Source organism: Myotis lucifugus, unplaced genomic scaffold, assembly GCF_000147115.1.
Source record: "Myotis lucifugus unplaced genomic scaffold, Myoluc2.0 scaffold_0, whole genome shotgun sequence".
NCBI lineage: Eukaryota > Metazoa > Chordata > Mammalia > Chiroptera > Vespertilionidae > Myotis > Myotis lucifugus.
The window spans coordinates 50,740,551-50,812,639 of record NW_005871048.1 but is presented as its reverse complement, the minus strand read 5'-3'; positions in this window follow the sequence as shown (position 1 = coordinate 50,812,639).

Genomic DNA, 72,089 nt, shown 5'->3' with positions numbered 1-72,089 from the left:
AGGCATTTCTCTTATTGAATGTATTCAAATTCTGATTAAACTGATTGTCTTTGCTGCCTAATGATCAATTTCTAGCCAAGAATGGACTTGGCTGCCTAGGAGCAACATGGGCATATGAGGACCAGTTTAAACAAAGCTATGGGGTCAGGATGGAACCGTCTTGTGAGAAGTGGGAAGAGGATGGTTGACTGAAGAGCTATTGTAGTGGGAGATGAGGTTCAATCGTGAGACTGTGACCTGGTGAGTGAGGAATGCGGCCCTTGCGAATGATCGGGGCTAACCAGGTCCTCAGTCAGGCAGTGCTGTGATGAAATGATTGTTCATTTGGCAGAAGCGTGTTGTACAATAAAGGAAAGGGTTTCAGAAGAGTGAGACGAAATACAGAAGGCTGGGTCAGAAACTTTGTATAAGTTGAAGGATATCTGGAGTAGAGCTGTGGCCAACAGTGCAGGGACACAGGGAAATGTGTAACTGATTAAACTAACAATTATCTGATAGATTCAGGGAATCTGGATTTAGGAAGGAAAAGAAGTACAGATGGTACCAAGTGTTCACAATTTGCACAATAACGCATCCAGGGAAATGAAGGATGCTGAGAGGAGAACGAGCTCCCAGGGGACCTGGTGACAATTTGGTTTTATCATCTGGACTGGATGAGGTATGGGGACATTTGACAGGAGTCCTGTGTTCACATGAAAGACATGGAGGACATGTGGGAATGCATGGGACCACCTCACAGGGAGGGTTGAAATTCTCAGAGTAAGTGAGAATAGTAGCAGCATAGGAATAAGTTATTTCCCACTAGAGAGCATGAGTAAGATGTGTTCTCCCTTTTCTAGGGCACTGAGGCATCACCCACGGGGATTTGTTAAATATTTCAGAGCTCACTTTGAGGAATAGCTTCTGCTTTAGGAAAAGTAGTAACAAGAGAGGAAGCAGCAGCTCAGTACACATGGTCACTCTGGTTAGGGTTTGCACCATCCACTTAAGGACACAATCATTTTTATTTTAAAAACAAACGTGTGGTTGGTATAATTACTCCCATTTTACAGATGAGAAATCTGATGCTCACAGAGGCAGAAATTGTTTCTAATACCTTGTAGGTGGTTACAAGAGAAGGAACCGATCTATCCCAAAGTAATGCATTCCCCCAATGATTCCTGTGAGAACAGGGTCCTCATGCAATAGGGTGACCTAAACGTCCAGTGTCTGTGCCATTTCATAAAGCTCCACTTGCGTGAAGTATTGCACATTTTAAAAGAGGAATGGTGCGCAGTGGGGAAGGAGAACGGGCCTCTGAGGAGCCACAGGATCCACCATCACCATTTTGAGCATTAAGGCAGATGGGAATGACCAAAGCAGGACATGGCAGAGTGATCAATAGTGATCTGGTTTTACTTTGAATCACAGTAGACTGTTTGCACACACACACAAACACACACACACATGCACATTCACGCACACATAAACACACACACATACTACACATAATTACCAACTGTGGTTCCCAGGACCATGACCCCAAACAACCAATGGTTTTCACAGACACAACCTTCATATTACTGTCCAGAAATACTGAAGAGTTGATACTCTGGTTTGTAGAAAATTCTACGCATAAGCATACTCAAATAAGGAAAGACCTGTGGGGGTACAAAAGCCCATGTGAAAATTGTTGGTACATTTCAATCTGTTACATGGAAGGTGGAGCCGGGGGTGTGCCTTTACAATCACAAAAATGTATACGTATCAAATCTCAGGATATAATACCTGAAGGCTACCTGTGCTACTTGGATCTTAAGATCATGAAAACGTAGTGTACATGTAGCATTGTTAACCTGAAAATAAAGGCCAACATGAGAGGCAACAAGCATTTATTTGAGATCAACACACAAAAAAATAGCTACTTGGGAAGCACTAATTCAGGCCAAAACCCAAATAGTGTCCTGATTAGGAGACAAAGGCAAAGGATATTTTTATAAAGGGAAAGGGAACAATTATATCATTAGAAGAAAGACATTTCTTCTGCAGAAAAGCTAAGATAGTGATGCTAATTCTAAACAGCGCTTTTATTTTTTCAGTCTGGGAGTCATACTAACTGCTTTCTTTTTATCTTTGCAAATAGTTCTTTGAAATATAACATTGCCCTGGGCCCAGTCCAAAAGTACTTTGCCCACTTTTAACATTCCAAATGTTTGAGGAGTAAAATGTGCAAGGCAGTTCCTCTGGGATGGCAGCTCCCTCTCCACCTTAGTATCTCTGTAGGTGTCTGTTTGTTTTTAGCACTGCTATCTTGCTAAGTGATTTCAAGATTTCCAAGGAAAGAAGAGTTTAAGTAGGAACAAACACTTCTTTGGGAAACAAACTAGAGTGATAGACAGAAATAGACTGTTCTAAACAAAGTGCCCATTAGCCATTCTCATAGCTACCGCATATTAAAAATATTTTCTAGAAAGTCAAGGAAGTCATTTTTAGTCCTGAGATCTGAAGCCATGAAAAGACCTTGAGTGCAGGTAATGTTCATTATGAATCAAATGTTTGTGGGTTTTAAAAATTAAATTAGTAGCCACATAAGACAAGGTAAAATGAGAGTCTGTGAAAATTGACATTGACTCCTTGTTTTTATTTTTAAAAGAAAGCATAATACTTTAGAACATGAAACCATTCTTAGGAGTAATAAATCACTGGGAATTGCTAATTAATTTAAGTCTTCATTATATGAACATTTTAGAGGAATTGCATAAAATATTTAACCTTGGGGCTATTTTGCACAGTCAAAATGACAATGAAATAAGGTTAAAGGGAAAAAAATAAGTCAACTTTATTAGTCTTATATTGAAAGCTGCACAGACCCTTTCCAAAGTGTTCAAAATAAACTGCCACTTCAGGCACACGGTACTCAAGAAAAAAACACAATTTGTATTCTGTTTCCAGTTAAGCAAATCTGGATTTTTTTTGTGTGTGTATTTGTTCACTGTCCCTATGAAGTAAAGGGACTGATGTGTCTAGTAGCTGACAAAATTAAGGATTACTAAAAAATAAAACACTTTTGTAGAAAGCTTTTCTAATTAAAAAATCTACTCCCAAAACATACTGAAAATTTAAATGAACTGATCAGATCTAAATATCCATGTAATACCAATGTAATGCCCTATGTTTGCACTTCCACAAGGCCAAGTCCTGAGTGTGTGTGCTGTGGTGGGTTGAAGGAGAGCTGTGCTTTCTTTTTTATGGTGTTAACATAGAGCAATAGGCAGAAAAAAAAATGATGGAAACATGGATGGACTTTTCAGAGAACCTGGAGCCAACACTTAGCAGGTTGAGATTCACAGTAAATTATTTCTTGTAGGCATATACCACTCATATGTGTGACACCGATAAATCAAGCTTGGAAGACAACACTGTTGAAGGTCTCATCAGGCTTGTGTGATGTGCTCAGTGACGACCCCTCAGGCATCTCTGTGTCCCGTGGGTCCCATGGCATTAGTAACAGACCCACTGCTAAAAGCAGAATGCCTCTAAAGAAAAAAGGTTGTGAAGAGATGAATCGGAAGAATAGGTGAGTCAAAAGATTGTGGTTTGTTGTTGTGTTCTACTGGAATTTAAAAAGAGAAGGATTGCCGAAACCGGTTTGGCTCAGTGGATAGAGCGTCGGCCTGCGGACTGAAAGGTCCCAGGTTCGATTCCAGTCAAGGGCATGTACCTTGGTTGCGGGCACATCCCCAGTGGGGAGTGTGCAGGAGGTGGCTGATCGATGTTTCTAACTCTCTATCTCTCTCCCCTCCTCTCTGTAAAAAATTAATAAAAAATATATTTAAAAAAATAAAAAGAGAAGAAAATAAGGTAGTTAGCTTTGGCATCAACTATTTGGTTTTCATTGTTGAAAACGCAAGTTTCCCGAAGTCACTTTCATCCACCCTTTCTCAACTTTTGTTTGCTAAACTCTAAAATTCAGCCAATTGGATAGATGTAGGGTGAGCACAGAGGGAGTGCTGAGATTTTTTATTATAATTGCATTGCCTATATTAAATTTCATTAGTTTAGGAAGAATCGACATCTAAAACAATTGAAACTTCCAATTCAAGATCATGGTATATCTCTCCACGTATTTAAATGTTCTTTCACTTCTCATCAATGTTTTATAGTACATACATATGGAGGTATTCCATATACTTTGTTAGGTTTATTCCTAAACATTTTATAATGTTGTTCATATTATATTCTTATTTTAATTTCCAATTGTTTGTTGCTAGTTAAGTTTCATAGATGTTATTACATGGATTTATGGTTCAGATGGGCCTTAGAAGACTGGCCAGCTTTATCTTGGCCCTAGTGGACCATCTAAGTTACATTACCTAGATTATGGCAGGTGTGAGCCAACCCATACTGTCTTCTCATTCTGTGATAGCTCTCAACCTCTTTGTCCTCAATGGGTACTCTTGTTGGAGATGGTTGTGACCTTGCTGACCCTGATCTGATATATTCTTCATCCCCCAAGAGCTCTGGTGTGTTCTTAAAATGAATGTATTAGCACAAGCCAAGGCCATTTGGTAGAGTTAGGTGACAAGTATTTATTCATTCATCAGACATTAACTTCCCAAACATCAGCCTTGTACTGAGAGTAGATCTGGGAAGCCAACCAACCTGTGAAATCAGCAGAAGATGTTTGAGTTTGGCTTCCTCTGGGAGACAAGCAATAATTCTGATTTTATTTAATTGAAAATGTAAAGAGAATAATGGGATAATGTTTTATTTGCACAAGCACTACTTTTCAAACCCATTATGTATGTATAATTCACTTAAGATCCTTGCCATGTTTTACCTATTATTTCTTTTTTTCTTCCTTCCTGGAAAGTTACACAATTCATTTTTATAACATTTTAATGTAAAACTAACACCATATTGTAAGCAAGACTTCATGGTTTACATAATTTCCTTAGATTTATTGCTTGTGGTTCTATGTATAAATCATAGCAATACCACAAATTAGAAATTGCTTCTCTACCTTGTCCATTATATTTACAGATAGGGTCATAATTACTAAAGTATTCATTTTCAAAAGTCTCTTGGTTTGACTTCAATCTCATTCATTATGATTGCATTATTTCTGTAATGCTGTTTATTAGTTGATGCCAGTCAATATTATAATACATTCACTGTGCTGCAGCCAAGTCATACAATAGATTATAGTTCTGTGAGTCACATTCGGTATAGGATAGACAGTTGTCTGTGAATGAAACTAATTGATGAGCTTTTCATATGTATTTTTATAATGCATATATTTACTTTGGCATGAAAGGAGAATTAGCTCAGAGATTAGATGTATAAGAGAATATTATTGACATCTACTGGGCCTCATTTTCCTAATTTCTAAAAAAAATGTACCTTGGAGGTGACTTGAGGGGAAGTCTCAGTGAATCTGGGACCTCCCTACATGACAATAAGAGTGGCTGTACTTTTGTAAGCTCTTTGCCTGTGGTTCCTAATATGTGCTGGTACCTGAGGGATAAGAATGAAGGGAAGGGGCCTTGTTAAGTGAAAAAAATTCCCCATAATGCATTCACTGAGCCTTGCTTTCTGGGGAAACAAAAGATACCGAGGCAATGTTCCCCATCTCAACAATCTCATATTTTACAGAGGACAGATATGAGGAAACCAAGGCTATGAGGCCAGGCAGGTAGAAGTAAGCAGCAGGTGGTGTGGGAACACAGAGGAAGGCTCCTGACTCAATGGGTCCATGGAGCTGGGGTCAGAGGAAGATGCAGCATCATTTCTTTTATCCAGAAGTTTCAATTAATGCTTTGTGAAAAATTCTGAGGGAATGATACCCAAGAGATACACATGAAAGAAGGGGAGGTGATGGGAATGGGCTGATGGGAACTAGCATACTTGAAAAGATTTTTCTGAAAAGCTTGAGTTCCCATAGGAAACACTGGCCAAAGTCTATGCACACCTACCTGGACAGACTTTAGAAAGGTAAATTTTCTTTGCTGTGAGGTCTGGGTGTGTCCAGACAGGTCAAGATTTCCACCTAAGTCTTGAAGCTAATTTTGTGCTTCTGTGTGTTCAGTTAATCTGAATTGAATGATTAAGACAGTGATCCAGACAATTCTGGTGAAGGTATGAGGTCTGCTCATTGAAACTGCTGATAGTGACCTTTCCCCAGGGCCACCACAGACTCTCAGGAGCATGTGCACATAGCACATGACAGAAGTAGGGACTCCTGGAGCTGGCAGGATGGCAGCCCTGTGCTTTCCTAACATCAAGGTGCCATCTCCCAGTTGTTTGTTACTCATCTCTATCTAAATTGCCCAATAGCAATCAACAGACAACATTTTCCACATCAGGCATGCCATCCTCTCCCCTGCTCCCACCCCTTGACCTCCTGCCTCCTCCTATCATCTTAATTGAGTGGTACTGCTGTTCCCTTCGTCACCATCTTTATATTTGCCTTTGTCAGTGCCCAACCATAGACAGTTATAGCACCAATTGCTACATTCTTTTTCTGTATGTATGGTGGTGTGTGTGTGTGTGGTGTGCGTTGCTTTTGGTTCCAGTGTTGGCATCCTCCATTCTCAAGATCTCTCAAGTCCTCTCACACTGAGGAAGTTCTATGACTGGTCCCTTAAAGCCCATGGCCTCTCCTCCTTCAGACAGAGAGTTTGGTAGAAGAATATCAGCAAAGTTCACTTTTTAGAGCTCACGCTGGACTGTGGACTCCATCCTTTTAGCTCCCAGTACATATAAGATATAATAATGACTTCTCAGTTTAGGGTGCGCTGTTTCATTTTAAGATCTCAAATGACCACAAGCTGAACTCCTTATTACTTCTGTCTAGGAACTCCATGCTTCAGTTCCTCAAGACCATGCATGTTTCCCAGAATTTCTCAATTCTTTTTCCTCCGTGATTTGTTTCAGCTTTTGTACTTCAGCCTGGAATGCCTGTTCTTCCACCTCTGCATATCTACCTTCTCACCATCAATCCCACTATACTGGGCACTGTTCCCAAAGGGCTTCTCCGCAGACAGTCCCAAGACATCTGCCACCCACACACTCAGCCCCCATATATGGAGAGTTCTATTCCCCTTTTCATTCTGAAAACACAGCCAATGGACTTGCCTTTCCTCTCGAGGCTGAGAACATACACAGTCAGACTAATCACCATGTGTCAGAGGCCAAATCCACCCAAAGCTTTTCTAGCTTCTGCAGAATCCTGCCTTATCTCTTAGGCAAATAGCAAAATGAAGATAAAGATATTGGCATTTTAGCATTGCAGCAGCAGAATGAGCACATGCTCTGTCAAGGAGTTGTGTTTATGTTGTATCTATTTGAGGTCTGTCTTTTGTTGCAGAGGAAACAGGACCTTCCAAAGGTCCTCAACTGCCAACCTTGCCCCTCAAGCATGTGCTGACCACATAATGTGTAGTTATTTCACACAATGCCTGCATTTGCAGGAAGTGGGATTTGTTTACCTATGTTGTATATGAACTCACCAACCTTGTGTTAACTGACCCAACCTATATAATGAAAGCCTAATATGCTAAGTGTCCAACTGTTCCTTTGACCATTTGATCAGTCGCTATGACGCACACTGACCATCAAGGGGCAGACACTCCAACTGGTAGGTTAGCTTGCTACTGGGGTCCAGCCCATAGGGACTGGGCTAGATGGGCAGGACACGCCCTGGAGCCCTCCTGTGGTCCCTCCACGGCCCCAGTCGTGCACCGGTGGGGTCCCTCAGCTTGGACTGTGCCCTCTTGCAATCCGGGATCCCTCGGGGGATGTCAGAGAGCTGGTTTTGGCCCAATCCCCACAGGCCAGGTTGAGGGACCTTACCAGTGTTCGAATCTGTGCACCTGGCCTCTAGTTTCTATATAATAGATAGATATATTTATATATAACATGTTTTCTGGATTCCTCTGTGAGTCTGAAATCATGAAACTTGGTTTACCTCTCCCAGTGGAGGCATGCTTTACATGAAGGTATAATTCTAGCAGTTTCAAAACTGAAATCTGTGTTTCCTCCCAACATTTACTCTAGACTGAAAAGCAGAATAGAATGAAGTTAAACTTTTTTTTTCCCTAGCTCATTAGCCCTAACAATAGTCCAAATTCCTCTTGGGCATGTTTTCCATTTCTTTAGTAAATTTCATTATTTTTTTTCTAACCAGTCTCTTTACATTTGGATCATTCACAGTGAAGTCCTTTTCTGGTTTTACTTTCAGTAGCAGCATTCCTGACCCCACTTCCCATCGCCTTTGCTCTGGTGGTGGTGTGGGTGATGGTCTTCTGTCAGTTCTGTTTCCCACTTGTTTTTTAATTTAAACTTTCTAGGGCTATTCTTTGGACTGTTCCCTATGTTCCCCTCCATGGGGATCATCTGTAGTAATGTCTGTTTGTTCAGTGATTGTTGAGTGTCCTTGTCTCATCCACCCTGGACACCTCTCAAGAATGCTTCTCATAAACAGTGGCCACCTAGTAGCCATCATTAAGGTGAATAAACTAGAAAATATGGCATGTGGTCTGCAGACACATGGCATTTATCCTATATTTCAAAATTACATGTGTTAACTTAGAAACTGTATTTTATGTTAGATGGGGTGGTCTGGTGAGCTGTCTGGCATATCCTTGTTATCTAAGGGAACACTTCTCACCCTTGGCACTATTGACATCTGGGGCTGATAATTCATTGTTTTGGGTGATTGTCCTGTTCACTGTAGGACGTTTCACAGCATCCCCAGCATCTACCCACCTGATGCCAGAAGCATCTATCGCTCCTGAGTCTGACAAACCAAAAGGTCTCTAGACATTGCCGCATGTCCCCATGGGAGGTTAGCAAATCCTCTCCAGTAGAGAACCGCTGATCTGAGATGAGGTACTAATTAAAGACAATTGTCCATTGCCAACATATAGAAAAAAGAACACACAGAAATGAAAGAAATTTTGAGTCCAGCATGTTGATAACTGTTACAATACATTAAATACATCACATTATTTCGATGCAAAACATTTCTTTTGAGTGATTTTGGTATGTGTCTGCATAACAGCAGTTTCAAAGGAAAAGATTTTTGCTTGAAGTGAGAATTTATCCAAAGGTGAAATAAGAGGATCACATCCCACATTTGCCCTGGAAAGATTCAGAATTCTTTTTCTCTTGACAGTAGAGGATGTTTTTTTTCCCTTCCTTTAAATTTTTTTCCCCACTTTTGGTCCACCAGGAATATCTCAGACTCAGAATAAGGTATTGATATTCCACAAAAGACAAGTAAAAAGGACTAATGCTCAAGCTCTCAGTTGCAAATGTTGTGCAGAGATGTCCCAGAGTGCCAAGAGGAGAAAATTCTTTCTTTTCAGCAAAAAAAGTGCAAAACCCTCCGTTAACTTGCAGAAATAAAAGGAATAGAGGGACCTGCCTGTCACTCAAAAACAGTTGCAAGAAATCAGGGATCTATCACCAGAATGGGTTTTAAATAACTCATTCTGCTCCACTTTTATGGGACACGTTTCCCTGAACATAGAAACCTCGCCAGGTCTTTAGTGACAGTTAGGGAAGGATGGTGCCCGGCTCTCCACAAAGGCGTTGGCAGGGCCTCCCACAGAGCCTATGGTGAGCATCGCGGGGCACTGCTCAAACCCACACTGTCTCCGTGCCTTCAATCTTTCTGCTCATTGATGGTGCCTTCCTTTTAATCCAATACAGGAGACTGAGAACTTATTCTAAGATCCAGGTGAGGAAAAGACCCCTGCACACACAGCTCAGTGACATGGAATGGAATTATCTGGATCTTGAAAGCTGGCAGAGCTCTGTCTGCGGTGATGGCCCTATGCAGCCCATTTCTACCATCTGTAAATAACATTCCCACCATCTCTGTCCCCAAACCACTGCCTTTAGCCTCCAGCCGAATTGATAACATGAAGCTTTTTCTGCTTAAAGAAATCTGTATTCATCACTTAAAGAGGAGCACAACCCAGAGCTAAGCAAACATCTCTCAGTTCAATCACATGCCCAGCATTTTATTGGTACTTTTGAATGTTAATTACATGGTCCTAGGCACTGAGAGATTTCTAACCACAGCATGAAGCCTCACCCACCTGAGACAGAGCCTGTGCCATTCTGGAACCCGCCTCTATGTGGACATGCTGGTTTCACTCCCAATGTTCTAGACTCTGACCCCAGGGGGGCTGCCTGGAGCCTGCAGTCTCAAGTAACATCTCTGGTTCTTTTAAGCCCCTCATACCAGGCACACAGTGCAGGGAGCCAAGCTTTCCCTCTAATTTGCCCACCCTTCTCTGGGAGCCTTGAGCAAGACTGTCCTCTGGCCTTTTGCCCCTGCAGTGTGGGAAATTGGGGGTCTTCCTCACACAGATGTGCATAGTAATGACCAAACTGGCATAGGAAAGGCAGCTCTGAGCCACAGCAACTTCCACAAAAATAACTATCCGTATCGATACATCAATACTAGTATTCAATTCCGGAAAAGCAAATCTGGAAACTTGGACCCAAGTTGGGCACCCAGTGGTCATAGGAGAGTGTGTTCAGGGCTGAGCTTGGCTTGCCTTTGTTCACACATTATTCAGCAAATATTTACTGACTGCTATGATGTGTGCTGTGAAAACTCTGGGGAACCAAAAGATTAAAAAGACACTGTTATCAAGATGCTCGGGGAGATTGCTATGTGACCCTAACCAAACATTTGCAGGGATCATAGCCTACATTTCACTAAGGCCCATGGAAAACCCAAGCCAGCTTGCCGGGAGACATAAAGGAGAGAACTAACCCAATTGGGAAGGAGAAGTCCAAGATGGAAGAGTCAAGGAAGGTTGGTGGAGAAAGTGAGGTCGAATTGACTGTCATTTGCTGACTGGTCATTTTCCAAGGATTTTAAATCCTGACAATTCTATTTGAATGCCCTGTGGTAGGCTTGCCCAGGAGGGGCTGGAACGTGGCAGCCCCACTGCTGTCAGTGTCACAGGCAATCAGAGGGGTGAATTCTGCCTGTGGGCAATGGGGGTCTTTTGGCAGGAGCCCCTGGCTGATGTGTCCTGGACGTGAGGCAGGTGTTCACAGCAGGGACCAGCACCTGCATCTGTGCTGCCTCAGAGCAGTTGAAGATCTGTGAGAAGCACCCAGCAGAAGCCTATGCACCCTTCTCCTTCATCAACTCTTGGCTCCCCTCCAGTACCCACCTGACCAGGCTTAGACCTTCCTGATGGATACCTTCCTTCCACAATCTCACCTGTGAAGTAGATCTGATTCCCTTTTCGAGAATATTCTTCTTTATACATGAAATGTGATATTTTTTGCCAATATGGAGTCCATTTACTGAAAGTCATGCTATTCCCTTCAGCTCCCACAGGTACCTAGCAGACACAGTTCATCATATCCCTATGCCATTCCTGCTGCCCTCTCACCATGTGTTGTTGGAACACCACATTCTGACTTCCCATCACACCATGTATTCTTCAAAGCTTCTAAGAATTCTCTTCCCGATCACTTCCTGGGGTTCCTAAGGAGGCCTCCAGACACCCGCCTGCAGGCCTTTCCCATCACACCTAAGCCTGACAGGTAACCCCCATTTCTGGGGTCAGATGGCATGCCAGGCTGTGGCTCCTCTCCCACCTGAGAATAAAGATTTGTGTTTTCAGCCATAGCTCTTCTTGCAATGCAGCCTTTTGAAAGCACATTTTTTTTATTCTCCAAATACCCTGAGACATGGGTCACTGTCATTGACCAAGGTCACGGAGAGGTTTGCCAGGCGATGGGAGCTGAAAGGACTTACCCCAAATCACCAGTGTATGTGTAGATGCCACAGTAGCAGCCTGTCCCCTGCACTGCATCGTGCTCCCAGAATAAGCATTTCGGTTGAGTTTTCTTGCCTTCCTATACCTCACCTGGGGCTGGCTCTTCTCCAGCCTATAAGGCTCTTTGTCCTCTGCCCTGCTGTTCATCCTTCTGTAATAAACAAAAAAAGAATAAAACAGGAACCGGCTGCGCGCATGCCTTGGTGTAGCTTTGCTTGTAGTCTTATTTTATAACATCTTTGCTGTGGGCGCTGTAATTGCAGAGGCACTTACTACCTCCCATTTATAACTATTATTAATTTAAGATCTACATGCTAAGTGTGAGCAAGGAATGGCCCAGATCATTATCAATATTCTAACACCCACAGAAAAATTAGTCAGGCACCTCCAGCTATCAATCTTCGGCTCGGGGAGATATTTGTTGCTGGCAAAGATGATCCTGATGTAATGGAAGCATTTAATGTAGAAAATGTTGTTCTATTTCTCTTCCTGATAGTGCCAGACAACCAGGGCGTCCAGGTGGGAGAGAGGCGCTCCAGGAGAAGGCTGCCCACGGAAAGCAATCTGTTTGTGAGGCTGATCAATATGAAGACTAACTTAACCAGGTAGAAGACTTATCAATCTTCTTATTGATCAGTTCAGCAAACATATTAGTGTGCTGGTGTGGCCTTCCAGGGCTGCCGGGCGGCGCTTCATCAGGTCCACGGCGGATGAGCTATCTCTGACGTCGGCCCTGGGACCTCTTGCTTACAGTCCACGTACCCCTGGAAAAGGTCACCTCTCTCCTCTTCCTGTGCACGGCTGTCCCCAGAGAAGGGGCTCTATGGAGACATTGAAGTGGGATTACATAGGTGGCCACGGCGAGCTGAATGCAGACTTAATCAACAAGCTCTTGTTTGTTAAGCATTCCTGTGACTCTTAATTTGAAAAGTAAAAGCCAAAAGCAAAGCACAAGCTTTTGTTTGTTGGACATTTAGTGAAAGCTCAAAGAACATGATTCTAAGGCTCCCCATTAGTGGGAGACCCGGCTGCGGTCATTCAATGGCCCTCACACCTGAGTGCCGAGAGCAGGTTAATGCTCAGCTCAGAATCTGCGCAAACACGTTCAGGTTTCATCTTTTAGCAAAAGCTGGGCTTTGAAATTTTTTGGACAAGTGTCAAATACTTTATTTGGAATCACTGGCATGAAGTAATAGAGAGGTTTTGAAGTGATATTTATGTAACTTTAAAGCATTTTATTTATTCACTCAGTAAATATTTATTGCATGTACAATTCAGTGCTGACCTCGGACCCGTCTGTTCAGTGCTGACCCCTTGGGGGGAGGAGGATGGGAAGAATCAGGTGACATCATCGCCAGGAGCTCTGTTCTAACTGGGGCACTAAGGAAATGGCAAATCCTGAGCTTAATTATTCACAATTAATATTATCTGCAACTTGAGCAATTTTATTATAAAACTAAATTCCCTTCCTAGCTAATTCCATAATTGTTCACCTCATTGAATAAAGGATGACTACTTGGCCCGAGATCAGTTGCCTCTCACTTCCCTTCAGAACCTTTGGAGCTGAAGTTCCGTTCCAGGGGGACTCAGACACACTCACCTCTTAATGTATTAGGACAGGATAAAGGCACAGCGGCTCTTTCAGAGCAAAACGTGCTGAGCCATGAGGGAAAAAGAAACGTGGTCTATTTCTCAGAGGAGCTCTTGTGTGGTCCCTCAGGAATTCCTGTGAGGATCCTGGAGAGAAGAGTCAAGTGCCAGAGGATGTGATGCTGAGGAGGGGACCCCAGTGGGGACAGGACAGCAATGTGTGATAATTACTTTTAGATCTCCTGTAATTTTATAGGCTTATGCAAATGAGCAGATCATCTATTGGTTAATTCCTTCAAAGTATTTCTGAAAAGCTTCACATTTTGCCAAGAATTGGGTTTAAAAGATGAAACTACATGTTCTCTGCCTTCAAGGAATGCAGCGTCTAGACAGAGAGTAGGCAGGTGCTGCCATGCCCATGGAGGAACTGCGTTTCCAGTGTGTGGCCGCTCCTCTGCCTGGGTAGGTGTAGGGACTGTAAAACCCTTACCCTGTAGCACGTTTCCTTCTGGGGAATATGACTTCAGTGGCTTCCTTTCTTTCTTCCCTCCTTCCCTCACTCACTATTTGCTGAGCAAAATGGAAATGCTAGAGAGGAAGCAAACACAGGGAGATGAATCCGGAGGGACCAGGTTTCTGGGAGAGCCTAATCTGCTGAGCTAGGGAGTCAATATTTAGGAGCCAAACAGTGGTGATTGAAAAGCAGAGCAGCAACACCCTTCTTCTAGAGAAAGGGAAATGCAGGCTGATAACTCATGTCGGACTTAGGAAGATCTACCTCGTGAAGTGCACAGCTCTGTAGGGAGATGGAATTGGGGCAGGCAAATTAAGCTTGGGTTGGCACACTGAAAGGAGTGACCTTTATGGTTCTTTCTGAACCTGAGAGATTATGAGACTGTTAAATGATGGATGGGAAAAGTCAAATGTTACCCAAAAGCCAGTTTATATTGTGGGTACCAGCAATGTCGTGAAGGTCAAAGGTTTAGAAATACCATCTCCAAGCTGCTTCTCACTGAGATACGGAACTTAACAAAATGTTTGTCTAGAGCTCAGGAGATGTATTTCTGTCTTTTCTAGGGAGGGAGACACCTCCCACTGCAGACACCACCCACGTGCTGTCAGTACTTTTCTGAGCTGTGATGGTGTCGTGCACTGAACCCTCCCTCCTCCTCCCCTCTCATCCCCTTTGGGGTCAACCTCACACATTGATTGAATACCTAACTGCGCTGAAGGGGTAGCTCCTGACCATGGAACAGGGTTTCTCTCTTTGCTCAGAGTTAATTGGCCATAAGGGGCCCAGGTCTCTATCCTGGTCTCATTAGCAGCAAGTTTTAACTAAATGGCCTAACTGACCCACATCCAGAGCCACCATCCTCATCAAATGGGCAGATGAAAGGCACCTACCCATTCATCGTTCATTAACATTTACGTCATGATGGCCAGAACTCTGGGGGCCGCTGATCTGAGGGGAAGGGGCTGGGAAGCTTCTAGTTCCAGCCGATCTGGCACCTGCATCTGTGTGATGAGCCCATGGTGCTCCAGGAGGGAATTTACAGGGCAAGTAAAAACCAAACAATGGAAAGCCACTTGGCTGACACAGTGCCATGGGTGAAAGACAGGGCGCAACCCCACAAACATTAACTGAGAGGAAATAATGAAGGCTGACTCACAGGGCCTGTCAGGACACAGGACGCTCTCTTCCGGAGCATGTGTGGGTGACAGGGAGGGGCCGAACAGCACGTGCCCCATTGAGGAGGAGCCAGATTTGCATCAATGGGACAAGAGTTCCTCCCTCCCTCCCTTCCTTCCTCCCTTCCTTCCTTCCTTCCTTCCTTCCTTCCTTCCTTCCTTCCTTCCTTCCTTCCCTCCCTCCTTCCCTCACTCACTATTTGCTGAGCACAATGGAAGTGCTAGAGAGGAAGCAAATACAGGGAGATGAAGCCAGAGGGACCAGGTTTCTGGGAAAGCCTGATCTGCTGGGCTAGGGAGTCAATATTTAGGAACCGAGTTTGGGTGCTTTGGGTTCCTGCACAATGTGTCTGTATGTTCTCAACAGTTCTGTCTGCATTGAGTCACGAGTTTCTCACCTGTGGGCTTAATTCAGGTGAGTCTCATGCCTCCCCAGCTGTGTACCGAGAATGCGGACCTAAGAATGCATCCTGAAAAAAAGCAGATAATTATCATATACCTGAAAGAGCCAAGGAATGTGAAATAAGTTGTTCTTATTTATATGTCCCTCACCTAGGGGAAAAAAAGGTAAAATTACAAACACCCACAAGTGGTAAGGAACCTGAGGGACTGTCTCAGACTGGGCTCCTTAAAAACCCACCCCAAAGGGGAAGTTGTGTGTGGTGCTGGCTGGGGAGAGCTGGGAAGAGGCATTGGTGGGGAGGTGAGGAGGTGAGGAGGTGAGGAGGTGAGGAGGTGAGGAGGCAGGTCTGTGCAGGGAGAAGACAGTCTGCATGTGGTTGAGCTGAGGTATCAGCTGGTTCTGGAGCAGGTGGATACACAGAGCTGTCCAAGGGGCTGGTGGTGGTCTTCTGTCAGGGCCAAGTTACTGCCGCCCCTGGGAAGGGGTGTGAACCAGGGTAAGGTGACTCTCTGGGCTTTTAGCAGGTGACATTCCCATCACCCCGAGGGGAGGGGTGCTTGAGCCTTAAAGAGGGCATCCAGGTGGAGGATCACAGGACCCATGGCAGGGATCACTTAGTCCAATATCCAAACCCATGAAGGAGACCCCTGCACCACACCTCCGACAGATGCTATCCCGACTTCTGTTAGAGACTTTCCAGTCCCCATGGCAAGTCAGTTTTTGCTGGTTAGCCTAGTTGTGGAATTTTTAGACATGTCTTCCCTTTATTCAGCAAAATATGTCCTTCTAGAACTCTCACCTATTACTGATATAGGCTCAAGGGAAGGGGGCGGTAACAATCACCTGATAGTCCTATCTCTGTCATAGAATAAGACTATTTCTTCTTTCCAGTCACAGCTCTTGGAATAACCAGTGAGAGTTATCATGTCACTTTATGAACCGACTTTTCCTCAATTGAGTACATAGCTACAGCATCGACAGAGCATAACCACAGGAATGATTAAAGACGAAAAGAGAAAAGATCTTTAGAGAAATCCTGAAAATCATCTAATCCAGGAAATGGAAAGGTTAGGGGCTTTGAGGAGAAAGAGAAAGCGGTGGTCAGAAGAGGGCTTCGGTCCAGCAGGCGATCCTTTTATTGGGGTGCTAAGTTTCTGACCCAAATGATGCCTGCTTGGTGTGAAGGTGGACCACATCCTGCCCCGGATCTACACTAGGTTCACCTTGCAGATGCTTTCCAGATGCTACTTTGATGGAATTTTAGTCCCACCTGCATCAACCTTTCGTCATGTTTATATCATTGCCTTTTGTGGTACCCAAAGGCAACTGGACTCAACAATACTACTTCTGGGAGATTGTGTGCTGTCACACTACAAAGCAGATATTCTGGGTGGACAAAAGCCTGTGACCTTCCATAAACCTAAAAACTCAAACAAACAAACAAACAAACAAAATCTTGGTCCTCCCTCTCCCTCACCACTGACTTTCATGCTTTCTTTCTATCATGTTGTTGCCTCTGTAAGTCAAGGCACCATCTTTTCTTTTAAATCATGAGAACAACCCCTTAACTATACTTTTTGTTTTCATACCAATCCCAGATCTCCTCTGCACACTTAAAAACATGTGTCTGACCATGGTGCCCTCCTGCTTATGTCTCTGCTGCCTTCTTATTCCAAAACTGGATAAAGTCAATTTTCCTGCTGTGGCAGGCAGAGCATGTGAGGCTTGATCACTGCTCCCACTGCAGTCTCCGCTGTGACACTCTGGTCCCCCCCGTTATGTCCTGGAAAAGCTGTGCCCCACCTCACCAGCAGTGCCCATTCTTCCCACCTGTGCCACGGAGAACTCCTTCCCAACTCCAGCATTGACCTCTGGCGAAGCTCCCTGGAGCTGCTCTCTAGACCGTCTCCCTCACCCACTGCCACACCCCATCCGTGTCACCCTTGGCACTCAGCACAGGGCCCTTGTGTCTTGGTTGGTTACTTCTTGTGTGTGTTCTCTAGCTCTCTCACTAGGATCTAAATTTCCCAGGGGCAGAGTTTGCCTGTTTTAAACATTAAATATTCAATGATCTGCACGGTGAATGGAACCTACCGGATAATTAGAAACTCTTTACTAAAAAAATATTCAAACGTGCAAAGTAAGCGCACAATTATAATGACAAGTGCAATGAAGGCGCCTGAGCTTATCAGAAAGTGTGTCAAGCCCTAACTGGTTTGGCTCAGTGGACAGAGCATCGGCCCGCGGACTCAGGGGTCCCAGGTTCGATTCTGGTCAAGGGCATGTACCTTGGTTGTGGGCACATCCCCAGTGGGGAGTTTGCAGGGGGCAGCTGATCGGTGTTTCTCTCTCATAGATGTTTCCAGCTCTCTATCCCTCTCCCTTCCTCTCTGTAAAAAATCAGTAAAATATATATTAAAAAAAAAGAAAGTGTGTCAAACACTCATGCTTAAATTCTTGAAGTTAGCTGCTTACTTAGATATGCTAAAAAAAAAGTCCATTTTTCAACATGTTAACCCAAGCCCTTGGCAACATATTTTCCATATTTCCCAGAAACCCTTGCAAACTTTGTTCATGTTTTTCCTCCTTAAGAAGGTGAACTTGCCTTTGTTCTCATCTATCTGCTCCCCTTATACTGTCAATAAGCTGCTTGATATAGACTCATGAGAACAATCACACAATCCTCTCTCGAGCCATTGCTAACACAACCAATCTAAAGAACTCTTGCATGTTTTCTGTGGAGCTAATAGAGTGTTACAGGTGTATGACTCTCCAACACCCTCAGGGACTCTGGCTCCCTCAACAGAGTCTCCAGAGATAAAATGTTCCTGGTGGAGCAATCACATCAGGTGGGGGAGGCCCCTGGAGAGAGTGATCCGCCCACAGGACCTGCACAACTGAGGAGGTTGTCAAAAATTTGCCTTTCACTTTGGCTAAGACAACAAATGAGTTGCAACTCTTCAGCCCAAGTAATTAGGGATAATATCACAGCCTTGAGATTTCTTTTAGCCAATTAAGGGGTAATTTAAGCCCTTGCTACTGCTTCATGCTGCCCCTGGATTAACTTCACAATCCCCTCCTCATTTTAGTATTTTAATATCTGATGAATTCTTCCGTACAGTTTCTGCTCTGCCAGATAATTCAGCAAATGTTTCAAAGACCAAAACAGGGTAAAACCATGCTGATGAGTATGTAAACTGAAACCCAGGCAATCCCGAATGAAACATCATCTGCAAGAAAAGTCAACAACAGTGGAGGAAATCTGGACGGTTCTGGGTGGCATCTTCTGCAGTGTTGACTGGGAACAATCAAATGGAGAGGCTGACAACACAAGAGGAAATCCTTCCAGCCCTCCAGGAGAAAGGGGTCCCTTTGTAGAGCGGGACACAGAAGTGCTGTCACCCCAGGTACACCATTCCTCAAACGTCCCCGGATCCTGCTTGTACCCTGGAATCAAGCAGTGATACCTTGGCACTGAGCACATGCTTCTAAAAGCCAAAAGACCAGTAGCAACTCCTTATTTCTAAATTCAGGGTGTCCCAAAATAATGTGTACACACACTTTGAATAATTATAAAGGTGGTGTTTATTAAAATACATTTCATTTTCAAAATGGAGCTATCAGCTGTTAAAGTGTGAATGCATGTTTTGGGGCACCCAGGGAAGAACCTAACACTAATAAACTGGTCTCTGAAGACCAGCCCAGTCATTGGACGACCCCTCCCTGTGGCCTCCGTCAGTATGCACCCTGAGCCCCACACTATGAAGAGGACAATCAGCTTTGCTTAGGGGACCTGTGTTTGAGAGGCACGTCTCCCTTGCTTAAGTAAGTAATGCTGAGGCTTTCTGTTCTAGCTACTGAGGGGGTCTGTCCCTTCACAGCCAGAACCCAGGGCAAGTCTGCTGACTCTTACCTCCTCAGAGAACAAAAACTGTTGTAAATCTGTGAACAAAGGAGGTAAGAAAAGAGAACAGAAATCAGGAAAACAATAAGATAATGATTACAATACAACTCAGTTACTTAAGTATGCTCTATGTTGACCTAGCATGAAATTTAACAATCATTTCTAGTGATCACATTAGGGAAATAAGAGTAATTACTGTATATTTGTACAGAGTATTATTAGAAAGTCTTGAAAAAATGTATAACATTTGTTATTTCCCATCCTAAACCTAAGAACCTAATGGTCAGTTAACTATGCCAAAGTTGAATTTGGCTTTGGACAAATTTTGATTATTTACATAATCTTAAAGAAATAGGACTTAAGTTTGCACTTCCTTTTTGAGTGACTGAGCAGACTTGTTTCATTCCTTGAGATCTCAGAGCACCAGGCTGGAAGGGGTGTGAACAGGGCCTAGATTTGCTGACCATAGTCAGTGGGAAGACATTTTAAAACAATTTTCAGGATATTCTTTGTGCTGTGCACCTAATGGATGCATCAGAAAATATCTGATTGGGGCTGCTTCATCTTCCTCTGTGTTCTAGCGAAATACTTTGTTATAAGTATGGGTAATGTTTTAGAGTTTGCAACTGTGGATGCATTTAAAATGTAAGACATAATTCTATGCAGAATGGATTTTTTAGTTCCTTATACTAGTAATAGTACAACTGATTGAGTGATTTATTTGAGTTAATTGTGTTAACAATTTTTTTTAGTGAAGAGAAAAAAAATTACAGAAATATAATGATTTTCCAATCGATGTGATTCTCCCAGTGATTAGATCTTCCCGCATTGTTCCCTTTGATTGACCTTTAGTATCAGCCTTGAATTCCTCTGTGCTACAAAAATGATTTTGTGAGTTCAAAATTATAGAGTATGGCTATCAATGTGGAAAATAAAATACAATGAGAAAAGCAGTAAACATCTCACAGCTTAAGGAAGGCAGAAACTTTTCTTTACATTTTCAAATCAAATATGATATAAAGTACACCCTTGCCATCATTTATGTCTTATGAAAAGTTTCATCATCTTCCAATTAAGTTTATCCCAGGAATGACAGAATTCCTGACTGGAAGAATAGATGGAGCTGGAATGGGAAGGAGCAGGGGGGTTTGAAGAACACCAAGTCACTTAAGTGGTCTTTGCTGAGTGCCAGCTGTGTACAAATTTATCCACGTGGAACCTTTGCTTTGTCAGTGGGACATGCACACTGGGAGCTGGGGAGCCTGCGGTGTTGGCTAAGGCAGGAAGGTGCAAGCATGTCTGAATCTCAGAACAATGGACCAAAGGGGCACCATGACACACACAGGGGACAGCAGGAGGGAGACAAAAAGGACAAGTGTCATGCTGAGGTGTGGGCCTATCCATTGCACAGCCCTGGGGGTGACCTGGGGATCATGCAATCTCTCCCTCACTAAACAGGAGAGCGCAGGGGACTGGGTCTAGGAATAGAGTGTTCATGGCTCCCGAGTAGGGTCACTGGAGTCTAGTCCCTGGGCCCCTCAGGGATTTGTGTCTCTCAGAACAGCTGCCCCAACTCTCCTGCCTCTTCGGTGCTTGCAGCCTCACCTGAGGCCAGTCTCACATGAAGAGAAAGCAGAGCCTTTGTTTCAGAAGGTGCTGCAGAGCCCTCTACTCGCCTCACTTGCACTGCTATGTGCCCAGGTCCACTGGGGACACCCCTCTACAGCTGCACCACCTGCCAGACAGCAGATTACTTGGCAAACCATTATGCTAAAATGCATTCATATTGATCAGATATATCTAAGACTCCTAGAAGAAAACACAGGGAAAAAGAGCCTTGACCTGGGTCTCGGCATGACTTCTTAAAGAGCACATCAAAAGCACAGGCAACCAAAACAAAAGTAAACACGTGGGACTCCATGAAACTAAAGAGCTTCTGCACAGCAAAGAAAACATTCAATAAATTGAAAGGGCAACCAGAAGAATCAGAGAACATACTTGCTAACCATGTATCTGCTATATGGTTAATATCCAAAATATATAAAGAAGTCATACAACTTGATAGCAGAAAAAGAAAAATAATATAATTAAAAATGGGCAAAAGACCTGCATGTACATTTTTACAAAGAAGACATGCAAATGGCCAAAAGGTACATGAAAAGAAGCTCAACATCACTAATCAGGTAAATGCAAATCAAAATCATCATGAGATAATCGCCTCACACCTGTCAGAAAGGCTGTTATCAAACAGAGATAACAAATGTTGGCAAGAATGTGGAGATAAGGGAACACCTACATTCTTGGTGAGACTGCAAAATGGTGCAGCCTTTATAGAAAATAGCATAGAGGTTCCTCAAAAATGAAAAATTGAACTGCATATGAGCTAGCAATTCTACTTCTGTGTGTATAGCCAAAGGACTTAAAAACAGTATCTTGAAGAGATACCTGCACATTCATGTTCATTGTAAAAATATTTACAATAGCCAAGATATAGCAACAACCTTGAACATCAACAGATGACTAGATAAAGAAGATGTGGTATATATATGAAATATTATTCAGCCATACATATAAAGGAAATCCTGCCATTTGCAACAACATGGGTGAGACTTGAGGTCATTATGCTAAGTCAGACATAAAAAGACAAGTACTATATGATCTCTCTTATATATAAAATCTAAAAATAGTAAAACTAGTAAAAACAGAGACTTGGAATGGAGGTTACCAGGGCAGGGAGGTGGGGGGAATGATAGATGTTTAAGGGTAGAAACTTGAAACTAGTAGATAAATAAATCCTGGAGTTCTAATGTATAGCTTAGTGACTATAGTCATTGATACTGTATTATAAACCTCCAAGTTGCTAAGAGATCTTAATTATTTTCACCAAACTATGAAATAATAATTATATGACAGGATAGAAGAATAAGTTAAAGCTACAGTGGTCATCATATTGCAATGTATAAAAGTATCAAATCAATACCCTGTACACCTTAAACTTACAGTGTTATGTTTCAATAAAAATACATAAATAAATAAAATGCATTAAGATATAACTTATAAATGCAATAATATGTGTGGAGAATATATATGTTCAATTTTAAAGCCCTAGGAAAATGCTAACTCTTAAGGATACATTCATCCACAGTCCAGGCTGGAAGGCTGTTTCCAGTTCTGGGCTCATCTTTTCTCTGTTCAATAAATATCCCTGACTTCATCCATTTACCACAGCTCTGGGGAAATAGGAACTTTGCTTATTAACTGGAAGAAAAGAGTTTTCTTCAAAGTATTTAAAATACTATTGGTAGTAGGAGGGTGTAAACGGTGCTAATTAGGTTGTCACAAGTGGGACCTCTTTATTCAAAGACTTATATTTGCCTGCTCTCAACACTGATGGTAACAATGTCTGGAATCTGGGTTCTGATGATGGTAGATACATATGTAAAAGCAAACATATGTTTGTACAGCTCTAAAGGTGGGTGGGCATCCATATTTATTCATACTCAGCAAGAAAGAAATGGTAACAAGGAAATATAGAGAAAATGGATATAGAGAAAACTGAATGTCAGATGGAGGAATTTGGTGCAAGAGTGACCCATGTTTGCCCAGTGGGGAAGCTACCAAACCACGTCTGGGAGGGCCAGACACAGAGGTTTGCCCTTGAACCAGGCAATTAATAAAAGAAGACTGCACACATATTGATTACATAAAGGTTATATAATTCTAAGGTGCCCTGCATTTATAATACGTTTGTTGGTGTCTTTCAAATCGCTTAACAGGGAAGGAATGCAATGTGGGAATATGCAAAGAACAGAGATAAAGTGGTAAAGATGCAACTGGCACGTGCCCACTAAGACAGAGCACCCCACCTGGGCCCTGTGTTGGCCTCCTTGCCTCAGGACGCCCTGCCTTTTCTGTCCTTCTTGGAAACCTAGTCTGGAGAAGCCTGGACAGGTAATGTCACATTGTGCAAACGTGGTTCACACATTCATAAGAGATACCCTGACCCTGCTTAATGTGCAATAAAATACTCCAAAATTAGAGCAGTATTTCTATCTTTGCATTGATTTTCTCCAGGCATGTTTAAAATTATGTTGCCTGTTAGCTTGTTTGTACAAATAGACAAAGAAAATCCCCCAATCAGGCCACGTGGTCGAGGATTTATGGAACAGGGGGCCTTGGATAAATATTTCCTGTTTTAAAAAAAATCAGGCAACTTATAAATTGCCATTACAATGCACTAAGGCAGTTTAACTCAATTTAGCAACTAAGTCAATGTTTAGCCAAGCCGTCAGGCGACTGCCTTATTAAAATCCCGTGGCTCTGTAGTGTCTGAGGTGGGAAAAAGGTTAAACTGCGTCTCCACTACTGAAGGCGCTGAAGGATGTGGAGCCCAATTAAACCTTCAACGCTGCTCTGGCTCATAAACACTCGCTACTGACTCCCCCTGGACCACCCGCCGGGCAGCCGAGAGGGGACCCGGCAAGAACCTTTCATGCCATGTCCCAGCCCGGGGTCCGGCTGAGCCCTTCTGGGTGAGAGGCGACTCGCTCCTTGTCTATTAATCATCATCTCGCTCCCAACACCTGGGACTGACTTCAACTCCCCCGGCTGCTATATTGACAATATTCCCTGTTGATTTCCTCATTTCCTCAGCCCCGGCTAGACTGACCTCTTTAAAATTCTTTATAAACGTCAGTAATTGCTGCATCCAACTTCAATTCATTACTTTCCCGGGCCTCATGTATTTTGATGATATGAAAGTTGACCACATTTACATGCAAATTGAAGTTTTATATTAATAAGGGCCAGTGAAAGGAGATCGCACGGTAATGCTCCATGATGACTTTTAAATACATTTGCCCGTGTCTCGGCCGGCATTAGCATGGTCAGACCAGGAGGAAGTCATGTTGGTCTGATTGCAATTTTGTTTTCCAATTGAAAGTACAATTTCATCAGGTTTCCCTGTCATTTCTAATAATGACTTAAGTTTGCTTGCTAAATTGCAGAATTTCTCCAGCCTTCACATCGGCTGGGAACAGGTGAGACACCAGCTGCGGCTGCGCAATGTGGTACATTGTGGGCCCGGGCACCCGTCAGCCCCCACCGGCTGCTTTCATGATGGAAGCGGGCCATCAGAGGCTCCATACAGAGGAGACTGATGATCTTAAGCACAGAAACCTTTATCCGAAAACTGTGAGAGCCCAACAGCACCACATTTGCTAATACACCTCAGTATCATGGTCAGTGGGCAGCACCGCTCCACAGACAAGTGGGAGGTTTCTGTCAGGTACACGGACTGCGTTTGTGTTCTGGAGCACCGAGGGACCAGGTTTCTTTTCTTCCCTCAAAGTGGATTATGTGTATAAATCCAGGATAAAGTTATGCATCCATGTCATGAATAAGACTATATGATCTAGGACCCCACTGGAAATAGACCTTAAATGGGAACAAATTTATGACCCCCCCCCCCCCCTCTTTAAAATGCATGTGGATTGTGTGCCGGCAACAAACCCAGATCAGTCAAGATGCTGAAGGGAAGTTACTGATAAAATCCTCACACAGCAGCACAAGGAAGCTACATGACAAGATGTCTAGAAAGAGCTGATCTGCAGTGATCCTTTGTGACTGTGGAACATCATTCAGCTTCCCCGTGACTCAGTTTACACCATTGTGAGTTGTGAGAGTGTAACTTCCCTTCACCTCTGAACTTCCCTTGGTTCCCCCCTTTACCAGGAAGCCAGCTTCTGCTTCTTGTGAATGATGATGTTGGCATCTGATGATATTTTGGGTAAAAATGCACCTTTGTCATCATAGATATGTCCTCTGTTAAGTAGGCTCCGTTCATGTCACCTGATTTAGATAAGACAATAACCTGTTAGTCAACAAGTTTTCAGTGCATTCAACTTTTATCTGGTTTGTTTTATCTCTGACTGGGTAACACACTGATGGCAGATAGAGGCTGAGAAAGACCACAGGGTGTATAATAGGATTCTATTGTCTCTGACCAGTGCAGCATTTACCTAGAGAATTGTACAAATCAACACGGTCAGTTCTCAATTACTAGCTTTGGCAGCTTAAAGACAAGCCTTGTGCATTGTATACATAAGTTCGGGGTTCACAAAGAACCAATGACAAGAACAAACAATGACTATTTATGTAAAAACAGAGACAAAGTTGCTTGTCAGTTGGCTGGTTTCTGGTTTCAAAGTCAGGTTAATCAATATGTATAGTGTTTTTTTTTTTAATCTTAGTAATTACAAGAAAGTTCCAAGGAAACTGTGAGATAGGTTGTACTATGGCTACTACACTTGATCTGGGAAAAGATGAGCCCTTTCCTGTGTCCAGGACAGAGGGTAAGCTTGGACACTGATTTGCTCTGACAAATGATGTTTGATTGATGACAAATGCTTGATAATTAAAACAATAAGTGTGTGGAAGAAGTCCACCCTGCCGCTGTGTGGACAGGTGTCTTTTGTGCCATTGCTCAAATAGTGGTTCTAACCTTTGCTTTGGCCCACTAACTTTGTTCATCTGCTGAAAGCTATGGATTCCCTCTCCAGGAAAAAAAAAAACACATAAACCATAACAAAAACATCCAAACCTACAAATATGGTGATTTTTGTGTACAGTTCCAAGATTGTGTGAGGCAGAATAATGGCCCACCATAAAATTTCTACCTCCTCATCCACATGCCTGTGACTATATTTGCTACATAGTAAAGGTTGCAGATTGAATTAAGGTGATTAATCAGATGTAGCGATTATTTCAGATCTTGAGAGAAGATAGTCCTAGATAGTCCTAGATTATTCCAATGACTCCAATGTCTCCAATGTCTTCACAAGAGTCCTTAAAAGTGGAAGAGAAGGCAAAAAAGAGAGCAGATGTGAGAAAGAAGCAAGTTAGAGTAATGCAATTTGAGGAAGAATGTGGCTGAACTTGACTACAGAGGAAGGGGCCACCAGCCAACGAATGTTAGTGGGTAGCATCTAGGATCTGAAAAAGGCTTGACTTTATTCTAGATCATTTGGAAAAGAGTACAATCCCACTGACACCTCAATTTTAATCCATTGAGACCTGTGTTGGATTTCTAACTTACGAACCTGGAAGATAATAAGTTAGTGTTAATTTAAGGCACTAAATTTGTGGTAATTTGTTGCATAGAAAACTAATACAACTCATTGAAGCCCATCCAATAAACATTTTCTGGAAGCCTTGATAAAGCATATATGTGGTGACTCTTTATAAACATACAACAGAGTGTAATAAGTAAAATCAGTCATTTCTAAGAGCACCAAGAATTTTCAGTGGAAGCCAGCACAGTGTGCTTACTGCAGACAGATTATTTTAATGCCCAACCTGAGCCTGAATCCACATAGAAGAAGTGGGCCTCCTCTGTAGTAGACTGAGTTAGAAAAATCTCACCCAACTTCACGTAATTAGTGACCAGAGGAGCTGGGGATGGACAGAAAGCAGTTTACTCCCTTGTTTGCTTCCCAGCACAACAACCCTGAATTTCATATGATGGCAACCACTGCTCCTTCTCGGTTCTGTTTTCTAGCCACCTTCTCTCTTAGTGGTATCTAAATACTGGAAGAACCAAAGCCTGGGGTCAGGCCTTTTTCTCTATGCAATTATTTCTGCCCTTGGGATCTGACCCACGCCATGGTTCCATTACCATCTATGAGTGGCACTCAAGGCCAACTGGTCTCTTGTCTCAATTTGGCACCAGAAGGATGACTTGAGTGGAGCCCCTGACTCACATCTCAACCCAAAATCTGTCCCTTCCCTGGAATCCCCCACTGCAGTGAAGTCCACTGCCTCTCACCAATTGTTTATCTCAAAAGCCTGGAGATAGCCTAGATTTTCCCCATTATTTTTACCCTCACTCTAGCTCATCACAAATCCTTCAAACTCTATCTTCAGAGATTATTTCAGTACCTATCCCTGTCCACCATCTCCTTTGTCAACTCTTGTCTAGATCAGAGCACTTTCTCACCGAACACGTAGAATTCCATTCGTACAGCCATCGTGTCCATTCTCTACTCATCATCTAAAGTGGTTATCTGAAAAAAGAAGCAAAATCATATCATTCCTCTGCTAAAACCCTCCAAAGACAAAACTAGAAGTCACACCTCTGCTCTTTGTCCACCCCCCCATGATCTCTTAACCTTCTCTTAGGTTGTGTTTGTTTTCATTGGCACCCACCTACCTTCACCTCCAGCAGACCTACGTACTCCCACTCAGGTCTACTGCCTGACAATCCCTTCTTCTTGGTTCTGTTCTTCCTGTCTCCTTTCCTGTGGAGAAGGTGTCCCTGGTTCCAAATAGCCCTGAATCACTTTCCCTGCTATTACTTGACTTGTTCTTCCCCCGGTTGCACAGATGTAACCAGGTCACCTCATTTCTTTATTTACCTCCTTGTTTATTTCCAGTTGGCTCCACCATTTTGCTAATTCCTTGAGGAAGAAACTTGGTCTAACTTCTCACTGCTTTGTCTCCAAAGCCTAGTTCACTACAAGGACTCAATATTGTACATTGTTGTTGAGCTATGATAACACATGTACACATCAGGCTTTTGGCAGCATCATGATCCCCTGGAAGAGTGTGTGGGGTTGGTGGGGGTACAACAAAAGAGGGTTCCATAGGAGTGTGTGAAAGTGTTGAAATGTGGTGCTTAGGAATAAAAAAAAAGATCAGTCATTGTCTCTGTGTCTTTATGTTCTTTCTTTATTTGAACACCCCTCCCATCTGTCTGCAAATGTTCTATTCTTGGCCAATCTGAGTCCACTGTCCAAATGGCTTCCCCTGCTTCTTTCTGGTAGCAATTGATTCTGCTGTTGAATTCCAAGACTTGCAGATCCAGAGGGCCTTAGGGGCTCTTAAGTCCGCTTTACCTGGCTTGGTAGTTATTCTAGACATCAAATCCTGCATGATAAATTATAACAGGGACACCCTGAGGATGAATTAGCACCCAAGAGTTGGTCACTAAATATTTAAGAGACGAGTTGATGAGTCATTGAAGATCACATACAGCCACCAGACTCAGAGGGTGACCATGACCCTCAGAAATGTCCAGTTTTAGCAATGATTGTGGCCCAGCCCAGGAAATCCTCTCGGTCTTGGGTAAACCAGAACTGTTGGTCACTTTAAATACACATCACTGTAATAAAACCAGCTGTTTAGAAAAGGTTGCAATAATTGTTCCATCATTTAGGAAGATTCAGAAATAGGATGTTCTGCATATTTCAAGTGATATGCTAACTGATGATCAATTTTTCCCAGAAATGGAAATGGTATTCCTTCTTAGAAAAATAATATTTTACCCCTTCCAGGTCTGAATAAGCCACCAACAGTGAATTGTACTTTGTAGTAAGTGAGATAACAGAAAAGTCACTCTAAGAATGGTTCAGCTTATTTTAGTTATTTAAGTTTGTGCTGGAGATGAGAGGGGAGACTTGGCCTCACATAAAGAGAATTTCAGCTCCTGTTTGGTTTATTTCAGGAACTTTAATTCTCCTCTTTTAGTCATGGTCAGGTGCTCAGAAGATGACTTTTTTAGTGAGCACAGAAGCAAACAACTGGCACTAGTGGAACAATTACCATCTGAATCTCCCTTTCTGCCTTTTTCCCTTAAAGCAATATAACCCTTTATTATTTTTTTAATGTCTTAATCAGAAGCCCAATATATAAAACAAAAACCAGCAGCTGTGATTAAAGCTGAGGAGGTGAGATGAGCCAGAACTCCAACACTTTCCCCCTCACCAATGGTCCCGGGTGGATGTGGAGAGGAAGGAGCTCAGGTTCAAGTCTGAAGACACTAGTCCAATCTCACCCCTAATAAGTTCAATAACCTGGGGGGAAACAGTGGGGTGGGGAAAATAAGGATCTTCTCTGGCATCAAAATTGCATGTGCTTTCTTCATCAGATGGCAGCATCAAGGGCACTAAGAGCAGAAACATCTGCATGGGGTAGCAACGTTTCCACCGTGTCTTTATGTCTATTCCATTACCATTAACCCCACAACACCCACACAGAGAAAGCTAAAACTTATCTCATGGGCTAAAAGAACCCTGGGGAAGAGCAATTGTCTGATAGAACACCGTTAGCTTAGTCCTCCCAATACACTTACATTTTTCTGTATTGTTGGGATAATTTAGGAGATAGAAAAACACTCCAGACAGTCATTTTCTTAGACCAGATATATTATTTAGTAATAAAATTAATAACCAACTGTGCTTCATTTTTAGGTGTTTTTTATGTCCATTATCTCATTTTACTTTTACAACACCCAGGGTAGCAGTGCTGTAATTAGCCTCATTTCTTTCTTTCTTTCTTTTTTTTTACACGAGGCAGTTAAGGGTAGCAACAGGCAGTGACAGGATTGAAAGCGTGGATTTTTGGTTTATTGCTATTTCTATTCCAGCACAAAGTGAGCAACTGCAGGTCTGGCGTTGCTTCATCTTTGGCTCTACCGTCCATGTAAGTCTGTGTCTCCCCACTTGACGTCCTACTCTGTAGACCACAGGAGAAAGACAAACTTTGTCTTCTGGGTTTTAACTTTGACTTCTGCCCTCTGACATTGACCATGGCACCTGGAGAGTCTGGTTAGCTCTCTGCACCCTTGCCAGTGTGGGAGTAGCAGCTGGTACAAATCTATTATTTGAATCAGATAAGTCAACATATTCAAAATCCTTCAATTCTATGAGAAAGTAAAACAAAATATTCTAACCAGTTGTTAGAAAAACAACTGAAAAAAATACCTCCTGTAAGATTCCACACAACTATGATGTATCCCTCCTGCAGACCACACCCTCTACATACTTGTCCACTTTCTTCCTTTTGGGTACAAGCCCAGAAGTGGCATTGCTGCACCACAGGGTAGTTCTAGGGTTAGGTTTTGGAGGAACAGCCATATTGCTTTTCATATTGCTGGACCAATCTATATTCTCACCAACAGTACATAAGAATTCCAATTTCTTCACATCCTCACCAATACTTTGACTTTTGTTTTTAATAATAGCCATTTTAAAGAGTGTGAACCCATTGTAGTTTTATATGCATCTCCCCACTGACTAGTGCTGTTGAACATCATTTCATGTGATATTGGTGATTTATACCTTTGGAGAAGTGTCTATTCAAGTCCTTTGCCTGTTGGTTTTTAAAAAAATTTGTTTGTTTTTGTTATTACTTGTAGAAGTTCTTCATGTATTTTGGAATTAATTCCTTATTAGATATATGATTTACAAATATTTCCTTCCACTCTGTGAGTTGTCTTTCACTCTGTTGATTGTATTCTTAGATGCACAAGTTTTTTGTTTGTTTGTGGGGTTTTTTTGATGACTGAGTTTCTGAAGTCCAATTTATCTGTTTTTTCTTTTGTTACTTGTACTTCTATTGTTATGTCCAAGAATAATTACCTTGTTGAGAATCATTTAACCATTTGTACAGGGTTTTATTTCTAGGCTATCTATTCTAGTCCATTGGTTTATATGCCTATCTTTATATCAGTACCACAATGTTTTCATTACTGTAGCTTTGTACATTTTAAGGTGTGAGACTTCCAACTTTGTCCTTTTTAAAGATTATTTCAGCTGTTAATGGTCCCTTGATATTGCATATGAGTTTTAGGATACATTTTTTAAATTTTGCAAAAAATGTTGTATGGATTTTGTTAGGAATTCCAGTGGATCTTTAGGTCATTCTGGGTGGTATTAGCTCCTTAATATTAAGTCTTCCAATCCATTAAAAACAGGAGGTCTTTCCATTTATATCTTTAATTTTTTTAGCAACGTTTTATAGTTTTCAATGTACAAGTTTTTTTTATCTCCTTGGTTAGGTTATTTTTTTAAGCATTTTATTTTTTTAGATACTATCTTAAATTAAATGTCTTCTTAATTTTCTTTCAACTTGTCATTGATTTTTGTATGTGGATTTTATATTCTGCAACTTTGCTGAATTCACTTATTGGTTAGACAGTTTTTAAAAAATATTTTGAGTTTTCTCCATATAGAATCATGTCATCTGTGAGCAAGTCTATTCTTAGAGTTCTGAACAATTACACGTGTTTATTGAAAGTAATTTTCAGCCTGTTTTGAACTAAGTGAAGGGGCACGAACACACCATTGTGTGGCCCAGCTCCTGGGTGGGGAGAAGTCACCATCTTTGAGACCTCCCCCACATTAATAGTAACTGAGGTCCTTTTTGAACATTTTTCTATGATTTAATTGATAGGTTCATTTCATTCATGATTTATATTTGTGTTTATTTTTCTTTTAAAAAAATCACAGCTGTGTGTCCACCACACATAAATGTATTTAAGCCATTTGAAATCAGCTGAATGATCCTCTGGCCAGATGACCAGCTTTGGGAGCCCACGGCCCCTGCTCTGCTCACACAATTGGAATTACTTTTATTGACTCTGTCTGCTCTCTCCTTTCCCTCTTGGAAATGACAACTAACTCTGTGCCGTCGACAATGGCTTCTGTATTCACAGCTCCCCTCTGAGACAGGGGCTGTAACATCAAAGGTCTGCAGTGTGCTGCCCTTCCTATAATATTTCAATTTAAACACTGCCTCACTGCAGTGGTGTCACGTCTCATTTACACTGTGGTCTTTGTAGGAGACAGGGATCATTACGGAGTGAACACTGAGAGAAAACACATTAGAGCCTGGCCAGGTAACGGAACGGAAGGAGACACAGCAGAGGAGCAGCCAGGGGCAGGTAGGGTCTCCCTGGGAAATGGAGGGGCCGTGGGTGGAGAGGCGCCCCCAGCCACTGCTCCCTGTGGCCAGGCTGCAGCCCAGTGACATCGCTGCCGACACCTCAGGCTGCACTACGTTGCTCTCAGATGCTGCTTCTCCGCTTCTCTCCGGATGTTGCAGTAAAAGCTATTCCCCTGTGCATCCAGGGCCAAGATTATCCTCTTTTATATAGATTTCCCCTTTTCCTTGATTATTTTTAGTCTGTTGTACCCGGTGGGCTGGGCCTCGCTGCTTGTTGTGTGGACTGCTGCTTCCCGGGCCCTGCCCTGAAATTGCATTCATTGGTTTGGACAGACCATCCAGCAAGGAAATAAAAATCATCTTTTGTTTATTTGTTTTACTTGCTCTCCAGCCTCTGCAATTCACAGTCTAATCATTTCATTCTAAAAGGAACAACTGTCACGAAGGTTTGCTCTATTTACTATTAAACAGAAATAACAAAACATTTAATCTCCAGCTAGATACAGCTTCCTTCCTTTTTTCCTATGTTCTTTCCTTCTCTCGTTTATCCCTCTTTTTCTTCCCTTCCTTCTCTCCCTTTTTGTTCCTCCAGATGCTGAAAGGTCACGAGAAGATGGCTCAATCCCTTTAGGTCCAGAAATTTGTTCCACAGGATTTTGTGCTAGTTTTTCTTCAGAGAACTAGAGTGATGTCCAGACATAAGTACATTTCTACGGTTACCGGGGTGGATGAATTGATAGATATGTGAACATACAGTTTATTTCTGCAGCATTGTTAATAGTGAAGGGGGAAGAAAGTCACCTGTGACCCACACTGTTCCACCAGAGGTACACATGTAAAATGTTGCATCACACTGCACAATCCACTTGCCGACCATGTTTTTATTTTTTTCTACCCATACATTGCAGGCCAATTCTCAGGTCCCCACATGCCATGGGGCCATGGGGCTATGGAGCTGTGTCCTCTGCGAGACAGGGAAGCTGGCCTCTATGCTGGTGACTGGGGCTATGAAGCTGGCCTCTGTGCCCCGGAGCTGGGGTTTCTCACCAGACCCTGGGGCTGGAATCCATCTCTTTCATTCACTGGTTCGTTAAGCTTTCAGGATTTGCATGGCTATCTGTACATCAGGTTTCTCATGGGCAACCCGGAAACTCCTTCTCTCAACCCTTGATCAGTCCATGATAAGTACAGGGGTTACTTTGAATCACTTGTATCGAATCTTTTCCTTTAAAGAGTCCTTAGGGAGCTCCTGGGGATTCTTGTAGCTCTGACTGATGGAGCTGCTGGAGAAAATCTGCACATTGAACTGTACTCTGCAGCACGTGCTTGTTGGACCCTCAATGTACAGTCATCATGTGACCCTATCACCTATCCACAGCCGTCCTCCCTTGCCCACCCCTCTTGTCCCTCTGTGCTTCCTCTGGTGGATAGCCAACCCTTCCACGTTCCTCAGGAGTTCCTGACACCACGGTGAGAGTGGCTGTTGTAGCCTCCTTCTCATGCCAGCTCCCTCTAACTCCATTGCCTGCAGCTCTATTCCTTCCTTCTCTGAGAGTGTCTGGAGAAAACCTGCAGACATTCAATGGAGATCACTAGGGTCATGAACTTAGTTCTTTCTGTGTTTGGAGACATGTGTTTCCTCAGTTTCTCTTCTCTGAGCATCCTTCCCTCCTCCACTTGGTTTATCCTTCCCATCGCCTTTCCTTCCAGAAGCCTGTGATCTTGGTTTCTCTCCTGGAACTTTTAAGAGATGGGTGTGCTTGATGTTCAAAACACACACCAACGATATTCTCTCTCTCTCTCTCTCTCTCTCTCTCTCTCTCTCTCCTTCTCCCTCTCCCTCTCCCTCTCCCTCTTCCTTCTGCCTTTGAGCCACATTGGTGTGGAGGAAGTAGTCATGGAGGCTGCTATCCTCTTTCAAGAGAACATGAACATGGAGAACTAAAAGTAATAACCAAGTACAGGTCAAAAACACGAAAACTTCCACATAAGGCATGGGAATGCCTGAAATGGCACGAATTATCTGCAGAGCTGCCCCAACCCCACCTCTTTGCTAAGGTAGATGTGGCCAGAAATCATGCCAACACTCGGAGTTCTGGCCATGGCAGTAGACACTAGAGCAGTTCCCATTAGTAAGAAGCTTGGCAACTGTGGACTCTTACCATAGACTGGAATGCAAATTTAAAGAAAAGAATCAGTAAATAGAGAGAACACTGGCCTGGGACTTGAGAGGCGAGTTCTAGGTTCATGGCTGTTTTAGTCCTCATAGCTTCACAAATTATTTAATCTTTCTGGGCCTCATTTATCTGTTAATGTAAAAGGGTTGACTTATCTTTATCATCCTAACTAGATCTAAAATTTTTTATTCCAACTTAAGCATCTGAGTCAATACTCAAATGTCCCCCACCTTCTCTTCCTCCACAATATGATGCACACATGACAAAAGGAGGAGGGAACACCTGGTGAGGGTGTGCTAGTCTCCTGGGTCTGCCAGAACAATGCCACACACCCAGTGGCTTAAACAACAGACATTTACTCTCTCACAATTTGGAGTCAGGACTTCCAAGACCAAGGTGTCCACAGGGCCATGCTCTCTTTGAGATCAATAGAGTGGGATCTGACTCAGCCCTCTTTCTCTGTGGCTTTTTCTCTGGATGAAATGATGGTATTTAGGGTGTGGGAAGAATGGAAGATATGAAGCTCGTTTGCACAGGATTTGGGGTTCAGAATAGATGATAAGGGGTAAAGACAGACTCAAGAGTACTGGCTGGGAGGGGAAACCTCAATCAAAGGGGACATCCTGCTAGATAGGCCAGCAGGGGCAGGAGAAACAGCAGGATGTGAAGACAGCTCCACTGAGGAGACCCCAGGGCTCTGGGCAGGTTTGTTCTGAGGGACCCTCAGAGTACCTTCACTCTGAGCAACTTCACTGAAAATTTGGGGCCAGGCTCCTGGGGAAAATGTCTCACAAGGACAACACATCATTTTCCTCCAATTATTTTTTGGCAGAGGTCAATGTGATTGCTTTAAAAAGCACCGGTTTTATTACCCAGTAGAAAATACATTAGCCTTTATAGATGACAACAGATACGGGACATTTAAAATGCTAGAATATTGGAATGTGTTCTGGCTTCAGTAGAGACTATATGAATCAGATCCCATGAACCACCTTTATAAACAGGGGACGTAAATTTCTCATGCATAGCCTACATTATAAACAAGCTGTTGTTGAAACGCCCTGTGTTCTTGATTAAGTTCTAAGACCTTGGGCAATTGTCTTTATTATGAGAATCATGTGCAAATCCCTGCACATGAAATGTTTAGACTTTCATTTTTAATTATTCATGAAATGTGCAGAAACATGGTCCAATGCACATTTGAGTAGAAATCGCTAATGCCGCTGAACAAATCATAAACACCTCACCGGGGGGTGCAGGATGCAAACCTCCTTTCCAATAGGTGCGTGATAATAACCTGCTAGTGCAGGGCCGACAGTGAGCCCATGTGACAGGCCTCAGCACCCAGACCCAGGGCCGGCTCAGCTGGGACGTCTCCCATCTCAGCCTAAGGGGAATTACGTTCAGCAGGCCTCTCAGACTCAAGTCTAACACTAATTCGTCTGTGTTGAAGAAGCAACATAGTATAGTGTATGCTTCAGCACCAGTGCATGGATGAAACTTTGCTTCTGATATGACCCCATGTATAACCTGGCTTTACTGTGGGTCTATCTGAGCAGAAGCAGAGGTAACCATTAGAAAGATCCCAGCTCTTATGGGATGGAATGAAACAAGTATACTAACAATGATGGTCTGAGACATTTCTCTAGAGCAGTGGTTCTTAATCTTCCTAATGCCGCGACCCTTTAATACAGTTCCTCATGTTGTGGTGACCCCCAATTTCATTGTTACAAATTGAACATAATTAAAGCATAGTGATTAATCACAAAAACAATATGTAATTATATATGTGTTTTCCGATGGTCTTAGGCGACCCCTGTGAAAGGTCGTTCTACCCCCAAAGGGGTCACAACCCACAGATTGAGAACCGCTGCTCTAGAGGGTGCTTCAGATCATGTGAGAGAATATATATATATATATATATATATATATATATATATATATATCTGAGTGCCAGATTATATGACCACCTGACATTTGTAGGCAAATTAGCTATAATTTTGCGCTAAAGTTGCTAGAGGGCGAGACCATTATAAATAGGGAAGCAGGTTGTTTACCACCACAGTAGAAGTGATTTTTTTCCGAAGATATGGGTAAACAATGTGATTTAACAGCCTTTGAACATGGGATATATATATATATATATATATATATATATATATATGGACACAAATATGAACTGGTTACTCACACAACAGAAAAATAGAAAATATTCAAACTTATTAACAAAGAGACATAAATTACAACAGTGCTAAGTCCATTACTTTAGAAGATATTTATCAGCACTAATTGCTGTCATTGCTCGTCCTGTCATTTATCTGAGGATGCAAAGATAAATCAGACAGGTGTCTGGCCTCCTAGGGGTTATATTCCAGTGGAGAGAGATGGACAAACAAACAAACCACAGTACATCAGAGGATAGTAAGAGTGATGGAGAAAAAACAGAGTGAAGTAGAAAGAAGTGGAGGCCAGCTCTCCATTCTACGTGACACAGGAAGTCCTGTCAATGGGATCGCACACTGTAGTTAAAATCTGCATGTATTTTAAAGGTAAGTGTGACAGTTTTTCTTGAGTTGTACATGGAATAAGAGAGAGTGAGTGAGAGCGACAGACAGACTGCCGCTCATGTGGCTCAGAATGGCCAAAAATGCAACACACAGAACGAGGAAGGAAGCATCATGCAGAAACTAATGTCCAAACCTAAGTACTTGGAAATAAAAGATAGACACTCAAGTTATATTCTTTGAAAAAATATTCTTCTAATAGATTAAAGGATTGATACAATTCATTTTATTTATCTAATCTGAAGAATACCACATTCTCGGCACATTTAGTAAAGAAAGAGCTCAAAGGTGATGGCATCAACAACACTCTAACTGGGAAAAAAAGATATAAGCCATGTGTTAGATTATTAATATAATCCTTAGTACATAATTTCTACTAAATATCCATGACCCCAAAACATGAGCATGGAAATATAAGATAAAACAAAAATATCCAGTAAAGGTATGAAATTATAACCTGACATTATTGCATCAGATAAAATGTAAATTAACACAGCTTTGCTGCTCCATTAACATCCAGCAGGCCCACCATGCCCTGAGCCACTTCTCCCAGAGTGTTGGCTGGATTTTGAATTTGGCACCAATTCTCTGTGGAGCCTTTTGACCCTATGGATAAGTGTTTTAGCGTGTCTACATAGTTTGGTCCAGCAGTCCCACTGAAGGAATGTCTCCTTAGGAAGGTATCAGGATGCAGTCAGTGATCTCAGTGGAGATCATGGTCTCTACAGAGTGTGTGGCCACAGAGAAACTTAAGCCTGAGGAGGTGTATCAGAGAAAGGTAGGTGCATACAACAATTGCGATTCGGATGTGCTCACAAGACATGTAGGCATTAAAGAGAATAAAAAGAAGTGTTTCAAACATTAATCATGTGTACCTCTGACAGATAACCCTCTATTTTGCAAGATAACATAACAGCTTTTAATTAAATAAATATTATTATATCTCAAATTAACTTAAAATATATACATTGTGACCCTTTGAAGCCAGACCTATGAGTACATTTGGAGAGAAGGAGGGAGCTAAGCACCCAGTAGCTGAAACTGAACAGGCTCAGTCTCAGTAAAAGCCATGATGGAAGGGTGCCCCTCTAGGGTGTCCTCTCCCAGAAGGCAGGTAGATGCCCAGTTGCCTCCCAGAACAGCCAGTGACTCCTCCCTGGGCCTCTTCCCTGGGCCTCTGCTGTAAACACAAGAGAAAGAGGCAGGATTTACTACAGGACTGCATTCTTCCTGTGTTGCCTCCTTAGCAGATGCACCTTTGGGGCAGGAGACATCAATTAAAGATCAGGGGCCGAGCGAAAGGCTGGGGTTGCCCTGCAGTTGGCTGACCTTGCCCACTGCTCCAAAGAGTCCTGTTTCCATCTTTATTGATTAATCTCTATTAATAAACCTGCAGGATTGACAGGCATGTCACGAGGCTGAGAGACGGTGGCCTAGGTGTTAGGGAAACAGCCAGCATGCCTGACTGAGGCTCCAAGTCATTACAAAAGAGCCCGTGGCGTGTTTTGCATCTGAGGGGCTGGGGCCACTGCTTACTTGAGATGGGTAATTATTGAACTGACCCCTGCAATTTTCAAAAGACTATCACTTCCTTTCTAAGATCTGACCTTTGCCTGCCTCTCCTTGGAGCAATTTCCCACCTCAGGGAAGTCTTGTTGTGGAGTCTGAGTCCGAGGAACCCCCTACACACAAGAGACAGAAAGGACGAGGCTGTGAAGTAGAGTCAAATTAAACTTCTCTGCCCCTGCCTGCAGGTGAGCAGGACCTGCAGCCACCAGGATCCTGAGAGCATGTGAGTGCCATGAGGCAGCATAAAAAGCAGCATGCAATGGCTAAGTCAGAGCATCACACTCAGATACCCACATGGGAAACTGTCCCCTAATCTGCAATGCACTGACAAGTGACTGTGGCAAATCTGTTTGTCTAGTTAAAGCAACAATATGCAAATGAAGAAGTGAAAATCCAGGGTCACATAAATATAGGTGTGGAAATAGAAGGCGGAGCAAACACATTTGATCTGCATAGATGCCAATGAGGGGGTAGATTGGGACATGTCCTTAAGTGAAGGGATTTGAGGTCTCAAAGTGAGTGCCTGTTCATATCTCACATCACAAAGCATTAAAAATGTTGACTTGCCTTTTCACCTCAGACTTTTTTGTCCTTTCATTCTTCACTTATAAAATAATTCTTCAATCAGCTACTGTCTAGAGCAGGGGTGGGCAACCCCTGGCACACGTGTCAAACATGGCACGCCAGTAACTTTTGCTGGCACGCGAAACCCTCTCTTATAATCTTCCATTTACAATATTTTTCTTAATATAGACTTTTTTATTTTTCAGATAAATTCAGTATAGGTGCATCTTAGATAAATAAATAATTTTACATAACAAGTTATCTTAAAGACCATAGACATGGATTGACGAGAGGGGAAGAGCAATTTCTATGCCTCTGCCTTAACTCTCCCTGCTTTCCCAGATCTGACCAGTGTTTTGGTTTCATCCACATACGCTTATGAATCTTTGTTCTCAGTGATGAATTTTGTTAAGTCTCGTAATAGGAGTGAGTAGCCTGACGGATGAAAGTAGTAGCTTGTGCATATCTCTGAAGGTCATGAAATATAAACCTGATGTAAAATCTCTGTCATCAGTGATGCAGCAGCAAAAGTCCCACTGATAATATCAAACGGAGTCATAAAGTTTTCTGTTGGACTATCAGTGTACATGTATACATTAAAAAATAAATGTATTTTTCATCATCATATACTGTGTTTTTGTCACTCGAATGAATTTTATTATTTATTCAAGGTTCTTCACATATGTACACCTTAAGAGATATCAAGTAGGTGTAACATGTTCTCAAAAAATTAGGGTTGGCATGCAGAAGAATTTTGAGTCAGAGATTTTGCTGGTTTTGGCATGCACTCACAAAAAGGTTGCCCACCCCTGGTCTAGAGAGAAGACTGACCAGGTCAGGATCCAAGCAGCCTATTGGGATTCTCAAACTGCAGCAAAGTAACCTGGGAGTTTGTTAACATGCAGATTCTGGGGCCCTGGTGCAGCCTTCCTTACTAACTCACTATCTCTAGTTGTGGGATGTGAGAATTAGGACTTTTATCTGGATTCGTGGATGACTATCACTGATAATAACAGATCATATCATACTTAGATTTGTTATACTAAATTATAGCAATTTTAATATTTGTAAATTTATGTAACCATTTATTTAATTTATTTGCAAAAACTGGATAATTAAAATAGTATTAAAGTAAACATCATAAATCTCTGTCTGTATATACATATAGAAGTGACCAAGCACCAAATTTACGGTGATGAAATATATTTAGCCTCATTTCATGAACCTTCTAGCAGCTGCTCACCTCTCATCCATGTGATCTTTCTACACGGGGCTATTGGAAAAGATCAATAAGTTTGTAGATGAATGTGAAGTGTCAAGAATAATGTCGGGTACCAAGTAATACTCAATAAATTAGCTTTAAGGGAAAAGCTATGAAGTAATAGCAAGAATATAAAGCTGAAATTAGACATGTATGCATGCAATTACATGAGGCAATGTGAGTGCTTTTCAATATTTGCATGAAATAGGTGGTCGATATTGCAATACCCTAATCATTATTATCCTGTTACTCTTATAATTCTTCTTTTCCATTCCCACTGTTACCAGCTAATTTAAAGTGTTACCATCTCTCACTTGGTCCCTTGCTATACCTCCTGACTTGCTCCCACCTGCCTGCTATATCTCTCTAGTTAGAGTTTTGCACGTGTTCAACTAGGGGGTTTATGCAAAAGACTAAACTAACTTCAACTCTCCCTATGACATTTGTCATAATTCCCACTGGCTCTACTATACTTCACATCTCCCCATTGTTGTGCACAGGATAAACACCAATCATTGCAATAAAAATTCTGGACTTTTGAATATCCACACATCTGACCTTCAGCTTCAGACATTTGTCCCCTGATAGTGTTGTCTTTCAGTTGCAAGTTTGGATCACACAGCCTTGACCTTTAAAAGAAACACCTATATTCTTTTCTAGATCTCCCATTCTTTAAAGTCTTTCTGACTGATCTTCCCCTAAAACCATTATAGGATCAAACCATCCTTGCCTTCTCTCTTTATTGGATAATAATTTGTAATGCATTTTCATGGCAAAGACATTTTATTTTTTAAGGGAACTCTTCTCTCTTACATACCTCTCCTGGTACCTTTCTACCTCTGTCCTCTGTCTGTGACAACATGGCCTGCCTTGTTCTTTTACATTTTCTATATAAACTGTGCTAGAGCCTGACACATGGTAGGTGCTTAACATGTAATACAGTTAATGTTTACAATAATTCATTCTATTCTTGGAACTAAAATGCACACCAAAACTTATAAGCTGGGAGTTTATTATTATTATTACCATTTTACAGATGAAAAAACTAAGTTATGAACAATTTAAGTGGTAGTTAGTCCAAAGTCTCAAAGCAATAAAGCACTGATGCTGGGGTTCTAAGTTGGGTGTTTGACCATGCAGCTTGGTATTTAGTCTTCTTATGTTCATCAAACCATCAATCACCTTGAGTTGATGTATGAAATTTTAATTTGTGTATGTGTCATATGTGCATCAAATCCTCTTCTTGCTGTGAGAAGAGCACATGAGTAGCCCAACCTCAGGAGAGCATGTATTGGAAGTTTCCCTGTAGTACTGACCCACTATGGTCCTGCTCCCTTGTAGCCTACAGCATGTCTCTTGTGCCTGGGTAGGAGTGAGCTTCCCTCTATGATACTGACATAAAACGAAGCACCAGGACAAATGCAGGTCTGGGTCCCATTAGCACAACATTATTGAGTTAATACATGTAAAGCATTTAGAGCAAACTGTGAAGGTGAGAAGATCAAACCTGTCACTTTTAGGAGACTCTCTTTTCCACCTTCCTGCTGCACACAAATGCACACACTTCCGTAAATCTACAGAGGTCAGAAGTTTCTATGAGTTTCTCACCCATGATTCACCAAAGTGCTTAGTTCAATGCCTTAAATATGGACTTAATTAAATATGTAGACATATGTATTATTTCTATGAGGATATAATCTTTCTACAAGAAATAACCTGGTCTAAATTTATATAGATAAGATCTGAATAAAAGTTGAGAGCCAAACAGTGATCTAGAGTGTTCATATCACCTCATACCCCACTGACAAAAAGCTTCTTTGTTTAGAATATTTTCTCTTATTCTTTGCACATCAATCAGAAATGCATTTGTGAGCCTGCAGTGGACACAGAAATGTATAGAGTAAGATGTATAGGTATAAATTGAGACTCATTTACCCTTATAAGCACTGCATTTGTTGCCATAATTTTGGCAAATAGTATGGTTAATAGTTAACCAGCCTGGCTTTAACAAGGACCATGACATTCTCTTACCTTTACAATGGAGACCTATATGGTGTTGGTTTCACCCCACCCCCATCTTCTAATCCTATTTTAAAACAAAGCACCATGTATTTTATTTTTACCTCCCAATTTTTCTTGGTCTTCCCTAGATAGTAAATATCCCTTAGTGATAACATAAAAAAATACTCTAATCAGGGAGATGCAGGGTGTTCTGTAGATGGGTGGATTGCATTGCTTTTACATATTCAGAAATGAATGCTGATAATCCTAATTACTATGAATTTTTGGTCTGTATTTATTTTAAAAATGCAGCATGATAACAGTAAACTAGAAAATAAGCAAGTATATACATAACTGCACAAACCTTTCCCTCTAAATAGATGATTACTTACATTTTCACTTTCATATTCTAATTTTGATTTTTTCCTTACTGGTATGTGATTAAAATATTTATATGTTCAGATGGCTCATTATAAGTTTCTGGATAATTAGAAAATGGGTTGCTAGAACTATTACTTTCCAACAGAACCGTGATAACACGCAGGCACTCCCTGGTGTTCTTCACCATAAAAGCCCGTTTGAGCACTTGTTCATATTTTTACATTAGTTCCAAAATATTTGGCAAGATGAAAAGTCACTATTTCTAATATTATGTAATCTTTTATTTTTTAATTATTATTTATCAAAAACAACTTCGATCAGGTAGAGACAGAGAAAAAAAATACATAGTAATTTTTTTTCCAAGCAGCCTCCTGGATAGAGCCAGCGCAGGCAAAATGCCAGTTAACAGGGAATCTTCCGCAACTGACAGCACAAATGTATTTGAAATACAGAAGCACTTCACCCTCTCTATTCAGATGGCCATCAGTGGTGCTGGCATCTGGGCCATAAGTTACTCTTACTCGGAATTAACTCGGATGGGAACCTACCAGCTGGCTCATTCCCTCTAACTGATTGTTGGTTAATCACATCGCTTCCCCAACTAGGATTCTTTAACTTATTTTTTTTTCTTTGTTTCTAACTTGTTTGCTCTCACTAATTGAAGAAATGTGCCATGTTTGAAAACAAACAAAAAATAAATTGGCTATGCTGGTAGGAATACCGCCCCGAAGATCGTGCCAGAAACATGTGGGTGATTCAAAACAAGCGGTTCCCTTCCTTTTTTTTTTTTCCTTTTTTTTTTTTTTGTTTCAAGAGCTATTTTAGGTCGCATGCTGAATAAGCATAACTTGGCAGAGCCGCTGAGAATAGGCATCCACCCGTCCCTGGAAATGCAGGCCAGGCCGGCTCCAAGTGCCTGGCTCTCCTGGGCCTTCTCAAAGGTTGATCTAAGGGGAGCGCTGTCAGTTACGACTCAACTTGCATTCTACACTGTCTGCAGTTAGCAGCCGAGAAAGTTTAATTCTGAGCTGTGAAAAGATTCAATAAGTCACCACAAATCACCCCGACTAAAGCCCAAACTGAGTAATTTACACAGCACTTTGTGATCTTCAAACAGTTTGCAGTGGGCGATTATTCATGCCCGACATGGGGCCGCTGGGTCCAAGCTCCCTGTTTGTTCTAAGGCCGAGGAGAGGTGTTTGAAAACCGCAAGAGACGACCAGGGGCCCCCAGATCATGGCTAATGTGACACCCCCAGGCCTAATCTTCTTAGAGCACTGGGATAAAATAAGTATCCATTACAAAATCAGCCTTCATCCTGCCCCCTTCTGAGCCCGGCCACTCTGATAGCCAGCTCGGAGACAATTGCGCGATTCGAGACTTAGGCAGGTATTAGGAGCCGGGGCAGGAGGAGAAGGGGCTAATCTCCACATTTAGTCCATCTGTACTTGTGGGCCTGGCTGGCCTGCCCCTGATAGATCAAAAGGAATTGGCAAAAATCAGATTAGGGCTGGAGAAAAGGGGGGAGGTCCAAACCCTGTAACAGCCACATTTTTTCTCCCGGCCTTGGATGTGTATACATTTATTAAGACCATGCGGTTAATCCCATGAGCTTTCAGTGCATTGTGCTTGCCTTTTCTCCCCCCCCCCCCTTTCTTTCAACAACAACAACAAAAAGCCATTAAAATGAAATATTGTATTAATTATAAAAATAAGAGCTATGCCCATTGAGGGCTAGCAGGGTTGTGCACATTTAGAAAAATCCAGCAATTTAGTTGTGCATTGCAACCCACAACTGGCCCGCCCACCCGGGAAGGGCACAGGCAGGCCTTTTCTGGGTCTGAGACACACGGCGGAGCAGTGTGAAGTCAGCGGAAGAGAAGATGCTAATTATTAATACAGGCTGCCACCGAGTCAGGCTGCTGGTGGGGCAGGTGTAAGAGCAGCTCGGTGACATCTGATCTCCTGGCGTCACTACCGCACTGAGGAGCTCAGTGATGGAGCAGGGAGAACATATGGGATCCACCAATTAAACCAACTCTTGTTTCCTCCTTGAAAACATGCTGCCGTGTGAGGCACAAGGAGGTTATTTCATTCCCTGCTCAGGAGTTTGCTTTTGTCCGTGGTCCCAGCTTGCCTCTGGCTCTAGCCTCTGCATGGACACACGGGCGCTTACACCTCGAGATGCGTGGACAGATGGGGAAGGAGAAGGGGGCGAGAGGGATTCGCAGTCTTGCTGCTGTTGGCCATCACCTGCTGTTTGTAAACAGTGGCATGTGGCCACCAGCCGTGTCCTTCAAGCTAGGAGAAACATGTGTGCCGATGAGTTAAATGTGCAGGCGGCCACCTTGAGTGGTACCCACCCAATGGCGGGCACAGCATACACAGCTCTGTGGGGCCCGGGCAGGGATGGGGACAACTTGCTGGTGGGGAAGAAACTTTGTTAAAGGAGCACTGGCCCCTCTCCTGGAAGGCTGACAAAGTCCCTTCTTTTTCGGTTTCTTATAAACCCCCACGCGGTGCCAGAAGAGAGCCGGGTGGCCGCTGGGTTTTGGCAGTTGAGCTCACCTCATTAGAGTGGATTAAGTCATGATGCTGAGAAGGATAAAAGGTGAAAAGCAAAGAGCTGGGGACGGTGGCCGCAGACAGCTCCCAGTGTCATCTGTGTGTGGACGCCATTATTGACTGGAGCCCATGTGGTTCACACTTTTCAATTACCGTCTGCTGGAAAGGTGGCCGTAATTGCAGAGGCTGAGGCTCTGATGTCAAGGGGCCGCTCAGCCCTCGTCACCTTCTCTGATGCTCGACTTCAGGATGTTCAAAGGCAAAGGTCCTGAGCCTGCAAATGTCCCCAAGGACCCAGGGAGGTGGGCAATGCCATTAAAAAAAATTAACAAATAAGAAACACACCCACACTTGCAAGGTGGTGATGAAATTAGCCACCATGATTTGAATGGGGCCGGGGCCCCAGTGTTTTGCCTCGAGTAGCACTGAGTGCCAATCTTTGATACTCCCTCCCAAGACTTAAAAATAATGAAACAAGAATATAAATTCAGGTGTTCCGTGGCAATGCACCTTTGCTGTGTGTGTTTCTGCAAGTGTGGCTTTGTGGACTGGGGCCACATGTGTGTCTCTCCCTGTTCCCTGTCAATCGGACATGTGTTACTTTGGCTCAGATCATAAAAAATAAGGACAATCAACTTCAGGTTCAAGTGATGTTATGAGCAAGGAGTTAGGAAGTTCTCCCAGATCAGAGGTGGGCAAACTTTTTGACTCGAGGGCCACAATGGGTTCTTAAACTGGACCAGAGGGCCGGAACAAAAGCATGGATGGAGTGAACTAATATAAATTCAAAGTAAACATCATTACATAAAAGGGTACGGTCTTTTTTTTTTTTTTTTTTTTTTAGTTTTATTCATTTCAAACAGGCTGGATCCGGCCCGCGGGCCGTAGTTTGCCCACGGCTGTCCTAGATTGTTGGGGAGACAGGATTGTATCTAGTGGAGCTCGTCTACATCCAGGAAGGAAGAAATGGATGGGAATGATGTAGATCAGATAAACAGATGGAATAAAAAGAAGGAATTCTTGGACAATGCACCTGACTTGCTCATACTTCCCTTTAACCAGCTGTAATGGGGATTTTTGTTTTTAAACTGGGGGTTGGGACTTAGAGTTCTTGAAAAGATTACTGAGAAATCCCTGTCTTCTGAGCAGCAGGCAGGAGGGTGGGTGTGTAGCTATGTTGGGTCATCGTTTGGGGTGTTAGGATATGCAGAGGGCACTCTGAACACACCAGATCTTGTGACTTCCTCCTCCAAATTGCAAAAACCTGGGGCAAGCCTGGCGAATATCGTGTTGCTGGGTGTAGGGAGAACTTTCTTGAGAAGTGAAGCATGCCAGTGCACTTTGGTAAAAAATAAATGAGGTTTAGCCTGGTCAGTGTGGCTCAGCAGTTGAGGGTTAACCAGGAACCAAGAGGTTGCTGGTTCTATTCCCTATCAGGGCATATGCCCGAGTTGCAGGCTCTATCCCCAGTAGGGAGCATGCAGGAGGCAGCTGATCAACGATGTTTCTCTCTCTTTGATGGTTCTATCTCTCTATCCCTCTCCCTTCTTCTCTCTCCAAAAATTTAAAAAAACACATATTTTTAAAAATGTATTAAAATAAATGAGATTTTGGTATGGATTGAAATGTTATGCATCATTGGGAGTTTGACTTGAACAGCCAAAATAGAGAATTTCTACTTAAAAGAAGCACCCTTCTGAATTATCAGCAAAGGTGAGCTCAGAGAGCTGGCTCTCCTTGTGTTTAGTGTGTGTGTGTGTGTGTGTGTGTGTGTGTGTGTGTGTAAGTGTGTAAGGGGCCACCCATCCTCCTTCAGGAACAATAAGCCTTTCAGCGATGATTCTGGAATGCACATCCTCTGAACAGTGAACACATGGTGTCTCCAGGGCCTTGTGCCTACTGTTGCCACTATCCCTGGGCCACTCCGCCCTCTTGTTCAGAACCAGTTCCAAAGGCACAACCCCCAACCAGTGAAGACAGCATTGGAGAAGAAGCTGACCCCAGGAAAGGGAGGCAGCCAGCAATCTCAGGCTAGAAAAGGAACCCTGAGAACATGAAACCAAAATGTGTGGGTGGCTGGCTGGGGGCATCTGGCTCACTGGGTAGAGCAGCTGTAATAGACACGACACTTCCACTCCTGAAGTCTGGAGATCCAGGAGACCAGGGAGCTGACACGTGACCATTTACCTTTCACACCTCTTCTAATATGGGAGATGGGGCCCAGCTCTTCGAATATCTCTGAGTAATTGCCAGGTGGCTCCAGCAAATGCAAACTTCTAGACATCAAGCCAACTTGACACAGATGCAGGGTCCCCTCCCTCAGTTTTTTGGTGATGAAGTCAGCTCTGTACTCTGGGTCTCACTCTGAGTCACTTTAGATGTCTTTCTTCCATGTCCTTGGAGATGGGCAGCTACAGAGAGGGTGGAGATTTTAACACCATTTTTGTTCCATCATCTTGATTGTGTGGCATATCCTGTGCCTTAAGCCCAAGGATGCTGCTAATGATATGACACCAGAAAGTCCCAGAATGGAAGGCCACCCTCAGCTGTCTGTGATTTGGAGGCCGAGCTCTTACCTTCTGAGAGAAGGGCATTGGACTGGATGCCCTTTGGTCCAGCAGGTCCATGTGTCTCCGGTCTATGGTTGCTCAGCTCACACTTCCTTCTTCAGGGCCAGTGCTGCAGACCTCCTGACGGACACAGATGACCAGGAGCCTGCTCTGAGTGCAGATCAATGGTAGGTCCAGAAGCACTGGCACTCTGTTGTATTAACACCTGTCCCTGAGTCCTATGCAGAAATAGTGCCCTGCAACTTAATCTGACCATGACATCAGAGGGGATCTTCTGGTGAGTACAAATAAATTCCATATGAGCACAAACACCAATCAACTACCGGTTTTACTTTTTAATAGAATCAATTTAAAAGATTTAGTAATAATTTTCAAGTATATAACAGTGTGTTAAGTGTGAATATATAGTCTTCTCTGTATAATGAAGGTAATTATATAAATCAAAGGAAGATGTAATGTAACAATGTGAACTATAAGAACGTGTAGAAACAGGCATATGTTAATATACTGAAACTGGGTATTTATTAAATGAGCTCATTATTCCTATTCAGGGAATTTGGAACACTTTATCAGTTTTGTGTTTCCAGATCACAGTATTAGAAACAGATTGAGGAAATGATTACAGTTGTGCTGGATGATTAATTATTCCTGTCCAGACCACGAATTCTTTGTGGCTGGTCCTGGCCGGCGAGCTGTCATCACCATTACCTTCCTAGAGACCTGTGGTGTCCACGCAGTAGGCCTGAGCGTGCCGTCCACATAAATAAGCCAAGGTGCACCAGGGCCCAGGAGGTTGTGCACATACTGCAGGCCCATTACTGTTCTTTTGGGAAGAAATAGTGGGAGAAGCCAGGTTTTCAGACCGGAGGGTCAGAGAGTCGAATGCCAGAGGGGCATGAAGCTCAGGCCTATGCCAACTGTGGACCTGAAGAGGACACATGAGTCAGAAAGCCCACCTCTGACACCAATCAATTGTCCAGCACTGGGCCTCGCCTTGGATCAAAGTAAACACTCAACAAATAAAACAGTACTTAACCAAAATTATCTAAAAAATTATATGGATTACTGTTCTCTTGTGCAAGCACATTCATCTGATAAAGAAGAGTGCCCTAAGCCTCTGTCATCATGGAAAGTCTCATTTCTCACAGTCCTGAGAAGTCTTATCTCTGTGCTCTCAATGTCTCTGAGTCCTGCTGTATCCCCACTGGCAGCCCACATCTCCTGTGCCACATTGTCCAGTGAATGCTTGTTGAATGACTCTATCTGATGATCTTCATCGCCTTTCTCAAACCTTACTTTCTCCAAATGAGATCGGACAAGTCAGAGGCCCTAATGAAGCCACAGAGAAAAAACTCTCCATTGAGTCAAAGCATTTGTTACACCAGCCAACCAACAGCTAATTAAGGAATTTTTCTTATTGATTTCTATCATATTTATTTTTTTTGAAAAACAGAATAGAACCCAAGAAAATAATATTTCTGAACTAAGTTGTTTTTAAAATAATGATCCAACTCCTTCCTGACCAAATCCTGTACCCACAGGAAATTGTGAGTTCGAGTGGATGGAAGACAGAAAGTGAGGGGACCCAGAGTCCCTGTAAGTAGAGTGTCCATCTATCATTCGGCTTCAGACCATCCCTCTGCCTTCTGTTCAACAGAACTATGCCAAACGGTGCATGCACTAGGGTCCCTGGAAGAATATCTTCTTTTGAAGAAAACCTATTCTTTTTTTTCAGTGTTAATGGAGTTCATTCACACATCAAAACAAGGGAACAGCAGTGAAAAGTTATTCTACTCCTTAGTTACTAATTAGCCACTTCGCATAGGTTTACTGAATGAGACAAGCCAAATAAAAATCAGCAAGCCCCTAAGCACTTCATGAGGATGCCCTGTGGCTTGGGGTTACACCCATGAGGTGCCGCTGGTCCTCTGGGTTCCATATTGTTTGTGAGCACAAGCCCCCACTGTAAAGTCAGGACAGCAATGACTCAGAACCCACAGGGTTAGGATTAAATGAGATGATGTGTGGTGTGCTTAGCATAGGTGACTTAAACTTTATAGAAACTCATTAAATGAAACCCATGGATAGCAAAAGTAATATTAGTAATAATAGTATTAACAACAATAATTTATCTGTGTTATTCAGACACATTACAGCAGAGTAATAATGTCAGATTCACCCACCGGGCATGTCGCCACCTTCCCCAGGGGAAAATCCACTCCGGCCGTGTAAGGTTTCAGGGTCCTGGCTGAGTATCCCCATCAAGGCAGTGTGACCATCTAGAGCACCTCCCTCCTGGCCCAGCGTAAGAAACATGAATTCCTCAGCCTCACTCAGGAGCAAACACTTTCATCATTTAATGCCATGAGAAGGTTCTCATCCCTTTGCTACTCACCATCTCAGATCTTTAAGGATAAGCTGCACAGTTAAGGCCATCTGATCCCGATTTTCCCGTTAGACAAGCCCCCTTCCCAGCGCCTCCAGGAGCTCCCCATGCCATCGCACCTGGGTGTTTATTGCGTTCACCTTAGATGTGCACGGGGCTGTAGATGGGTTGTCATGAAAAAGGCTCCTTTGCATGCGGGACCTTCTAGCACTTCTAGAAACTGAAGCCACGCCCTTAAGGGAGGACTGTGTGCGCTTGATTGTGAGAAATCCACACGTCCTGCTTGTCCTGATGGGCCAGTGGCACCGATGCACCCTTGGTTCCACATTAAATGCAGTTTTACTCCCTGCGGGGATACTACTGGTAGTCCCATCACACATCCATCTCTAAAATGCAGCCATCATCTTCATTCATAGAAACATTTTATGAGAACACAACAACGACACAAACTCCCCCTTTCATTTCTAGCAAGGCCGGGCCAGCTCTTGGACGAGGCAGTTTGTGCGTTGACATCCTCGGAGAGCCTTCCACACTGGAGGACGACTTTGTGAGAAGGTCACAGACGTGCATGCATTAGCGAGGCTGGCATGGTGCGGTGGCCCCCGTCCCCCCAGTCTCCAGCAGCAGCTGCGTATTAGATGACGCCCCCATTCAACTGCTAAGTGCTGCTGCGGCCGCTTTATCGGCCAGTCGCCAGCGGGCTCAGGGGAGAAGCGCTATCTCCTATGGCCATGAAAATTGATATTGAACATGGGAGGGAAAATCTCACAAGCTGATAGCAATTAGCTAAAAAGGATTTGCGACTCCATGATTCATCACGCCAGGGGACCGAAGTCATTTGCAGACGCTGTTTTGAGAGTCCCTGTGTGCGGCTCCGAGCTCTGCCTCTGTTTATCTCTCACACTGGGCTGTGACATTTCCGGCTCTCAGAGCCCTTTCTAGAACAGAGGATCCTTGGCCGAACAATTCTCTCTAAGATGCTGCAGTTAGGAGGTGCTGGAGGTGGGCTCAGATTCCAGCTTACATCTCAGATATCCATGTAGGAAAATGGAAGACAGATTCTTTCAGAGTTTGCTGTGCTGTTTTTGTTTAAGAAATTAATTTGTGCTCTATCCGGTTTGGCTCAATGGATAGACCCTGCGACTGAAGGGTCCCGGGTTCAATTCCGGTCAAGGGCACATGCCCAGTTTGCGGGCTTGATCCCCAGTAGGGGGCGTGCAAGAGGCAGCCAATCAATGATTCTCTCTCATCACTGATGTTTCAGTCTTTCCCTCTCCCTTCCTCTCTCTGAAATCAATAAAAATATATTTTAAAAAAAGAAATTAATTTGTGACTCTGGGTCAGTAAGAAAATCATACCTAAATTAATTAATCAAAATAATAATGCTCAAGTATCTGAAGGACCTGGAGATTATTTTTTTTAAAAAAGCAATGCTGGGCCCAGGTAGCTGCCTCTTTATACTTCATGGCCAAGTTACACCAGCTTCTTGGCCATGGCCGCCTCCTGGGGGTATCCCTTCCCTGTGGCAGGTTCCCCATCTCCTGGTGCACTGCTGTAGCGACTGAGCCTTCCACTGTAAGGATAGAGCATCATTTTTCTATTTCTTAAATAGATGGAGTTTGTGCTCGTTTTGTTACAAACGATGCAGAAAATTACCCATTAAGGTTCCTTGGGTAGAATTGGGATCCAGACCTGCATGTGATGGGGAAGCTTACATGCCTTCACGACCCCTGAGAAGGGAAGGAGCACTTAATCTAGTTGCATACAGCATACACCTCAAAGGAAAGGTTTATACATTTATACTATTGATATACGTGAAAGGAGTATTTATATACTATCTACTTTAAATTTTAATATATTTGTGAATATATGCTCATTGAAATTAAAAGATTTTCTATGAGAAAAATTACCATAAACAGACCCCCCCCCAAAAAAAAGAAAGCCACAGGTAACCTCATCACCAGTTAGGAAATGAGATTCAAGCAGCAATGCCCTCTCATTGCCTCACCATGTGGCTGGAGCATAACACATCCCTTCACAGAAAGGGTTGGCCGGGACAATGGGGTGATGGCAGTGCTCTGGCAGCCTCCAGGGAAAGCCAACCTGAGGAGCCAAGTTGCCCAGGGTCAGGCCTCCCCTCCACCTTCATCTGCTCCAGCAGCCTGTGGGCACCTGGACTGCAACCTGTGGGCACCTGGACTTTGGGGCCCTTCACAGCCAGACCACTGTGTATTGGTTAGGGACAGGCGGCTCCCAATGCCACCATAGGTTCTGGCTTTCTCTCCCTGCCCACAGAGCTGCCCTTGTTTCACTAGCGTACATTTTATCTTGGATCCCCTGTGTAGTCAGACGTGCCTTAGCAGTGATTTTATGGCCAGCAGGAAACCGTCCATGAAAGAGCGTGGAAAACGAGAAGGAAGGAATGCAGACATACCGAAGCACTTGAGGAAATGTAGGTGTCTCTGGGGAAGGTAGGATCGGGAGAGAACAGGCAGGTGGTCAGGGTTGCTGGGTTCAGACTCCAGGGGAGACACGAGGATTCTGGGAAGTGGATTGTTTGGTCACAGGCAATGCCCATGGGAAGACCTCAGAGATCCCGCTTTCCCTGCTTCTGAGGAGAAACAGTGAGGGGCTCAGGAGGACCAGTTTCTGTAGCATCTATTTGGCAAACCCAGAAATGGTCCTTCCTTTGGGTTGTTTAAGGAGAGGTGGGGGTGAAACATTGGTGGAGGGCTTTCTTTCCCAGGTTTGCACAGGGATTTTCCATGGGCGGTAACGTGATATCAACACACAGTGGACTTGAGCAGGATTCAGGGGCTGCTTCAGTGTGTATTCACAGAGCCCCTGGCAAGTCTACTAGGTATGTAATCAATTACAGTCAACCCGTGTCTAACGTGGTGACAGTATTCCTTACTTAAAAATCAGTTGCACTCACCACCTTTATAAGTGCTAGAAATCAGGGGAACATGGCAGTAAAAATCTCAGGGTTTCTGAAATTCATCTCTCGCAAATTCTGTAACCTGGGATGCAAGTATCATGGGAGCACGCTTCGTTCTTCCCACTTTCCTCTCGCTCTTCTTGTCCTCTTTCCCAAGAGGTCGTACCTCTTTGCTTGACGGTCTCCAACGCATGAGCTTCCTGTTAATTATTTCAGAAATGATCCCTGCTGCCCACTCCTCGAAGTTCCGACCTTGGGAACCTCAAGCTCCCTGAACCGCTGCCTTCTCTTCTCTTGCTCAGTTTTCCCCTCTGGATAGATGTCGTGCTGGCTCAGGAGTCCCAGGGTTATTTGGGCTTGAGAAGCACCTCCTATCCTGTGCTGAGGATGAGCCACGAGCTCGGACAACTGGTGTCCTTATCAGATGTGCTCCAATTAAAGTGCCGAGGAATCCTGTGCGTCCTCCACTCAGACTGAAAAATGCTACCCCTCCCAGCGCAGGGCCAGAGTGGGTTATGTTACAGGCGCTGCATTAGAAGTGAGCTAAGTATCTCGGTGTATCCTTTACACCATGTTCTAATGTGGACGCGAGTCCTGCTTAGTACAACAACTGCTCAGCAAGCCGCGCTCAGGACTGCTGAGGGCGCAGAACCCTGGCGGGAGATGCGAAAACAGGTAAATGTATCTGCTCCTGGAAACCAGATCTCATGACCTTGAGTCTTGGAAAGGTCAAAAAGTAAAATGGAAACAACTATGCAAGTGCAGAAGAGCCCTTTTGGGACACATTTGGAGAGGGAGAAAGCCTGGCTTGGAGAATGCCAACAGGAAATATACCCCCAGTGTTCTGGCCTCTAAGGTCCCAGGCACTGTTCCCAGTCCGACTGCTTTAACCTTGAGAAGGCCAGCTCCCCACCATCACTGATCTGTTTTTCAGTCTAAGAACCTAAGTTGGTAATGTATGGGCTGAGGTCAGCTGGCACCCAGGCTGCAGGAGGATTTGGCAGTGCAGGGGAGATGCCCCAGGTGAGGCTTTGCGCATTCTGAGCCCTGCAGGAACACTTGTCCTGATGGATACCTGTGTTCTTCTTGGATGAGACTCAAAATGTGCCTTTACTGCTCCCACCCTTTCCCCAATTACCCGTCTGCTCCTGTTGGCATTCTATTTCTTTTTCATCAACACTTACCATTTCCTTTCCTTCCAGGTACATCTGTCTGCTAATCACCAACCTCTAACATACTTAAGGAGTAATGGTCCAGTGTAGGAACTGCAAGTGTGGCTCTGAGACAGGTGGCCTGGGTTTGCACCCTTGCTCCAATGCTGGTCTGCTGGGTGGCCTTGGGCATGTCCCCTCTGTTCTCAGGCTTCTTACCATAAATCGACCTTAGTACCATACCCCTCTGTCGGGGTCTTATTATGAATGACTTAACTATATTTGGCAAAGTACTTAGAACGGTGACAAATATAGTAGATCCCCTTTTAACATTGTCCATAGGTTCTACAACTTTCAGAGATGTATAAAGAAACCAATTTTACCTTAGGCTAATCGATACAAACAAGAGTTAAGTTTCTATGGCATCTCATCAACGTTATAACAAAATGATGTTGAACAAAACATTATTCAAGGACTGGCTGTACACACTTGTGCACATGTTTACAAGTTACTTATTAGTAAGAATGGAGCTATGCCTTTTTCATGTCCTTGTGGTCCCAGTGCCAAGCATGGTGACATACCACAGACTAGAAGCACCAGAGTATGTTCTGGCCCTTCACCCTCTTCCCAGCTCCTGACCAGGTTCAATGGGCTGAGCAGCATGGAGAAGCTTCAGGGTGGCCCACCAGGTTCTGGCCTCCTTCAGAAAGGCTGTGTGCCTGTCAACTCTTGTTTCCTCTAGTTCCTGACCCCCAATAAGCAAGACCTCAGTCTAACCTTGTGGCCTGGAGCTGCCTATCCTCCCAGCAACTGAGAGGCATTAATCTCCCATGGAAGGGCATTGGCCAATGAGGGGCAGGCTGAATGGATACACCCTTCCCCTGCACCCACTTCCTTCAGACCATCCAAGACCAGATCATAAGGCTCCTTGCAGGAGGATCCCACCGGGTAGACATGTTCATCTCACATAGAGGTGACATACTTCACAAGACATCCACATGCTGTCCCTCCTGGTCCCCACAAGTGACCTCTCTGCCTCAACTCTGTTCTCTGGGCAAGCAGAGCCTTAACCTGACTGGTGCTTCCCTCTGAAGTCAAGCAATCTCAAAGCAAATGGTTCTTTCTGCTGGTTCTAGCTTCTTAAAAATGACAAACATAGGCCACAGACACACAATATTTTCTCATTTTCTTTGGCACCAATGTGGTTTATTATTCAAAGGACAGTCATGATTGTTGTCTTAGTTTTCTGGCATTGATGTAACAAAGTAATACAAACTGAGTAGCTTAAAACCAGGGAAATGTATTGCATCACTGTTCTGGAGGACAGAAGTTTGAAATCAAGGTATCCATATGGTCACTTTTATTCAGTGGCTCCAGTCGAAAATCCTTTCTTGTATCTTTCAGCTTCTGGTGCTCCAGGCATTCCTTGGCTTATGGCTGAGTCACTCTACTCTCTACCTCTATCATCATATGACCTGTTCTTCTATCTGTGTCTTTTCTGCTGTGTGTTTCTATATCTCATATTTACCCCATTGCATGTAGGGACCACTTTGATAATCTAGGATGATCTCCTTTCTAGATCCTTAATCCTATCTGCAAAGTCCTCCCCCCACCCCAGACACACTTTTTAAAAATAAGGTCCTATTCATATGTCCTTCTGGTTAGGGCTTGGGCACATCCTTTTAGGAGGTATCATGTCATCCACTAGAGATGTCTTTGGTGACATTTATGAAATAGTTAATTTGAGCAAATTGTCTGAGTGACAAGTAATCCCCTTTGACTCTAGAAAGCACAATATTAGGAGCCATAGAACCATGAGGAAAGAAGGAGGCAGATTAATTCTTCACAAAGCTTTTCATGATTTATTTAATTTTTGTACAAAATCCCATTGTGTATTTTACCAAGCCTAATTTTTATTTTTGTGAGTATGATGTAGACTTAGCATAAATCATGGTGAATACGAACATAATTTGCTGATTTTGCAATGCCGTTGAGCCTTACGCTCACAGAATTTTGATTGTTTTGGAACTACATTTATTTTAAGGCTTTAGTAAGAGAAAAACAGAAAAATCCAAGTCCCAGCATCAGGCTGTGTGTATATATCCATGGCTGGAAGAGAAGTTGTCTTCCCTGCATCCTAGCTTAGCCCTTGGGTTGCTGCTCCAGGACCTGGGATCTGGTGGGCCCCACATTTGCTGAATGACTTCTTGTGGCCAATGAGTACAAAGCAGGACTTGGGGTTTGGAAGAAAGTGGTGGGAAATATGGTTGTAAAGTAGGTTGCTTTGGCTTTAGAGGCCTCCAGCAGGCAGTTTTTATCATACTCCCTGGAAAATGAAGAACTTTGGAAAGTTCTAAAGCAGAGAAGAATCAGAATATGGACAAGGAAAAACAAGACATTTCAGTACTGGGGTATCTTCTGATTTGCATTGTGTCTCCCCAAATTCATGTGTTGAAGTCCTCCTTGGAAATAGGGTGGTTACAGAGTTAATTAGTTAAGATGAGGTCATACTGGAGTAGAGTGGGATTGGATGCTAAAAATATGAAATGCAGAGGAGAGAAATCACAATCTACATAAATGGAAGATAATTCAAGCTCTTTGCAAATTTATATAAGTTTAAGAATTTTTTGTGAATATAGACAAATATTTTTCCAAAATTTACATGAAAGTTCAAGGTATTAGAATAGGTAAAATATTCCAAGAAATAAAAACAGGCGCACAATCACTTCAGCACATTTGTTGTAAAGGCCGTCCTTCTTCCACTGGTTGTTTTTGCACCTTTATCAAAAATCAGTCGGCTGAGCTTATGTGGGGCAATTTCTGGGACCTCTTATTTTATTTTATAAATCTATGTTTCTATCCCTCCACCAATATCACACTCTAGATATAGTCTTGAGAAAGAGAGAGACAGAGGCACAGAGAGGTAGAGAGAGACAGAGAGAGAGCAGTTAAGGCTGTTTCTAGATAGTGGATAAGAAACCATCTTTCCCAAAACCAACCTGCAGAAGGCTGTGAGAGCTTTAGAGGCAACAAATGCAGAAAAGTCAGAGCTCAGAGCCTGCTGATTTAACTGTACTTTGCTTTGAGATTGAATGATAGATTTAGAGTGATTTCTGATTCAATCAGAAGAGGCCAGTGTGGAGATTGTGTGGGTTCAGTAAGAGAAAAACAGAGGGCACATATCCCCCTGCAGGCTGCAACTCCTGGTGACAAGTTAACAGGGGGACAGAGCTTTTTCACTGGGCCGTTGGGTTCAGGGTAGTAATTCTGGAGTCAATTGTGAGGCATGAGGCAATGTGGGGCAGGAGGAACAGCCGGGGCCTCGGCCTCCGCTGCCCATGAGAAAACCCTGCCGGTGTGTAACCTGTTATCAGGTCGCTTTGTCCTTCTGTCCTCACTCTTGGGTTTGAATTTGGGGGGATCAAAGTGGAGGGGCTCCTTTAAGCAAACTCTACTGGTATCAGCCAAGGGGCCATTTGTGATACACATACAATGCTTCACTGTTTCCCTGAGCAGAGAGAACCTACCTGTACTTTGTCCCTCCAAAGAGTTTCATATCCATGAAATTGGGAGGTCCATGGTAAATAAGTTGGCTGATAGTGTATGATCAGCCGGCTTCCTACATGCTACTTCATTTTCCCATAGTTATGAATTGTTGACCATGATGAAAATGATATTTTGATCATCTCAGCTTTTATATTTATAAAACTGGAAAGTTAAGAATCTGGTCAAATATGTGGCCAATATATAGGTTTAGAAGTCACACACATTCTGGTAAATTCTGTTGTATTGAAGTCGCTCACAAAAGTCCCCTAGAAACATTTGGCTCTCTGACTCAGGTTTTGTCTGATTTAACAAAGCAAAATTCAGTTACAATGCATTCAGATCATCCACACCCCAAAAGTCTCATCTGAAAGAGTCAGATAATTGAAGCAACATTTGTTGACTCTAGCTTACAGTAGCGAGGTAATTAATTCTGCTTCCCATTTGCCCTTGCTAATGTAATGTGACCTCAATGTTATTTTCTAAGTAAATTGATTAGGAGATTTGGCTTGCATATGCAACTCTTGCAAGTGGTTAAATTATTGCAGCAAACAAACCTTTTTACTCTGTGTAACTCCTAATCTTAGTGTCACTTTCAAATATTTGGTTCTTATTACTTGTCGTTTAAAAGGCATTTACAGGTCTAATTAATTTCTTCCTCAGCAATCTGAAAATCAATGCATCCAACCCCATGGACTGAATATATAAAATGATGCATAGGGCCAAAATTAGCATTCACTTAAATATTAAGTTAAGTCAATGTCATAGCTAAACTCTACTATATGCATTTTAGGTGATATGTCCATTAGACCTTTCAAACCACCTCTCAGAGTGTGGCCCAGTGATCACTATTTATCAGTTACAGATTTCCATATTCCTTGGTTGCTCAATCATGCTGTTCCAAAGGATCTCAGGTCCATATCTTGTGATTTTCCATATAATTACATTGCTTTTTTTTTCCTGAAAAATAGAAAAACGAAACAAAACAGAAAGGAAGTACAGACCTTAATATTCTTCTTTCTCCTCTCACCAAATTAACTCGCAACTTTCCTGACCAGAATAGTCTGTGAGAAATGTTACTTCTATATAAAACCCTGTCCTTCTGTAACATTGTCCCTACACTGGATATTATTAGTACGACTCGTCTTTGGATGAGAAAAATGCTCAGATTATTAGAAAGCACCTGAAGAAGTATGTTCCTAGGTTGCTTTGTCAAAAATCACAAGGCAGACTGGATTTGTTGGGCGGCTTCCAGTTTGCCTGTCATTAGATATGTGCTGTTTAAGCATTTTATGTACAGCCAGAGGCCCTTTTCTGAATTACAGAGCTTTTGCAAACACTGACATAAATACACAGAAATGCTGAAAAAAATTAAAGAAAACATTTCCACCTCCTGCAGTTCACTTGCAATTTGCCGCTGAGCTGAGCTTGACAAGTGTGCAAATAAATAGCCAATTGCAACCACACGGCAAACTTCACAGGGCTAGAGTTTCTTATCACAAGGTGTGCAAAGGATTCTGGGCGGTAGATCCAGCGGTTGTCATTGCCAGGCTGACTTTGCTCCTTTTAGCAGTCATGAATTAGATGTAAATGAGCAAGCCTCTGGGAGAGAACGTGGCTTGGTTTTTACAGCTGGGAGTCTGTGCTTGCGACCCCACGCAGCTGGGGAGCAGTGGCCACTTTGTATGTCTTTTTGAGGAACATCCCTCACCATGAGAGGGAGAGCATGGTGATGTTCAGGGATGCTCTGGACATTGGTTGGGAGTCAGCAAGCAGGTCTTTATGGTTTAGAAAAAGAGGGAGCCTTATTGTCACGGCCACTGGGGGACTTGTTTCCAGCTTGCGAGGAAGGGCATGCTGTGTGGCAGACAACCAGGAAAGAAGCCACAGCAGCAGAAAGGCAGGGCTGCTGAGTGTGCAAGCCAGTCAGCACGATGGCAATCTTAGTGTGAGTCTGTCCCTCAGCCAACCCCAAGACAGGGATCGAGATGTTTTAGGAGGAGCAACAGTAAAGGAATGGGGAAGTGACACAGGGAGGGGAGATGGCCAGCATGGCATGCACTAATGGACTAGTCAGCAATGTGGGCAACTGGACCTCAATCCCACTGAGGACAGGGACACTGTATGTGCCAATCCCACTGAGGACAGGGACACTGTATGTGCCATTTGAGGAAGTGGGTCCATGTCCACCAACCCCCACTCATCACTGAGGGCCACTCCTGGAAGAATGAACTCTCCTGCCCCTCTAACTCGCCCCACACAGGGACCCAGAGTGCTCCCAGACCTCGGCAGAGAGTCACTTTTGTAGTACAAAGCCCTCAAGGTTTATAGAAATGGTGAATGCCGAGGGGGAATCACTGGGATTCCAACAGCATGAGCCACAGTAGCTCCTGGTAAAATTTAACCAGAGTCCTTTCTTCATTCTGCTCTGTAGTGGAATCCTAGAGGGGCAACGAGTGGCCACAATATTTCTGTTACTTAGGACAGAATGGGAATGGAAGCCTCCCCACAGAATAAGTGCTTGACATTGATGGAGCAAACTGGAAGCCACAGAGGCGGCCTCTCAGAGACCTAGGTCTCCAGAAGGGCTAGCGTTCGCCTGTCATGGTAACCACCCAATGCCTCCCTCCAGCAGCATGACACCTACCATGGAATAGGCACTGAATGCATATCTGCTGAATGAAAAAAAATGCACTGATTAATAAGTAAAAGAATGAAGACATCCCGTGACGTGGTGATGTGTAGGAGCTCAGTGAAGGACCTTTCCCATTATGTGCGGGTACACAGTCAAACTCCTTGGGGAGAGTGGAAGAGGGTTTGGAACAAGAGTTTCAGTCATCAGGTGGGGTTGTCCTGAGGTCTGTCACTATCCTATGAATATCTTCTTCCACTTGGCCCCATGATGAGAAAACCCATGAGAAGCAGGGCTTCTACAGGATGGTTAGGAAAACTCATATCAGCCACACTTCTACTTCGCTGGATGACTTTGGAAAGTGCTAGATTATTTTCTAAAAATTAGAGCATTAGGCTAGATAACCTCTATTACCATTTTATTTTAGTTAAGATATTATGATTTTGTTTAGAATGGATAAGCATAATCAAAGGCAATTTCAAAAACATATTCCAAAATCTTCCGTACACTGAAAAATTTGTTAATGATATCATTCTTTTGTACTTGACTAGATATTTGCCATTCTTTTTTTTAGTTTTAACTATTTATTTATTTATTTTATTGTCTAAAGTTTAACATATGTCTCCTTTCCCCCCAATTGACCTCCCCCCCATCCATTCCCACCCCAGGCAAGCCCCCACCGCCCCAGTGTCTGTCTTGATGCTATTTATTTTTCCTCTAGATATGAATTACCATATAGAAACATTTCAATTCAGCCTGAAGAATATTTTTAAGCATTTCTTGTAATTCAGGTCTTCTAGCAACTGAACTTATACTTACCCCAATTTTTGAAGAATGTTTTTGCTTATAGTTGAATTCTTATTTGCCAGATATATTTTCTTTCTCAGTTTAAATATGTCCTTTTGTTCTCCTGGCCTGTAGTATTTCTAATGAGAATTTAGCCATTAGTTGTATCTTTTTTTTTTCTATGTGTAATGTTTCTTTTATATTTGGCTGCTTTCAAGATTTTTTTTCTATAATTTAATTTCAACCATGTGACTATGATGTTCCTAAGTGCTGTTTGTTCTGTCTTTATTCTACTTGAGGTTGACAAATTTTCTTGGGTTTTTATATTGATATGTTTTCATCTAATTTGGGCTTTGGGGGCCACTATATTTTCAAGCTTTTTTCTTCCCCATCCTCAAACTTCTTTTTGGGATACCAACTTTAACACATTTGATGTGTCTCAGAAATAAATAAAAGCCTATTCATAATTTCTTTATTTCAGTTCTTCCAATTGAATACATATTTAAGTTCTATCCCAGGGCACATGTTCAACCTGCTGTTAAGCTAATCCAGTGACTATTTCAGATATTTGAATTTTTAATTCTAGATTTATTTATTTTTCTCTGTTGATTTAGTAAGATCATATTTTCTTTTAAGTCCTGAACATATTTGTAATATCTGATTTAAAAGTCTGTCTCCTAAACCCAACATGTGGACCATCTCAAGGTCTGTTTCTGCAGTTTGATATTTTTTTTCTTGACTGGGTCACATTTTCTTATTTCTTTCTATGACAAGTGAATTTTGATTGAGGATGATACACTGCAAACTTTCTGGAGTATTGAGTGATAAAGACCATACATATAATACAAAGTTAATTGTTGGCTGATAATTGTAAAATTTTAGATTTGGTTTTACAATTTGTTAAAAGAGATAGGTGGAAAGGCCAAGGTGTTTAACAAATCTGTTTAACTCGACATGTTTAATCTCTAAATTCTATCTTTTCTGTGAATTGTGTCATGATTCTTACATTTATGTCTTGGCATGTATTGTGCCTTAGCTGGATGTTGGAGTGTTCATGAGGTCTTTTCCCTCTGGCTGATCTGGAACCCAATGTTTCTCAGAACCACTAAACCTTACAGTTCTATTCTACTTTCAACCCCATACTGACACGTGAGGATAAACTTTACATTGTATGCAGCCCAATCTGCAGCTAAACATTCCCCCACAGAGACTTCTAAATTGTGTTATTTCATTACCTGCTGTCTAATGCCTTGGAACTATTCAGTTTCATAGTTTATGGAAGGAGGGCTCATCTGATATCAATTACTTTGACATGGCTAGGAGGAAAATTTGATCATAATTTTTAAAAAATTAGCTCATGAATTTTAAGTTAACATTTAGATTTCTATATCTGAAAAAGTAAAAAAAGTAAAAAAATATATATAGATGTTCTGATTTTCTCAGTTAAATATTCCTTTGTTTATCTGACACACAGGATGCGAAAGATATGTGGGCAATAGAATGTGCCAGTAATTTGGGGGAGGAGAATACAAGTGTGACTCCTTTCTTTAGAGTGTCATCTTGCTAAACACAGTAAAGCCCAAGTTAATGAGAAATTTGAGTCAGAAAAAAAGGTTAAAGTTTACCTCGATACAGACAAAGGAACTAAGGCCCGGAAAGGTTAAATATCCCCATCAGAATTACACGATTTGAGTGCTTGACACAGGAAGCAGAGAACAGAAGAATACATACATCTTTATTCAACAAATATTTCTTTGATGTCTTCCAACTGCTGTTTGGTGTAAAGTATTTGAGTTGCAAGGGTGGGTAAGATATCAATGATTTTTTTTTTCCTCATGGAGCTCAGAATTTAGTGTTATGGGCAGATGTGGGTTCTTACTCACCCAGTGATTGGAAATCAAACCATGCTGGTGGAACTAAGGTAGATAGGGACATATACTATAGGAGAGCGGACTGACCTTGAGGGGCTGGTGAGCAGTGCCATTTAAGGGAAACAGGAAGAATAGAAAGAGCTCAGGCAAACAGTTGGCGGGTATGCCTTGCAGGGTAGAGACTGACCGCAAGAAGAGATTTAGCACACACAGGGCTGTATGATTTAAGATCAGAGAGCAAGAGGAAGCAGTCAGTGACTTACTAGTAAGTGAAGAGGTCAGTATGTTTAGTCTCTGCAAGGCCTTTTGGGCCATAATGAAAAAACAAGGCTTTGTCCTCAAAGCCATGGGAATGTGACAGAGCAGGGAAGGGTAGGTAACAAACCAACTCCAAAATCTTGGTACTTGAACATTGTCAACCTGGGAGCCCAACAAGGATCAGAGAATGGGGTTTCTGCTCCACCAGGGCATTCAGGGTGATTGAGGGGCCCATTCTGTACCTGTGACAGATGGAACACTTGCCTCCTAAGCTACTGTAGAAAGGGAATCACATACAGGTTTTGACCTCACCAGTTCCTGCCACCTTTCATTGACAGAATTAGTTGTGTGCCTCATCCAACTGCTCAGGACCTAGGGATCATGGCAGCTCAGGAGATGTCTAGGAAGCACCCTGGTTGTGCCAGGAGATTAATGGAAATAGCTGACAGGCAGTGTCTGTGTATGGTAATGACTGAATGGGCAGCACACAGCCTACTGAGAAGTTTAGAACCAGCCTTGTGATATTAGATGGGGCTGAACAACCCTTGTGCTAGATTTTCTGATTTTTTGGGAAGAAAAAATAATCTGAATTTTAATGGGTACTTTCCAAATTTTGATTATTTATTCAAATATTTATGACCACCATTGGATCAAAGAGAGCATATCTTCAAACCAAGTTTCTCCTGGTGGGCTGCCAGTGTGATAAGTCTACACTGAGGTTTTCAACAAAAGGATTGAGGAGATTGGATTTCATCTTGAATGGATCACTTTGGATCAAAATAATGGGGTCAAACATGCATGTGAAAAAATTGGAGGAGATGATGCTGAGTAGGCTTAGGGTGGTGACAGGATAACAGAAAAGTGGCAGACATAAAGTTAGAGGGAGAGTTGATGAACTCAGTAACCTTGAAGGTGGGGGTGAGGAAAGGGAGGACTTCAGGGAGACTTCTGCTACCTACTAAGATTGTGAGGAAGAGGATTTGTGGGTGAAGATTGTGAGAACTGCCCTGGGTATGTTGATTTCAGCTGATTTTGAGGCATCCATGTGAGGATGCCAGAAGGCCATGTGAGTGTAGACTCAGGATGCTGAGGCTGCAGTTGGTGATGTCACTTATTTCCAATGCACTATGGAGCTCCATGAGGTGGTAGACTGACCCCCAGAGGGGCCCCTCCAATGCATCATGGCCACCTTTCCTTTTGACCATGCCACCAGGCAGACCCAGCTTCTGGTCCCAGGAAGACCCTGCTTCTTTGACCAACAAGAGGCCCTATGAGGCTTGTGGGAGGAAGAGGTTTCCCAGGGCCTTCTGGGGTGCATGAAAGTGTCCCCAAGCCTTTACAAAAGTGTCAGGCTGCTGGAAGCCTTCCCAAGAACCCTTGCCAAAGCATGTGTGTTTTATTAGATATCATAGTGAAGTTTAGACCAGAGTGGGTACAAAGCAAGAACTTATAAGGGAACTTACAGAGGGTCTTCATATCCAAATTATGTGGCCGCTGCCGCCAACCCACACAACCATATCCTCTTCATTTATTGCAGAACTGGTGCATTTCTACCCCAAGTCTCCCTTCTTTTTTTCCTCTCATCCTTGTTCTCCCTTCTAACTGACCTTCTCTCCTTTTTATTTGAAACATAGTTTACTTGTGTAGGATGTCCTAGTCCTACACAAACACCCTAGGCTCTTGCTGTTGCATTAAACCATAGCCCATTCCATACCTTCTGCATTAGTGATTGAGCATGGATGTTCAGATAACCACAGAGCTGTTTCAGGTAGGGCTGAGAGTGGGGTATTATACAGAGATAAAAACATAGTGATTAAGGCATTTCTTAGACTAAGATGTCTCTGCTTGAATGAATGCCTTCTCAATGGCACTTACTCAAGTTTTTCCTTAAAGTAATTGTTACATATCTTTTGGACTTTATTGTGGTGACTGAAGATTTTCATACATTTGAAAATGCCTTTCACATTTACTATGGGAATTATTTCCGATATTTCACTAGCCAGGTCTCTGATTCCACCCACGCTTCGTACGCTCCATCAGAAGGAGCTCTGGAATGTAGCATCCGAGTGTGTCTTTCCTCCCTGGGGATCCCTGGAGAAGATCATAAATCATGCCTTTATGCTACAAAGAAATCAATACTTTAAAATTCCTTTGGTCAGCTTTCCTGGGGACTTTTAACTTCCATGGTGCCAAAATGCTGATGATGTCATCAATAATATACAATACGGACCCCAGTCTTGCTCAGGGAAGCCCTCAGCGCCCTGGTGTCAGAAGCAGGGCGACAGAGGTCAGCTACATCACCCAGCACACAATGTGGCTCTTTTCATCATTAGGAAGGAAATCTACTGAACTGAGACCAGATCAAAACCTTCCGTCTGTGTGAGTATAGCCAATTTTCAGAGACAGCTTTAGACACTGCACAGATGCCTTTGAAGGTTCAATTTGGGGAAGAATGTTCTCAAAGTCACGTCAGGAAAAGCCAATGAAGACACTGGATTCTCTTCTTCTTCACCTAAGCAGCCTGTGTCCCTGCGCCAGCCTCTCCTCTCCTTTCCATCCTCAGAGGATAGGTGAGTGTACCTGAACTCTCCTCCTCACCCCAGCACCAGGGACTCCTTGCTTTCTCCTTCGTTTTCACTGCCCCCCCCTCACAGCCTCTGCCCTTCCTGACCTCAAACATCCTCTGTCTTGGAGGAGTACTTCCTTAACACCCTAAGTCGGCTCTCTGCTCCATTTTTTTGTGTGTCTCTTAAACCCTGTCTCCTGTCACCCACTATCTGGCTTGCCCTTTCGCTATGGATGGAAAATACATTCTAGGATATTGGGTCTTAAGTTGAGTGCACACCAGAGCCCCCTGAAGGGCTTGTTAAAACAGACTGCTGGCCCCACCCCAGCATTTCTCCTTCAGTAGGTTCCTGGGTCACTGTGATGCTGTTGGTCTGGGCCCCCATTTGGAGAACTCCTGCTCCAAAAATCTCCTTACTGATGGAGCACAGAGGCCTCTTTGCAGTGTTAGATGTTACTGACCTGTCCTCTGAAACCCATGCTCCAAAGGTACTTGCTTTCTGAAGCCTCACCCCTGCCTGTCCTCATCTGGTTCCTCACCTACCTCTACCCTCTCTAAGGTTGGGTATATTCTCAAAAACTCAATTTTCACTCTTCGGTCTCTCTTAATGCTTCCTTTTGTAGAAAGAAATTCATTTAGGAAATATTTTCAGCTTTGTCTCAGATCTCTCTGACTTCAGCTTTAAAATATTAGTAGTTTCATGAATTCCAATTGCTGTGTTATAACAATGTCTGCCTTCTTTATTCCAACCTTCTTACTGCCCCGTATTAGTTGCTATTTAAAAGTAAAGAAGCATTTTATACAGTGTTTATCCATATAATCTTTTCAAGGAAACTACATTCTAGGGGCTCAGATTCCAACTCCCCACTGCAGTAATTGTGTCTGCAGCAGGGCTTGTGCTTGAGACTGATAGCAGGGCTAAGTGCTTGACAAATTTCCACCCATCTTCCAATAAGGCCCTGGCCCATTTTCCAATAAAGCTGATGAAACCTGATAAAAAAACGTTAGAAGAATCAAAAGGCCCTCGGGCTAAGTGGAATCATATCTCATGAAATTCCGCATTCAGCATCATCTGTATTGGAAATATTAAAAAATTCATATATAGTGAAATGATAGATACTTATGTCACTATTTTAAAAAGTTATGCTGATAGAGCTGTCCCCAGCTCCTCACTAAATGCGCCTTCCTGAATATATGAAGATGGTGTTATTGACCTGCAGACCTCACTGAGGCGGCTCTGCTCTGAGTGGTGATGGATTTGTCCTGAACCATCTACACCCCCTTGTCTGATCACTGGCTGTCACTAGGCTTGCATAGCATGCAGTCGGGTATCAGTAGGACAGAAGTGAGGCCACAGAGGATATGAGTTGTGAAGTGACATGTCCAGATGTCTGGGAAGCAGGTATAGAGTCAGGTGTCCTCGCTCCTAGCTCAGTGGTGTCCCCAAGATGCTATGTTGTGACCTTCATATATTTGTTGCTATGAAATCTGCCCTAAATTATTGAAGCCGGTGTGGGAGAGGTTGCAGTTAATATCCTCCCTGAAGTGGAACCTACAACATGTCACCATCATGAGGACCTAGGGCTGGCATCCTGTAAAGTCACCTCATCCAATGGCTCTGGGTTGAGCCTCCCCTTTATTCAATGAGGAAAGTGGTGAATCTCAAAAAGCCACAACTGTTTTCCATCCTGAGTGCCTAAAAGGACTGTCCCAGCTGGAAAGGTCGGTGCTCAGCTAATGGGTCCAGACGAAAGAAGCACTACTGAGCAGACTTTATGTTGATCCAAATGGTGCAGCCCCTGGGTCTCTCTCAGGCTAGTCCTTTGGTTCTGTGCTGACCACTGTGCTGGCCACTGTGATCATCTCTCCTCCTTCTCTGGTTTTATTGTTCCCATGCAGTCTTCTTGGAAACACTCGATATAGGGAGGCTAGTAGGAAGGTTCTATTATCCTAGAGGGAGAATGTGTGTGCATGAGCCCAGCCCCACTGGCAGTATTGGTTTGGGTGGGATAGGAGAAAACTATTACTGCCATATTGAGGACAGTTCTCTGTCTCAGGGAAGGAGCCCCATGAGATGTCTATCCTTTAGGCTAGGAGCAGTGCCTCCGCGGCTTCACTCTGCCCTCACATGGAGAAATGAGATGGAGGACTCCCTCTATTTCCAGTGGGAACCCCAACACTTAACTTCCTTTCAGGTCTCTCTGTGAAGGATGGAAAATCAGGATGGAGTCAGGCATCCTTCTGAGGGCCAGAGCAATCTGACCTTTGCTCTGGGGTTCCTTTGCTCTTACAGGATGAGTGGACCTCAGTCTTCACAGCCTTCAAACGTGGACTTCTGTTGAGGCATTCTCACTCACATAATCAGTGAGGATCTCCAAATTAAAGCCAGATCCCCGAACTCTGCAGCAATGCGTTTTGAAATCACAGACATACATGCATTAGATTTTAGGTCATGTAGTCTATTTCCTGCCAATACAAGATTGCTTTCAACTGCACATTCTTCTGGGTTGTGTCAAACTCTCTTTTGAAGCATTCATGAAACTAGGTCCCGTTTCCTTTGGGACATTATTCTATGGGTAAATAAGCCTTACAGTTAGCCAGTTCTTTTCTTTTTTTCCCCCTTTCACATCAGCTTAGATCACACTTCACAATTTAATACATCCATCTTATTCAATTACTTTTTCCTTTTTTATTCTAACTCGATGGGCATGATTGAGCATACCCTAAGAACTGGGTGTACTAGAGATACCAATCTTAGTATCTAATGTATTTTTTGTTAAGCACAAAATTTTCAGATATTCTGAAACCAAGATAACCTGTTTCCATAGGGTAGGAGTACCAGGACCTGTATCCACATATTCACACATTTGCTTCCAGGCTCCCAGCAGAATCATCCCCAGAAACTAAGGGACCCAAGAATCCCAGGTCTCAATGTGCCCAGAGCACTTCCTCTAGGACTTCCTGCAGAGTGGCATGGGGTTGGTTATGCAGCCTCATTCCCTTTCCCAGGAACATGAAAAAAGTTCATCTTGGTAAATTTCCTCTCTGTGGCTATTGGAGGACAGGCCTCTGGGTGCCCACCTACCAGGGAAGTACCCCAGGAAACAGATCTGTCCTGTGGACTAGATTGCTGAGCTCAGCCAACCACGCCCTCATGCTCTACTCAGGATGAAGTATGCAGGGCAGGAGGACATCACAGATGGAGGCCCTCACTGAGGTGGAAGCTGTGGGCTTCTTCCTGAGCTCCCTCCTCCTGCTGAGGAACTGCCCCCTTCCACCACCCAACCCCTTCTAGCTGATGAGTTCTCACCCTTCCCAAAACTCCAGACTCTATCTTGCCAATACATTCCTATTTGTTTAAGACAGTTTCATTTCTTGCAGCTAAGGACTCCATAATTTGCCAGGGGACCATTCTGTCCAGCAGCTGATGGATCACCCTTAGCTTTCCTTCAGTGGTACCCAGTCCAGGCCCTAGGACGACCTGGCTGAGCATGAGCATCTTCTTCCTCCAGAGACAGATGATGCTCTAGATGCTCCATACTGGGGGCCCCACACCAATGGCTCCATTTGAATGGATATTTGCTGAGTACTGACTACACCCTCAAGGCTCTCTCAACCAATGGAAGAACACTAGTAGCCCAGGTGTCACAGGTGAGAGGGGGTGTTGGCATTCATTGGGGTTGACATGTCCTCACAGTGGAAGTGCTGGACGCTGAGGGAAGACAATAGGTGGGCTGTGGGCAGAGCTCATGCGGAGATGGAGGCAAACCAGGTTTCAAATGTAAGCCTGGACAGGAATGGTGGAGGTGGGAGATGCAGCTGGAAAGGATGGGGAGCCTTGCCCTCAAGGTGTCCGCATCATCCCATCAACACAGGTGGAGAGGAGGCTCTTTCAATTCTCCATAGGGTAGGAGTACCAGGACCCCTATTTCCCTCTCTTGTGACCTCTCCATATTTCTGACTTGCTCTGTGCATTTCTAGCCAGAGATAAGCAAAATGAGCCAGAGGTCCAAGGAGATAACAGCTGATTAATCTTTTCTTTGTGAAGAGAGGGGGGAAGTGTGGGATGCTGCTCAGAGGACTAGTGGACACCCAGACTTTAAACTGTTCATATTTATGTTTATTTTTCCTTGTGTGGCTGTTTGATGGACTAACAGGTCTTAGCTGTGGAATCTGGGACACCAGGCACCGAAGCACGGCATCTTGTAGAGAGGCCATGCTTGTTCGTTTCATTCTGGTCTGACCGAGGACAGAGTCATGTTCCCAGAAAGTGTGCAACGTGCTCCTAAGACAGGTAGCCAGGTGACAGGTGTTTACTCAATCCCCCATGGGCCAAGGTGGACACAGTGAGCACCCAGCACTGTACCTGGAACAAAGAGAAGGCCCCTGCCCCTCGGCTGCCTGTTCAAACCCCCTGGTTGCCTCTGGGAAATAAGCACTGCAACCACAGCTGTTGTGCCAAATACTTCCTCTCCTTCGACCACAGTTCCTTGGTCATGTGTTCAGAGTCACGTGTTCCTCCCATCCACACTGCCTCTCATGCCGCACACTTTGGGGATGGGGTTTTTTTGCAGAGCTGTAGCTGATAGTGGGGGCAGCCTTGAGAGCAGCCATCAGGCTCTTGGTTCCCCTCTGAGTGGACATACACACCTCCAATTAGGAGTCCCAGATATTTCCATTCCATGAGGTTCAGTGAATCCCAGAAAAGGGCAGCAATGACTACTGCAAAAATGAAATGATCAGAAAAGACAGGGTACACCAAAGGGTCACACTGTGGCTGTGCGTAGGCATACCAGAAACAACATCCAAGCAGCCCTCTTCCCAGAGCCCACTTTGACTCCACCAGGACACCATCAATGACTTTGATTCACTGACTTACTGACTTAATGTGTCATGAAGAGGCAAAAATTGTTGTTGTTGTTATTATTATTATTATTATTATTATTATTATTATTATTTTGGTTGGGGAAAGATTACTAAATTTTTGATACTGAGAAAACCCATCCTAGGTCAGATCCTATGGTTTGGATACAAGACTCTGCTTTAATTGAGGGTACTGGGGCAATGTTCCGCACATACTGTGAAGTCAGGAGATCACTTTCAGCTCCAAGTTTTGTGCAAAGGAAGAAGAGGATTCAACCAGGTTGAAAGAGATGAGACAGAGTGCCCTCACCCCAGGGAGACTCAGGTTACTGGTCACATTCATGGAGTGTTCTATTCCCAGGTCTGGAAAATGACTCTCAGGTATTGAGTGCTGGGGTCGTGACCACTCGTTCACTGTCTGTGTTGCTGGGAAGTGCTTCCCCAGAGATGTGCAGCTCTTACTCTTCATATTGCATGGTGTGTCCATTCTTAATGTCCCAGCTTCATCATTCTGAGGTGCTCATGACCCTCTGTTGCTTCTGTGATGCATGGTGCCTTCCTGGGGATGCCACCCTGGAACAAGCAGACCCACCAGGGGTACCTGAGGAGCCTCCATACCCACTCCCATCCTGTCACTGTCAGGAAGTCCACCTTGGAGCACACTCGCCACTCCAGGGCAGTGAAGGTAAATTTCAGCAAGGTCCTGCTGTCCCCAAAGGACTGTCTGATCGCCCACAATTTCATTCATTTGAAGTTAGGTCTCTCCTCAAACATTTGCTTCAGAGTCTCAATGAGAAAGTGAACCTGCTCCCTGGAACAGCTAGATGTCACCTTGCATGGCCTTGAGGAGCTGGGCTCTGGAATTTGGGGAGAGACATATTTATTTCCTGTGGCTGCTGTAACAAATGGCCACAAACTCAGTGTTTGAACACAACACAGACTTATTGTGTTACAGTTCTGGAGGTCATACATCAGCAATGGATCTCAGTGGGCTACAGGCAAGGTGATGGCTGGGCTATTATTTCAGGATGTAAATGGGTGTGATAGTCAGGTGATGCAGACTTAATCCACTCTCAGCTGTGTCCCCACTGTGTCCCTGGCTCTTCCATCACACCTGGCTTGGGGTGCTCCAACGTGGGCTGAGTTCTGAGATGGCATCCAAAAACGCATCTCCTTGGAGTACAGAGGTGAAGAATGGAGTTCTGCCTGCATCAGGCTCCAGGCCACCATGACTGGCCACTAGGGTTTGAGCCCCCGAAGCTCCATGATTTGGTGATTGTCTATTTTAGAGGCATAGCCGATGCTTTCCACCCTGGAATGGACACGGCCTCACCAA